This window comes from Spinacia oleracea, chromosome 3 (assembly GCF_020520425.1).
Source record: "Spinacia oleracea cultivar Varoflay chromosome 3, BTI_SOV_V1, whole genome shotgun sequence".
NCBI lineage: Eukaryota > Viridiplantae > Streptophyta > Magnoliopsida > Caryophyllales > Amaranthaceae > Spinacia > Spinacia oleracea.
The window spans coordinates 57,946,712-58,018,800 of NC_079489.1; the positions used below are offsets into that span (position 1 = coordinate 57,946,712).

A 72,089-nucleotide genomic window follows, 5' to 3' on the forward strand; every position below is an offset into this window, starting at 1 on the left:
TTGTTAGGCGATGCAAAGAAAATGGTATGCAAATTAAAGAAATCCATCTATGGACTTAAGCAAGCTTCTCGTCAATGGTATTTCAAGTTTCATGAGGTAATCATCTCATTTGGTTTTGAGATGAATGCATTTGTAGATTGTATATACCATAAGTTCGGTGGGAGTAAGCACATTTTCCTGGTCTTGTATGTTGATGACATATTGCTTGCTAGTAATGATATAGGTTTATTGCATGAAACCAAGAGATTTCTATCGAACAAGTTTGAAATGAAAGATCTTGGTGAAGCATCCTTTGTATTAGGAATTGAGATACATCGAGATCGTTCTCGGGGTATTCTTGGATTATCACAAAGGAACTATATCGAAAAGATTCTCAAAAGGTTTGGCATGCAAGATTGTAAGCCAGGTGATACCCCTGTGGCTAAAGGAAACAAGTTAAGTCTCGATCAATGTCCCAAAAATTATTTTGAAAGTAAAGAAATGCAAGAGGTTCCTTATGCTTCGGCAGTAGGGAATCTTATGTATGCTCAAGTTTGTACGCGTCCGGATATTGCGTACATTGTTGGCGTGTTAGGAAGATATTTAAGAAATCCGGGAATAGATCACTGGAAGGCAGTCAAAAGGGTTATGCGATATCTTCAGAGAAAAAAACACTACATGCTCACATATAGGAGGTCGAGTCAGATAGAGATCATTGGGTACTCTGACTCTGATTATGCTGGATGCCAAGACAGTTCTAGATCCACTTCAGGCTATGTGTATCTTCTTGCTGGAGGTGCTATATCCTGGAAGAGTGCTAAACAGGAACTTATAGCAACCTCTACTATGGAAGCAGAGTTTATCGCATGTTTTGAGGCATCTAATCATGCTCTATGGCTGCGGAATTTGGTCACTGGACTGCGAATTGTAGATGGTATTGAAAGACCACTAAAGATTCTTTGTGACAATAGGTCCGCAGTGTTATATTCTAATAATAACAAGAGCTCTTCAAAGTCAAAGCACATTGAAATTAAGTTCCGTGTTGTTAAAGAAAGAGTTTGTAGTGGAAAAGTGTCTATGGAACATATAGGAACAAACTCTATGGTTGCGGATCCGGTTACTAAGGGATTACCACCCAAGGTCTTTCACGAGCACACTGCTCATATTGGTGTTATGTCATTCGATGATGTTCAGGTTTAGTGGGAGTTTGTGTTAGAATGTTCATTTTCTTAAAGACACATATTTTGTATTTGGATTTTATGTTTCTGCAGAAATAAAGTTTTCAGTTTCTTTGGTTCACTCTGATCTATTGTGGTATGATATCACTTAAGATTTTAGTAGGACTAGTTGGAAATAGGCATGTTAAGATCACCTTTCATGAAATTTCCATGCTACACATCCATACTTGATCTATGTCATTTGATTATGTTAATACACGTGATCATTTGAGGGCTTAGTCACAATATAGATGACGAAACTCGCTTTGGTTCTATGTTGGCGTGATTAATGGACGAGATTGTTCGGTGATACCTTTGGTAATGATAGCAAGATTTTGAGCTCATAAGGTTATACATATTACGTAAGGTAATACATGTGGCCCAAGTGGGAGATTGTTAGAAATAATCATGTGGGCCTACATGTATGACCGTATGTGTATAAAAGCTATCTTAAAGTTAGCCCATAAAAGTGATCGGTTTTACATTTAAGTATATTGGGCTTATAAGTATCTTATTGGTATGGGCTAATATGTGTAGAGACCCACTCCTATGTCTCTTATTTTATGATGGGCTTAATAGGGGATATGGGAGACCCTATATATATAGGTGCTAGGGTTAGGGTTATGGTCCCCGATTCATATGGTTTTCTATTCTCTCTAACATCCCATCATCAATAGAATATCAAGGGAGACCATATATAATTGGAAGATCCAAAACCCACCGTTCATCAATCCAATGGAGAAAGGTACGCTTCCGCAATTATACTACCGATTAATCTAGTATGAAGTATCTAGTTTGAATTAATTCTAACATTAATGAGTTGGGCTAGGATTAGGATTGAGTTTTAATGTTTGAATCCAAAACCGATTAGGATTGTTTTCTAAATTCAATCGAACGTGTTTTCGTAATTCGAATTCTTTTCAACGTAAAATTCTAAAATTATTTTAATTTCATAAATCGTTGAAATATTTAAAACGTATAATAATAAATATCCATTAATTACATTTTTATTTCTAAAATTCGTAAATTCTTTTTCAATATAATTAACTATACATTAAAATATATAAATAACGTTTATAAATTTACGGGGGATTACATTAGGTATTTTATGGGCTTAGGAATATAATTGGACTAGGATTAGGATTCCTTTTTCCAATTTTAAAAGTGTTGGAGTCCAAACCCGATTAGAAGTAATTTGCAAAACCAAAAGTGTTTCCATAATTCAAATCGTTTTCAAAGTATGATTCTAAAAATGTTTGATTGCTAAATCATTAAATATTTAGAATGTATTTAAATAAAATAAATATACAATATATATATATATATATATATATATATATATATATATATATATATATATATATATATATATATATATATATATATATATATATATATATATATATATATATATATATATATATATATATATATATATATATATATATATATATATATATATATATATATATATATATATATATATATATATATACATATTACTAAAATTCATAAATTTCATTTAAATATAAATGACTATACTTTAAAATATATTAATAAAATTTATAAATTTACGGGGGATTACAATCTACCCCTCTTAAAAGAAGTTTTGTCCCGAAACTTGACAAGAAAGTTCACACGTTTTTCAAAAGTTTTTAACTTATTCTTACTGGAGAAGTACTTGTTCCACTCATGTGCACTCTTTTGCCAACTTAAAGTTGCTTGTGTTACTCATGAACACCTTTTTCTTATGTGGAGAATCTAATTACTTTGCACCAACATGTATAATTTGCTAATATAAGCATAAAAATAGCATAAAAATAGCATAAAAATAGGTAAAAAAACGCGAAATTCTATCGCATTCTACCCCCCTTAAAGAAAACGAGTTACGCCCTTGTAACTCACCTCATGGAATAACTCTGGATATTTCTTCTTCATTTCAGCTTCGGCTTTCCATGTTGCCTCTTCGGACTCGTGGTTCGACCAACAAACTTTCACGATGTTGACATCTTTATTGCGTGTACTACACACTTTCTTATCGAGGATTTTCACAGGCCTTTCCTCATATGTAAGGCTACTATCAATCTGGATTTTCTCAAGCTCTAAGACATGACGCTCATCAGGGATGTAACGCTTTATTTGGGAAATGTGAAACACACCGTGCATCTTTTCGAACTCCATTGGCAAAGCCAACTTATAAGCTATTTTCCCTAATCTTTGTAGAATCTCATATGGGCCTACATATTTAGCACTTAGCTTGTCCTTTTTCCCAAATCTCATTACGCCTTTAGTTGATGATACTTTCAAGAACACTTTATCACCTACTGCGAACTCATCATCTCTTCTCTTCAAATCTACATAGCTCTTTAGCCAAAATTCTAGCCCGAATCATCTTCACATTCTTGACAGTCTCTTCAATAAATTATGTTCCCAATACTACGCTCTCACTAAAATCATTCCAGCAAGTGGGACTTCTGCACTTTATTCCATATAATTCCTAAAAAGGTGCCATCTTAATGCTCGCATGATAACTATTGCTGTATGAAAATCCAATCAAGTGTAGATGGTCTTCCCAACTACCCTTAAAGTCAATAGCACATTCTCTCAACATATCTTCCATCGTTTGGTTAGTCCTCTTAGTCTGCCCATAGGTCGCAGGGTGGAAAGCAGTACTCATTTTCAATGTTGTCCCAAGGTTCAACTGGACCTTTTGCCAAAATTTCGAGAGGAATCTCGAATCACGGTCTGAAATAATATCGGTTGGGACCCCATGCAACCTCACTACATGCTTAATGTACGTGTTTTCCAGTTGCTTCTTCTTCCATGTCTCTTTGATTGGAATAAACACGGCCGACTTCGTTAGACGGTCCACAATAACCCAAATAGTATCATTTTCGTTCCTTGATCTAGGCAAAGCTGTAATCCCCGTAAATTTACAAACGTTATTTATATATTTTAACGTATAGTTAATATATTTAAATAAGAAATTATGAATTTTAGAAATAAATATATAATTAACGTATATTTGTTTTATTACATTTGAATATTTTTAACGATTTATGAAATCAAAAGTAATATTAGAATTTTACGTTGAAAAGAAATCGAATTACGAAAACCGTTTGAATTCGGAAAACAATTTTGATCGATTTTGGATTCAAACACAAAAACAAAATTCTAATCCTAGCCCAAATAGATAATCCCACAATTCCCTATCCATGTTTCAATTTAATTTCACGTAAAACAAGAATCTCAATTCTCTCCTTTATTCAATTTCACGTGAAACAAAACCCTCAAACCTCTTCCTCCCCTTCACGTGGAACTGCTGTTTCCTCCTCCCCTTTTGTCAGTCACCGCCCCAGTCACCTGCAACCAACACCGACATCGCCGTCCGATAAGCTCCTTCCTTCTCACCTTCATTTTTTTTATTCTCTCTTTCGTTTGTTTTTCGCTCCTCCTTAACTCTTTGCTTGCTTTTCTCTGTCGTCACCACCAGCGCTGACAGGCTAAAGTCGTATCACCTAGTCAAAAATAAACCTAATTCCACTAACAAGGTAGCAAGGGAAGTCAGGATCGTATCCACAGGGAAACAAGCGTTCTTTCTACTATTAAAACTAAGGTCTAAACTATTGGGAAACAAGAAAGTTGGTTGATTTGTATATTAAAACTAAGACAATAATAAAAGAGGAATAAATAAGATATTAAGAGGTCTAGGGCATAGGTTCACCAATGAACAACAATCCGGGATGATAAACAATATTAATAATCAATAGAACAGTTAATTAGATTAGCATGCTCTCTCGAATCGATACTAATCATAGACTTAGAATTAACGGGCTCTCGCTACGTATTAATCTCAGTTCTACCTATTGACACAAGCCTAAACATCAAATTGCATCTCTCGAATCTTAACTTGATATTGCTAGACTAATACAATTAGACCTGCGCAAATCTAATCGCATAGTAAATGAAATCAATCAATAGGAATTAACCACAATACCAACAATCAACAACATTCAATCATCCCTTCAAATTAATTCATGGATTCCCAAAACCCTAGAATATAAACTACTCACAAATATTTAATTTAAACAAAGCAAACATGATTAATGAAAACATAATTAAAATTGAATAAAGAAGGAAAGAAATAATAAATACCAAATTGAAGAACAAAGGATGAAATTTAAAGTTTGAAACTTGAAAGCAATAATAAAAGTAATTAACAAAAGTTTAGAGAAAGAATAAAAACTAAGCAATAAACTAAGGTACTAGAAAAAATAAGATCCCAAATAATATGTCTAAGGGCTATATTTATAGTCTAGCCCAAAAGTAGAAGAAAAAAACCGGAAACAAAGCAAAAATCCGCGCCCAGGGGTTGTCGTCGCCCGATCGGGCAATGGGCCGCCCGATCGGGCGATCTGCTCGTCAAACTGCACGATCCCGTATCTTAAAAACACCATATCTCCTTCGTTATAAGTCGGAATTAGGCGAGTGACCACTCGTTGGAAAGCTCTTAAAGTTTAGAATTCAACCCAATTTGAATCTCTGCATTTGGAGTTGTATAACTCGAGTTATGATCAAAATAGTGGACGACATTCAGTTTTCTACTTCTTTCACTATTCGCTTTGCATGAAAATTCTTCCAACCCAATGTTTGCGCTCTCGAAAGTATATAATCTCTTGTATTGATTCAAATAAGTAGGAAATGTACAAAAATATGTTAATTCCTAAAATGATGAACCTGAAACTACAAACACACTACAAGGAGCACATTAGTACTAAAAATTGCTCCGAAGAGCTCATTTGAGATCAAAAAGTACTAAGGGACGGGGGTAAAAACTCTATATAAAACGCATATATCAAACTCCCCCAAGCTAGATCCTTGCTTGTCCCTAAGCAAGGAAATCATCGATGAATACAAGATCAACTTCACCCCTAACATATTTCAAAACGAAAGACATAATTCAAAGCAAAATCTAACGAGCATGCATCAATGTCAACCAATCAAATCCACCAACCACAAATCCTCCCTAACAATCGTCACGCAAAGCGAACCAAAAATGCACAATGGAATTCAAGACTAGTGCTCACACACTCGTCACTCATTTATGTGGCGGATAAAAGATGTACCCGTTCGCTCTCCTCCCAACATATAAGTGTACAATGCCCTCCCAAAACTCACAACACTCGTGTGTCTAGAAAAACATACACTCAACCTAATAGTCGACTCGGAATATGTCATGTCATAACTTGCATTGATAAACAACTACTTTCACATTAATATGACTCTATGCACAAAGGTCGGAAGGTCTTCAAAGCTTGTAATGATAGGCTTAGGTAGGGGTGCGGTAAATTTGGGTAAAATGTGAGCTTAAAGCCTTGGCTTTGGGGAGCATAAATCCTAGCAAAACCATGATCAACCACAAATGATGACCACAACTCTCCCACTCAACACATGATGAAACAACAAACAAACCACACTATACTTTCTTGCCTTTCTTTCACAATTAAAATCAATCACTCATAAAGATAAGAAATTACAATACTTGAGTGAAACAATGCTTTGAATTTTTCTGAGAGTAATGAATTTTTTTCTTTTTTTTTCAATTTCCTTTTTTTTTTTTCCTTTGGAAACCTTCATATTTTCTATTCTTCTCATCTCTTTCACTCTTCATTCTTTTTTTTTCTCTTTTTCAAACAACAAACAATATAAGAAGAACTCCCTTATTTCCTTTTCAACACTCACTTTGTGCTCAAAATGTAGCACACTACAACTCCCTCACCTCACTTACTATTAGCTCCCCCAAGCTAGGCTTGGGACTAGTAACCAATGGGGCTTTCATGGGCTTGTAATATGGCTAGTCACCGAATAAAGGGGCACAAGCAATAACATGGGTAGAAAAGGAGGGAACAAATGTATCTAGATTCATCTGAAGACTATCTAAATAGAAAAATGCCTTCGTCCTCCACAATGTGCATGTATATGAGTCATAAAACACTACTAACAGTTGCAAACCAATACTCAAAATCAATGACACACCAGGAAGCTATCACACATCCTAACCAAGTCAACTAGCCAAGCACCAAGTCCACAAATAGTTAGTCAGAGTTGACTCATGTTAAGGCATCAAAGCAATCGAATATCAAATCATGGCTAACACATCCACATTGCTCGTCATCAAATACCAAGAATCAAAACAATTTTCAATCAAAGGGGCACAGGGAAGCATGATATTGTATTCATCGGAACGTATTTTTGTATTTTTTTTCAAAAGCGATAAACTAATCTAGAAAGCAATAACACATACCTCCCCAAAGCCAAACTCAGCAATGTCCCCAGTGCTTAAAGGAGTGGAGATCGAGGGTCTCAATAATCGTTGAACCCCTCCGGGTCCAAGTCTTCTATGCCTTCCGCTCGACCTTGGTTAGTAAATAACCAACCAACGAGCGCAGAAGCTTGTCATGCGCACTCGCACATCTTTCGTGCAACCGGACATGCACGATAACCAACAACAAAAATTGCATAAAGTCCGAACGAACTCTATGCCAGTAAGGAGTAGGATGCCTAAATGAAGAAGAACAAAAGGAAAAAACAATAATAAAAGAAGAATATGAAAAAGAAGGAAAAGAGAAAGTAGGCATACTCTCCTTATGGAAGCTATTTTTGTGGACTATTGATTCTTCAACCTCAACGATCAATAAAATATCACTCTCTGTGTTTGGGCATTCATGGTGGACAAGCTCTTCACCATATAGAGCTCTTTGCAAAGCATCCACCTCTTCTTTGTAATTACTGCAAGTACCTGCAAAAGATTCACAAAGAGGAACTGGAAAAGAATAATAATCCATTTTTTTTTCAAAGAGAAACTAAAGAAAAGAAAATATGTACATGCTCCCAAAAAACACGAAGTTCTTCGAGACTCAGGAAAATAATCTAGACCACAAAATTAATAGCAGAAAATAAAACCGTTTTCCCCGGCAACGGCGCCAAAATTTGACAGGCTAAAGTCGTATCACCTAGTCAAAAATAAACCTAATTCCACTAACAAGGTAGCAAGGGAAGTCAGGATCGTATCCACAGGGAAACAAGCGTTCTTTCTACTATTAAAACTAAGGTCTAAACTATTGGGAAACAAGAAAGTTGGTTGATTTGTATATTAAAACTAAGACAATAATAAAAGAGGAATAAATAAGATATTAAGAGGTCTAGGGCATAGGTTCACCAATGAACAACAATCCGGGATGATAAACAATATTAATAATCAATAGAACAGTTAATTAGATTAGCATGCTCTCTCGAATCGATACTAATCATAGACTTAGAATTAACGGGCTCTCGCTACGTATTAATCTCAGTTCTACCTATTGACACAAGCCTAAACATCAAATTGCATCTCTCGAATCTTAACTTGATATTGCTAGACTAATACAATTAGACCTGCGCAAATCTAATCGCATAGTAAATGAAATCAATCAATAGGAATTAACCACAATACCAACAATCAACAACATTCAATCATCCCTTCAAATTAATTCATGGATTCCCAAAACCCTAGAATATAAACTACTCACAAATATTTAATTTAAACAAAGCAAACATGATTAATGAAAACATAATTAAAATTGAATAAAGAAGGAAAGAAATAATAAATACCAAATTGAAGAACAAAGGATGAAATTTAAAGTTTGAAACTTGAAAGCAATAATAAAAGTAATTAACAAAAGTTTAGAGAAAGAATAAAAACTAAGCAATAAACTAAGGTACTAGAAAAAATAAGATCCCAAATAATAATGTCTAAGGGCTATATTTATAGTCTAACCCAAAAGTAGAAGAAAAAAACCGGAAACAAAGCAAAAATCCGCGCCCAGGGGTTGTCGTCGCCCGGTCGGGCAATGGGCCGCCCGATCGGGCGTTCTGTTCGTCAAACTGCACGATCCCGTATCTTAAAAACACCATATCTCCTTCGTTATAAGTCGAAATTAGGCGAGTGACCACTCGTTGGAAAGCTCTTGAAGTTTAGAATCCAACCCAATTTGAATATCTGCATTTGGAGTTGTATAACTCGATTTATGATCAAAATAGTGGACGACATTCAGTTTTCTACTTCTTTCACTATTCGCTTTGCATGAAAATTCTTCCAACTCAATGTTTGCGCTCTCGAAAGTATATGATCTCTTGTATTGATTCAAATAAGTAGGAAATGTACAAAAATATGTTAATTCCTACAATGATGAACCTGAAACTACAAACACACTACAAGGAGCACATTAGTACTAAAAATCGCTCCGAAGAGCTCATTTGAGATCAAAAAGTACTAAGGGACGGGGGTAAAAACTCTATATAAAACGCATATATCAAGCGCACACCACCACCACTGAGCAACCAACTGTGCTGCACCATCACTGCCGCCATGCACTGCTGCTGCACCGTCCAGCTCATCGGCCACCGTTTTCCATCCCCTTTTCTTGTTTCTTCATTCTCACAACAGCCACCAAGCACGACCGAGAGAAACCACCGCAATCACCACCTCATGTCGCGTCGCTGTTCCCGCGACCACTGCTTCGTGCCGCGCCGCCTGTGCTCCGCCGGCCAGCCACTCTCTTCTCCTTTTGGTTATTTCCTTAAACCCTAAACTAATTAATGAATCTAATTACGTTTTAATAATTTAATTATGTTTCTTGAATTTAAATTATAAGTTTTATGATTTGATTATGAATTTCAAGAATTATATGTTTGCATAATTAAATTATTAATTTTCACATTATGTAATTGAATTAAAATAAGGATTTTAGTTATTAAAGTATGAACTTTTAAGGTTTTTAATGATTTTAAATCATAGTAGGATGTTTATGAATTATTAAATTTATTGTTTTTATGAATTCAAACATGTTAATTATGTTTTGGAGTAGTTTGAAATTAGTTTATGTTGCTGGAAATTTTAAAGATGAATGTTTATTGAGGTTTATGATAAATTATGGTCATTAGTGAAGTAATCACTATGCTAGGAGATTAAGTAGTCAAGTTTTGATATTGGGAAAGGATCTAATTATGTTTAGGAAGGGTTTGAAGCACCCTAATGTTGTTGAAAATTCAATGTGAATTGATATGCGTCTATATTGGTTGTTGTTAGGTGGAGAATTCTCCGTAGGCGACTTTTGAAATCGTTAAAGTGACCTATCAATTTGTCTACACAAGGTACGTACACACCTGTGCGCTTGGAGATGTGTGTTACTGTTGAAACCATGTTGAATTGTCGATGAACTTGGTTATGTTGAAATTTACATGTTTAATATTGTTGGATGAACTTGTTGAACATATATTTCGTTATGAGAATTATAACATGTTAGTATGGATGATTGATACAAACATGTTGGTTGGGAACACTAGATTATTTTATATATATTGGTTTAGATCGATTGATCGTTGTTCCCTTTTAGCTTGTCACTACTTTATGAGGGCCGAGGACCTTGTTTTTTAAGTTGAAACCTTATACCCATATACAGGGGTTGATCATTGTTAAAGGAAAGGTTGAATTAATTGGAATGAGTCGTGATTGATAACTTTGTGATCACTTACTTAATTCCAAGATAAAAACAGTCGTGAATAATCGTTGATTGTGTGACTTATGTGATTGTTGAGTCATAACAGAGTTTTAATTTGTAAATCATGTAAAGTGAAACTGAGTAGCAATAGCTTTGGACTGTGCACGTCTGAAGTGACGGACGAACAGGAGTTGGGGTTCATGGTGGTAGCCAATGGCCTTTTCTGGGACCAGATTGATCACCGTGTTCTATTTTTATTCAAAAGTTCCTCGATATCGTAGGTCACTGAGTTTACGGAGTCGCGCCCGTACCTCGTCTTCCTTAGTGAAGCTTCTAGCTAGACAACTCGGTCCATTGACTATTTCAATTAAAATAATATTATTGTTATAAAAGTTCTAGTCCAGTCTAGCCTAGTCTAGTCAAGTGTGGTCTTCAAATTAATATGTTTTGGTTGCCCTTACTTATGTTTTATTAGTATCATGTTAGGATTATTATTGATTTAGTATGTAGTACTCAGCTTTGCTGATTACGTGCTTTGTTTGTGTGTGTTGATCATGGCTATGACTTATTGATCATGTGATGACCCATTTTGGTGAACAGTCTCTAAGGATCAATAAGCATTGTCCATCTACAGGTTTGAAGATGATGCATATATCATTGGGATCGGGATTAGAGAGCTTGTATTTATTTTGTTTTGCTAAGTGACTTGGGTTTGTTAATTTGGACTTAAAACTTGTCGTACTATTTACATTTCTTTATTTTTGTTGATTGGTTTTGGAATTAAATCTATAGTTGATTATTTATAAACCTAAAGTTATTTTTAAGTTTTTCGCTGCAAAATTCTGAATAAGCCGATACGTTTTCACACGGGCGATAATGCCTTGATAATTCTCTACGTTTTATATTAAAAGGGTATTTTGGAAAAGGGAGAATTATCGGGGTGTTACAAAAGCAGTAACAAAATCCATCGAAATGGAATCCAACTTCATCTAGGAACGTCTAAAGGTTGAACTTTTCCCATGGGTCTCTTGTGATCTATCTTGACTTTTTGACAAGTTAGGCATTTAGACATAAACTCGGCAACTTCACGCTTCATATTTGGCCACCAGTTGATCTGCTTAAGGTCCTTGTACAGCTTGTCACCCCGAGAGTGCACATAATATGGGGTATTATGCCCTTCATCCATAAGATGTCTCTTAAGCTCTTCACATTTTTGTGGTACACACCACCTCCCCTTGAACCTCAAACTACCATAATCATGAATCTTGAAATCAAATTCCTTTCCTTGCCCCATCTTTTCCTTGATCTTCTCTAGATCTTCATCCCCAGCTTGACCCTCCTTGATCTCGTTGAATATGGACAACCCCAATGATAACGCACTCAGTCTTGCCTTGATCTCCCCGGGGTTTACTATTTCCAGGTTGAGTCTTTGCATATCTCGACACAACTCCTCAGGGACTACCAAGACATTCATACTATGGCTCAATTTCCTACTTTATGCATCAGCAACCACATTCGCTTTCCCTTCATGGTATTGGATGTTTAAATCATAATCCTTAATCAACTCTAACCATATTCTTTGTCTCATATTGAGGTCTTTTTGGGCGAAAATGTACTTCAGACTTTTATGGTCAATAAAGATTTTTCAAAGCGAATACAATAACAACTAGCCCTAGGTCATGGGTAGGGTAGTTAGCCTCATAAGGTTTCAATTGACGCGACGCATATGAAATCACCTTCCCATTCTGCAGTAACACACACCCCAAACCATTCTTTGAAGCATCACTATACACCTCAAATCCCTCATTCCCATCAGGCAATGTCAAAACAGGTGCAGAGGTCAAACGCTCTTTTAAAATCTGGAAAGCTTCCTCACATTTTTCACTCCACTCAAATTTTGACTCTTTTTTCATCAGATTAGTCATTTGTCTTGCTATTTTTGAAAAATCTCTCACAAACCTCCTATAATAGCCAGCTAGGCCTAGGAAACTTCGGATATCAGACACGTTCTTTGGAGTAGGCCACTCACTCACAGCTTGGATCATAGCAGGATCTACAGAGACTCCTTCCTTTGACACATAGTGACCCAAAAATGCTACTTTCTCCAAACGAACCTCGCACTTAGAGAACTTTTCATATAACTGATTCTTCTTAAGCGTCTCCAATAAAACCCTCAAGTATTCATCATGCTCTTTCTCATTCTTTGAATAAATCAGGATGTCGTCAATGAATACAACAACGAATTTATCTAGGAATTCATGGAAAATTATATTCATCAAATCCATAAAGATGTCAGGTGCATTGGTTAACCCAAAAGGCATTACTGTAAACTCATAATGACCATAACGAGTCCTAAATGCAGTCTTAGGTATATCCTTATAAACTACCCTCAATTGGTGATACCCAAATGAAAATCGATCTTCGAGAACACACTTGCCCCATTCAATTGATCAAATAGGTCATCTATCCTAGGGAAAGGATATTTGTTCTTGATGGTTTCATGGTTCAACTCCCTATAATCGATGCACAACCTCATACTCCCATCTTTCTTCTTAACAAACAACACAAGAGCTCCCCACGGTGATGCACTAGGCCTAATATACCCCTTATCAAACAACTCTTGCAACTGAGTCTTCAATTCGCTCATTTCAGGAGGTGCCATTCTATATGGTTCTTTAGATATAGGTGTCATTCTAGGAACTAAGTCTATAGTGAACTCAACGACTCTAGTAGGTGGCATACCTGCAATCTCACTAGGAAATACATCCAAGAATTCATTCACAATGGGAACATCATCGATCTTCACCCCAACCTCTTTACTCACATCTAGCACACTATAGAAAAATAGATGACGCCCCTTCTTAATCAATTTCCTCACTTGCATTTCATAAATCGCCCCAAAGTTCTTGGACTTCTCAAAACGCCTATATGAGGTCAACTTCCCGATAGGGTTTGTTAAACTTACTTTCTGAATTTCACAATCTATCTTAGCCTTGTACAAACTTAGCCAATCCATCCCCATAATTATATCTAGGTCCCCCAGATTAAACTCTATCAAATTAGAAGGAAAAATACAGTATTTTATCTTCAAAGGCAGGTTCTTAAACAATTTGGTAAACCTTATGGTTACACTAGTAGGCATACAAATAGGTAAATCAATCACTTTAAAATCTACTAATTCAGACTTTTAACAAAAGATGACGAAACAAAAGAATAAGTCGCCCTTGAATCAAACAATGTTTTAACTAGCACAGAGTTAATAGAAAAAGTACCAGAAACTACATCAACAGATCGTTCAACTTCATTTCGACTCATCACGAACAGTTTACCCGGAGCCTTGCTGTGGTTGTTAATCTCATTGGCAGACTTATTGTGGTTTCCCTGGTTGTTCCGCGCCCCTACAGGCTTCGAACCCTGATTCCCTGAATAGTTATATCCCGACTTTCCTTGGTTACCACTCCCATTGCCATTCTACTCATTATTTTTCTTAGTGAAGCACTCATACTCCCTATGACCCTTCTTTTGGCAGTAGTTACAGGTCACAAAGACTCCCTTGCAGTTCTTACCATGATGTTTATTGTTCTACCTCTTGCAGTGGAACACCCTCTCAGACTGTTTCTTATTGTTGTAGTTGTTGCCCTGATTGTTTCTCCCTTGGAAATTCCCATTCCCATTCCCATTCCGATTTTTAAAAAAAAATTCCATGATTTCCCCCAGCATTAAACTCTTTCCTTTTCTTACGCACTATAACATTCTTCTTATCAGGCCTAGACTGAAGCCTATAAATGTGGGAGGCTAAAACAAATGGGCAAATCAGCATTTCAGGTATTCTCAGTAAAAGTTTAACAGTTAAACTCAGTAATTCGAGAAACACTTCTGGACCTAATAAGGATGGCATGGATCTTACCTTATGTTCAGCAAGTAACACTAAGCGACAAAGGAATGTGAATGCACACTTGTCTGAATAACAAGTGGGAGACTGAAGGAAATATGTCCTTCACCCAAGGTGCATTAAGTCTAATACCAAGGTTTAGATTAATTGCGAACAAATAATTCAGTAAGATCAAGTGATCGGAACAGCTAGCTGGAGCAATGCTTCCGATCAGTGAGTTCTAATGGATATTAAGCTCACAACTTACTCTTGACTGAACCTATAAGGTCACACCAATGGCATGTAACTGATCACCGGATTAAATAAATCGGAAATTCATTTAATAGCTTTTTGGGAATTAGTTTAGGAAAACGTATTATACGATACGATCTTGCGTCAGAATCGTACTTCCTCCGTCTTTTAATACTCGCAACGTTTGTTAGTTTCACGCATGCCAATGCACAACTTTGATCATTTATATCTTAAATTCTCTTTATGCAAAAATTATAAAAAGTTCATATTTTGAAAATATACATTGAGACGAATCTAACAAGATCCCACATGACTATGTTTTATCTTATATAAAAAGCACTAAGAATAGTCAAAGTAGATTATATGAATAGTGGCAAAAGTCCAAACGTTGCGAGTATTAAAAGACGGAGGAAGTATATAGTATCGCGAATATACGTAAGCTGGGCGAAACGAATAATCGTATCGTATGATGGTTATATCATTTGGTCTTTGGCCGGTTACATCATTAATATAATTAGGTTAATTATATTATTTCCACACACAGCACACAATCAGTTTCCAATCTAACCTAAACCTAATTCCCAAAATTACGTTCTTCAGTTTTTCTCTCTGAAAAACTATTCATCCCGAAAAGCAAAAATCTTGTGCATTGTCTAAGCTACAATAATCAAGATGGATCTAAACGTGTCAGTGAACCAAGTAGAGGAACAAAAAGTGGAGTTCTTTGTTAGTGTTCGTTGATACAATACTCGAGAACACACGCTTCGAATGTAAGCTTGCTTAAACTGTGCTTTATACATGTTTCCTGGCTTTGGGGATGTTCCGCACATGTTATGTATGTTTAACTGTATTCCCCTACAAAATATTGTTCATCGGTGAACCTACACCCTAGGCCTTTTATTATTGAAATCTCTTTTTTTAATTATTGTCGTAGTTTAATTACTCAAACCAACTCATTTACTTTTTACTAATAGTCTAGACCTTTATTTTAGTAGTAGAAAGAACGTTGTTTCCCTGTGGATTCGATCCTGACTTCCCTTACTATGTAGTAGTGATTTTAGGTTTATCTTTGATTAGGTGATACGAATTTATCCTATCAGACGGAAAGCTGCATCGACGGTTATATATATATATATGGCGTGAGGGAGAAGAGAGTGAACGTGAGAGTGAGAGTGAGTTTGAGTGGTTTCTTTTGAGACGAAAATGAAGAGTTATAGAAATGAAGGGGGTAATATGAGTTTTGATGTCGGTGGAAAATGTCTAAGACCACTATTTCTTCTTTCTTATTTTCCTTTATTATTATTATTATTATTATTATTATTATTATTAACTAAAATTCTCTACGGTATTTCCCACAAATATCCTATATTTTAATGATTTAATTATCCCATAATATTTAGGATTCTAATTATTTAAATTAGAAACATTTTCCATTTACAAACTTAAATGTTTATTCCAATTAATTGAGCTATTAAATTATATTTAAGCGTCAGAAAATAATCTATACTTCTTAGTCGTAATTAAAACAAATAAATATTCCAGGCATCACAACCTCCTGGTGTTGTTGAGTTGTTGTTGCGGTTACTGTTGTTGTATCAGGTCAGAAGAGGCAATACAACCAAAGTTGACTTAGGTTGACTTTGATAAGTCAACTTTGGTTGATTTTTTGTTGTGTTGTTGAGTTGTTGTAGCTGTTACCGTTGTTGTATCAGGTTAGAAGAGGCAATACAACTAAAGTTGACTTAGGTTGACTTCGGTAAGTCAACTTTGGTTGTTTTGTTAGTTTGGGTTTACATTAGTTTGCTTTTTAAGAGTGGAACACATTCCCGAGTAGGTGTTGAACAAGTAATTATACAATGGCTAGGGTACAACTCCGGTTAACGTACAAACTTACTAAGAAAGTAAGAGAGAATGACAAGATTTACCACAATTGTAGCAATTTATTTGCCATGTCATTACTCCGTGTTAATTAATCAATCTTTGATAGTTTACGATTCTGTAAAGATTGATCATTTCTTTTCAACCATCCTTTAAGTATTGAATATTTCACGGGTTTATGAGGGACTATACCGAAATTGGAAAGTTTTGAGTTGTAGCAATTTATTTGCCTCTTCATTACTCTATGTTGATTAATCAATCTTTGATCGTTTCCAATTCAATAAAGATAGGCCATTTCTTTTCAACCATCCTTTAAAATTTAAAAAATTGACTGATTTTATGAGTGACTTTACCGGAATTAGGAAGTTACGGTTCGAAATGACAACAAAAAGGTAAGACAAGCATATTCATTCAATGATTCAATCAAAGGCGGCAACATTTTTTCCAACAAAAGACAAAAGCATTTGATCACAACATCTTAAATTCGAATCACTAATGAAACTACTTATCGTAATAATACTTGAATACCATCCTAACACTACTTAAAACCACTAATGTAACTACAATAACTACAAACATCAAGCAACTCATGAGTAGTACCATATGATATGCTCCACCATTCTTATTGTGCTTTCCCACCTCATTCATGAACCTCCTTTTCGGGTAGCTAAACTCTTCAATCTCTTTGTTCATAGCATTCATCTCGATTTTCATCAATCTTTTCTCCAACAATATCTGGTTTATGACATCCCTCTGCCATGTAATGCTATCCAAATCAAGCCACCAAAAATACTTGCATCTCCTAATTGTTTCCATTTCTCGATCATAGTATTTGCAAGCAATGAATTTTCTACGCGAATTGTGAGTCCAAGAAGTTAGCATTGACATAGGAGCTCCGCAATAACAATAATCACATGGTCCATCAACCTGCAACAATCAATTGAGTTTAAAACCCCAAATTGAAAAAAAAAAATCCCAAATTTTACATACGAAGAACCCTAATTTCAAATTTTTACAAATTACCTGCTTCACCATGCGCACCTTATGATAATTGGGGGAAATTGCCGAAATTTGTTTGCTGATGAAATGTACTTGAAAAATTGGAAGAGAAATTGATTTAATTTGCGGATTTTGGAGATTTTATTTTGGAACAAGGTTTGTTAGTGGAGGAACATCTCTATTATATAAAGGAAGAGGGGAGGGTTATTTTTGTAATCACGCTTTTGGTGTCCCCTTTTAAAAAGACTAAACTACCCTCTACCATCTTACAATTTAATTGAATTACAAACCTAATCATTTTAAAAGTGACAATTTTATGCATATAGCTCTCAATCCCTAGCCCAATCCCTAACATTACAATTTCTCTCACTCAAATTCCCACCAATACCATCTATTTCTCTGCCACAACCGCAGCCACAAACCAACCGCGGTCTCGAGGTTTCGCCGTCACCTACAAAATTCCTCCAAAAGCGGAGATGGAAAAGGTAGGATAAAGAGGGAAAAAGTAAAGGAGAAAATGAAGCTGCGGGAGCGGCATCAGCGAGCCATCACTAGCCGCATGCTCTCCGGACTCCGGCAGTACGAGAAATTCACTCTTCAAGTACGTGCTGACATCTGGGTGGATGGTTGAGCCTGATTGCACTACTTATCGCGTCAAAAAAAAAAGTTGAGTCTTCTCTAGAATCCTTCCAATCCATTCAATTTGTGAATAAACCTGTCCGAACTCTGAATCCTCTCTAGAATATAATAGAGATTTATTTTCAACAAAAACACCAACGGTTTTGCTAATATTGCGAAATAACCCCATATCCAAATATTTCGATCACTTTTTTGGGAAATTCGATCATCACTTCCATTTTTATTTTATTTTTTGCAATTATTTGCTTCAAGAATCTGGGTTTTACATCTATCTCAAACTAAGCGCTCAATTCAATCTTTAGCGTTGTAAATAATGAAGAACAATAACAAGATTCAGTTGAGATTCTCAATGCATGTTAGGTGTTTGATAAAATGCTTAAAAGAGATTATGAAATCAAAGAGTGTTTCATTTGTTTGTATTGAAGTTGTTTGATTATCCCGTAAAAAAAAGAGTCGTTTGATTATGTTGGTAGTCGAAATTTAATATCTTATCATCAATATATTCATTTGTTCATAATTTATGTTCCTGCATATTATCGAAAATTATTCTGAATTGGAAGTTGATTTTTTCCTGGGTTTGTTTTTTTGCAAATTTATATATGGAAAATAATACAATTGCCAAAACACAAGCCGTTTCTTTTTTTTAAGTTATAGTTTTTAATCCTTTTTGCTACAGAAATTGAATTGTTTATTGTTCAATACTCTGTATTTGTATTTTAACTATTAAACAATATATGGAGTGATTTTTTTTTTCTGGTTTAAATTTTTGTTTAGAATACATGGTGATATATTCTTATTATTGTAAATCATGTCAGTTATGTAAAGTTAGTCAAAGAGAATAATTAGTTAAAATTATTTACTTAATTAGAATTTATTTATGGGGTAATTTGTGGCCTTATTCTATGTCATGATAAGGCCATAATTTATTGCTACTAAGTGATTATGGCGTAATTTATGGCCTTATTCTATGCCATGATATGATCCTTACTTAGTTATGCCATGATATGGTAATTTAATTATGCCATGATCCTTACTTAGTTATGCCATGATATGGTAATTGCTACTGATCGACTATGCCATTATATGGTAATGCCTTATTTATGGAGTATGTGATTTCCATTACCTTTTTTATATATGTATTATTTACGTTTTTCCACTACCTTTTATATATTATTTACGTGATTGATAATTAATCAGCAACAATCAAGGGTAATTTTTTTTGTCATTTCAAAGCCTGGTGTCTTCAAGAGCCCAACACCAGATACATATATTTTCTTTGGTAATGTTATCTTTGGTAAAGCTAAGATTGAAGATTTGAGCTCACAACTTCAAACTCAGGCCGCAAAGCAGTTTAAGGCTCCGGACATGACCAATGTCATCTCTAAGAATGAAATTGATTGAAATAGATTCATAGATTTGAGAGGGAAATGAGTTAATTTGACGAACCTGTTGAACATTTTCCATTTATGAATTCGATTTGTTGGAACAATTGCGAACATTTTCCACTTGAGGAATGAAATTTTGATTTTTTGTTGTGATATATTATTGTAACAACGTAATTTTAAGTTTTTTAATAATTTCGCACGCATCGCGTGCATATAGACGTTAGATGTGAGCCCCACAACGGAAGATTTGACGAAAGTTGAATAAAGGTGGTGATTTCTTAAAGTTGGTAAATTTAAGTTGGTTATTTAAAATAAAATAAAATTATAAGGTGGTTATTTCAAAAGTCCTAACTTTCTAAGGTGATTTTATCCAAAAATCCATAGATACTCCCTCCGTCCCATAATATAGTGCCTGTTTTCCTAAAATGGTGTCCCTAAATGATGTGCCTATTTCTATTTTAAACCATTAATTTCTACTTTGAAAATTGTACTTTTTGACTTTTATTCAATCCATGTGCTTGATTTTTGTCCTTTTTAGGCCTATTTATTATGTACACACCTTTAATCTATAATTTATCTCTCCATTTTTGCCAACTAACATGTACTTTATCTTGAAAGTACAAATCATTATTGTTTTTATTATCAATGTTATCTTTTACCTTAATAACCGTGATTTTGGTCAAACGGGCACTATATTATGGGACGGAGGGAGTATTAGATTATTCTTAAAAACCTCGAGCTTGTTCATGAGTTTTTGAGCCGAGCCTAGGGTAGCTCAAACTTAAGTTGTTAAGATCTCGATCCGAGCTTTAGCAAGCCGGACATCGAGTAATTCACGAGAATACTCGGGTCATTAACGTCCTAATTTTAACAAATCCAACTTGTTTTTCAGAAATTTGACCAAACAGTGCAGCCGTGCACTAAATTGTTCAACTGGGGGTTACATATCTGGTTTGCCTTCAATTCCTTGTGAAACCCATGGTAGGGTCATCGCGCGGCCTTAACGATAAACTGAAGCACCACCAGAAGAACAACAATGGCGGCGGCCTGTAAATCACTCCAATTCTCCCACTTCTCTCTCCTCCTCCATTCCTCAAAACGCCTGCAATTCCAGTCTCTCCGACCTACAAAATGCTTCTTTCCTCTGTTCCCTCAAATTCGACCCTTCTCTTCACCTCCAACGCCTTATCCTCTTCAATACGACATGATTATCTCCCACCCTTCTCCCCGAGGTTCCCCGACCAAGCTCTCTCCTCCCCCTCGTTCAAAACCCAACGAGTCTTCCGATTCCGACTCGCCCGAGCCAGACCCATTCTCCCCTGAACTCAGTTTTGAGGACTGGGTTGACAGGAAGCTAACGCAGAATGAAAACGACAGGTTCAATAAGGTGAATAGTGCCACTAGTTTTGAGGGGATGGACAAAAGTAAAAGGAAGTTTTACAAGAAGAGGGAGAAGAGGATGTATGGTGATGATTCTGATGATGAGAGAAAGAAGATGAGGGAGAAAGCAGAATTTGTCGAATTGAGGCCTGAAGTTGTTGAGCCTAGAACATTGCATAAGAGAGAAGAAGAGTTGTATTTCTATGATGCTTTGGCTTTTCCTTGGGAGAAGGATAAGCATTATAAGATGGTGTATCAATTGGAGAAGAAGTATTTTCCTGATCAGTGTTTAGATAAGGCCTTTTTAGAACCTGGGCAATCGAATTTAAGCGATTTTAAGGGGAAGCTGAAGAATAAGAAGGCGGATAATTTGGGGAATGGAGAGGAAGATAAAGGGTTGATGTTTTTTGAGGAAGGAAGTGATGGGAAGAGTAATGAGGGTGGGATTAAGGATGTATCTGACAAGAAGGTGGAGGAGTTTTTTAAGTGTTTGAAGAAAGTTCCTACTAAGAATGCTCAAGTTTCTGGTGTTGATCAACCTTTTTTGGCATCTAGGACTTCTGGACTACCTCCTAAATGGGATAGTCTTGCTGGAACTGTTGTTTTGGTGAACAAGCCTAAAGGTGAGGGTTTCTGTTTCGTCGTTGATTCTGATTATATTTTTTTTTTAATAGTGGTGCCAAATGCCAATGTATGCGGACTCACAATTAGTTAATGTTGTTATTTATCAAGTTTGTGCAAATTAAATGAAACTGTGCTCACAATAGATTTAGTTATAATTCAACATGATTAATTGATCCATGTAACCTAACCATCTTGCACCCTGTGAGTAATGAAAAGTCAAAAGTTTGTCTGTGGATTGTGTTCATTAAAAGTTGTACAGTTTCATTTGATTGAATAAGTTGCGGAGCGTCATCTCGTGGCGTTCCTTTTATACATGACTAAGTTCTGGTGAGAACCCTTAAACACTGTAAGGTACTTTTCGCTTTGCAAAATCCAGCCGTCCGGGTCCGTACCCTCGACCTGAGGCATCTCTATTTTTCTGTACTTCCAGTGCCCTTTACCTTTCTCAAACACTCGAGTATTCTCCGATGTGAATTGCTTTGTTGTTGTTGTTGGGCGGTGGTTTCTAGAGCCCAGTTACAAGCTCCCGCATTTCCTGTTGGAATTTCTCTTGCTGGGTCGTCAGTTGTGCCGTCTGCCTGCTTGAGTTTCCCGGAAACGGTTCAACCTCCGTTCTAACTCAGAGATTGCTCCTTCCACCTTATCATGGTTTATTTGTGCTTCTGCCTCCCTGTTTTCTGGTCTGTTAGTGCAGGGTTTCCTTCAAGGTATTCATTTGCTGAGCCACAATTTCTGCTACAATCCTTCCAATGGATTCAGCCAAGTTCTCAAACCTTCCTTCCAATGAGTCGAGTTGCTCCTTCAAATCTCCAATGGCTTGGTCGATATTACTTGGTCAATATTATCTAGCCGTTGAGTGTTTGAGGCCGGCATGATTCACCTGCTCTGATACCAAGTGCAAGGAACTCAGAGTTCCTAACAATCAGGTACACAGAATACTCAAATAACAACAAAATTAGGGAAGATTGTAATAATTATATTAGGGATAAAGCTTAAATCTTGTTTACACCACTGACAACATTCGAGAGGTCCTCAACTCTCCCACTTAACCAATACCCTCTCAAGATGCCTTTCTATTTCCCTTCCTCCCTTTTAAATACACCATAGGCTAGCATAAGACAAAAGACATAAATACAACTATAATTGCAATGAGACAAAAGCTTTAATGACACCAAGGGCTGTACCCACTAAGTGGTTTCTCCCCTCCCTTCTGGCTCAGGTGCTGATTCTGTTTCCTCTTTGTCATGTGTAGCTGCCTTTCTTTTTCCTCTTCTTGTGTACGTCTGTAGTATGGGCCGTTTAGGTGGATGTATAGCAACAAACTGCTCGAAAGGCAAGAGTGCGTTTATGTGTGCTGGCTGGGGGATGGATGTGAAAGGCTCTTGTTAGTTTATAAGGTGGGAATATCATTTTAAAGGTGGAGGTAGAATTATAAAATAGCCCTTGAAGGATTGTCTTTGACTTTTTTCTTGAGGCAAGTTGAAGTTTTATCTCGATACAAATCGAGAGGTTGGCTGGTCATTTGGGATTTCAAAACAGTGTTGTGTTCACCTGGGAAAAGGTTATGGAATTTTCTTTTTAAACCCCAACTTGTGATCATAGAATAAGCAGTGCGAAGCTGTCTAGTGTATATGGAGGCTTCATTGATTCTTTGTTAATTATTGGCCAGTTAGTTTTATTGACCAGGCTTCAATGGCAGCATATATTGATTATGCTTTATTGTTAAGAACACCTACAATCAGCACCACTTCTTATTGAAAATACATTCTAGTAGTTCATGCAGCTGTCTGTGGAGCTTATGATAAGATACCATGCCACTAAACATTGTTACACGATCTGAGAGCAACCTTTTGGAATAATAGTAGTAAACTTGATGATTAGCAATGAAGTACTGTTGCATTTAGCATTTCCAGCTGTTTCCTTGATAAAAATCATGAGCTTAAGATTGTAATTAGTTATTGTTTACACAAATTTTAAATATGTGGGCATTTCCGAACCTGCTTGCTGGAAAGAACAAAATTATCTCTCCTACAGTTATAAAACTGAAGCTGGGCGGGGGTTTAAATGGATGGGGTTTACAGTTACAATTATCTCTCCTACAGTTATCTCTCCTACAGTTATAACTGTCGCAGAACCACTTTCGCAGGCAATGCCAATGGTTTGTTGCTGTCATGGCCCAATATCATGGATGAGGTAAGCTTAGAAATCTATAGAGTGCGGTGATGTGGCCGAAATTTAATACTGGCTAGCTGGTTAACCAACAAGAAATTTTATTATATGGGTCATAACACCTAAGCTAAAAAGATACTTGAACTGCACAGGTTGGACTTCATTCACAGTCTGTGGCAAGCTGCGTCGTTTGACTAAAGTAAAAAAGGTAGTCTGCCCGTTTTCTATATGTTATGCCCCTTGTTGTGCCTCTTTCGTTTATGGTGTATTATCCTCTAATAAGTATCTGATACAGGTAGGACATGCTGGTACTCTAGATCCTATGGCTACCGGATTGTTGATTGTTTGTATTGGGAAAGCTACTAAATTGGCAGACAAGTTAGTTTTCAAGCAAAACAATGCCTTTTCAGTAGTCTATTTTTGGTCATATCAATTCTGTGGTTTCTTTGATAGACATTGGGCTATCAAACATGTTCCTGAATTATAATATTATTGCTGCAGATATCAGGGTATGATTAAGGGTTACAGTGGAATTTTCCGTCTGGGGGAGGCAACTTCCACTTGGGATGCAGATTCACCGGTTTGTCTGATGTTCCTTGGTACCGACTATGTTTCTTAAATCACATAGTTCTAGTTGCACTATTTCAGCCTAATACTTTCTTCATTCCACAAAAGTCCTCAACCCCTCCCCCCCACCCCCTCCCTTCCTCACAAAAAAAATAAAATAAAATAACTGATATCACTGTTACATCCTCTATTAAAAATGAGTGCACTTAACCAAATCAGGGTTTTGAATTGTAACTTAACTCACCAATCTTTGCAACTTATCCCGTCTATTTAAATTATTACACACCTCAACATGCCATCTAAGTATATTGTTTAAAATTTTTCTGTTTTCAAGTGTATTAGATACATATCTTTATAGAACGAAGGAATATTACTTGTACATTTCTTATTGCCAGTTTTATCATTATGACAATAACAATAACCATCACCATTGTGAATAACTTGTGCTAGCTTTGATGAAGTCCCAAACATTAAGTCCTACCACCTATAACCAATGTGAACTAGTTAGAGACTATTGTTTTCCTTGCTATCACAACCACCGTCACCAATACGGCCTAGTATAAGTCCTGCCTTATGATGGGTCGTGATAGTTACTTTGATTACTGCAAACTAGTAAACTAGTAGAATGACTACATGATTCCTTATTATTGCTATCACTTTTTGTGTTCAAACTAGTCTTGAGTTTGTTGCTTCAATTCTGTGCTAGAATAGTGGTCTAACTTAGTTAGGGTTTGCATTAGGTAAAGGGAACGAAATCAAGAAAGGGAAAGAGGGAGGAAGAAATGGAAAACACACAAATTCTATGTGTAAGGAATATGTAGTGTTAAAGACGGCTACAACAAAACATAAATCATATAAGATATGGTAAAGAATAAGTAGTAAAACGTTTATGACCGATTCGTTGCCCAAGGTTAGCACCACTCCCACATACTCATGTACTTGAATGTGAAGGATAAGAGTCACAAGATATTGCTCAATAGTGTTTTTCGCTATGGGTAGGATGTGATATTTTTGTATATGTTACACTTGACCCATAACTGAAAATATATAACAAAGATAACAATTTTGTAATAACCATAAGATGAAGAGTCAGAAATAGGATTGATTATTCAAAGAAAATAAGATAATCCAAAGTTGAAATGTAAGTATCTAACCTCCACTTAATGAGATGAAATACTCCTTATTAAGAGTACATTAAAGGGGTGGAGTTACAAGGCATTAAGGGAGGATTTAAACGACATGATAAATCATATTGAGTAAGAGGCTTTAAAAGCCATTATTTCAACAATATGTTGTTTATTCATAGAGGAAAAAGGGAGACAAAACAAAAAATAATCTCTCTCTCATTCTAGCAACAACAACACAACACCACCTCCACTTCTTATCACTGATCCAACGCACCACCCCACAACCCCACAACCAACACCACCCACCCAACAACCAGCTTGCAAAAACCCGACAGTCGACACTCAATACCACCGCAAAATCTTGGTCGCCGCCATGGAATTAAAACTCGGCCGTTCCGTTACGTAACGGCCGTTCTGTAACCTATTTTGGATTTGCCGTTCCTCGAAAACCGGTTACGTTACGGTTTGACAAAATTCACGTCCTTCTCCCCGCGTCGTCCGTTACGTAACAGTGACTCGCCGCGTTAGACGTTTTTTTCTCCGTTACACCGTTTCTTTACATAAATTGACCAACAATATTTTTGTAATTAGTTATGTAGTTTATGAAACATGATATTTCGTGTGTTTATTTGTTCACAAAATATAATACTCACTTATATTAGGAAAGATTTGGTTATATTGTGTTGATATAATACTTTTTAGACTAAAAATGTAATAATAAGGCTTAGATATGCTATTGTGGTTTTTTTCAAAAAATTCACACTGCGTCAGCCGCGATCCGTTCTATTCTTCCGTTACAAGCGGTTTCCGCGACAACGCGACCTTTACCGCGAACGCGACCGCATCCGCGTTTTTTTTATATGGTCGCCGCCCTTCCTCTCTCACTCTCTCCTTTTCAAGTGAAGGTAACTTTCAGATCTAATGGTTGTTGGGTAGAAATTGAGTGTCGGGGTTGTCTCCGGGTGGGTGGGGCGGTTTTAGAGATCGGTGGGTGGTTTTTCGGTTGTTGGGGATAAGGGGTTGTCTCCGGGTGGGTGGGGCGGTTTTAATGATCAGTGGGTGGTTTTTCGTGGGTGGATTTTTTGGGATGGCTCGGTGGTATTTGGGGTGGTTAGGTGGTTTTCGATGGTGGTTGGGTAGTGAAATTCGATGCTATGGCGTCGGTGTCGGCCGTTGTGTTGGTGGAGTTTGGTGGTGGTGTGGTGTGATAAGGTGGTTAAGGTTGGTAAAAATGGCGTCTAAGGTTGGTTAAGGAAGATGAGTGGAGGAGTTTGGACTTTAGGGGCGTAAGATTGATTCTATAGGGGGGTGGGAAATCATTGTAGAGGAAAGTGGGGGAATAAAAGGGGTAAAGGGAACGATTAAAATTGGCAAACAAACAATAAAAAAGGGAATGAAGGGTGTTTATTCCCTTTCCCTTTTTTTTTAACAAACTCCCCCTTTATCATGTAAGACTCAACTATTGTACTCACCATCTTTTTCTTCTTTAAGCTGGTTAGTTTCCTACCATAAATATATTTAATGTATTGGATGTTACAATAAGGGTGGCTACCAGTGTAGTATTTGAATTTTGAAGTTGTGGGGGTGATATTATGACACTTTTGCATTATGTATTACTCGTATATAAAGAGTACCTAATTGTTGTGGGATAGTATCTTAGTTTTGTGCCTCGCAATCTATTGTGTATGGTGGAACTAGAATAAATGCACCTTGTAGGTCTTTATTATCCTTTATCTTTGTATCTGCTATATCATTAGGTTTAACATTTTTATATAGGTAATCCAACGTGAACCATGGGAACATATCAAGGATGAGGATGTAAGAAAGGCTGCTGCATCCTTTACTGGGGAAATTTGGCAAGTTCCTCCTATGTTTTCTGCAATCAAAGTTAGTCTCTTTCTATCATGTATCTTTGATTTTACTTTGAAATTGCTTCTAAGACATCTTGATTGCATGATCAAATGTGCTCTTGACTTCTAGCTATATTTATATGTGAAAGATATGTCACATGGAAGCGTATTAACATTGGAAACAATTGATGAATAATTCTGCATCTACATGAACCCTTCATCTAGCTAAATTGTTCCTTCAAATTTTCAATGAGGCATTCTATAGTATTATAGTTTGTGCATATTTTGATACGTCTCTGTAAGGGGAAGCTCTCCAAAAGGAGAGGTGGAAAACTTGGAAATATGTGAATGGATGAGCCATTTATGATACCCTCATGGTGTACCACAAAGCTCATATAGTCTCCTAGATTATTAATTTTTTCCTAACACAATTGAATTCAGGTAAGCTTTTAATTAAAATTGAGCGAGAAATACCAGCACAAGATTTAATTTGAAATTTGAATGAGAATTATCTGAAGTGAAATAGCAAGAAATACCAGCAAAAGCTTCACTTGAATAAGAATTACCGGAAGAGAAATAACAATCCATAATCCAACGATATGTCTTTTGTAGATGCTCCTTCAAATCATGATCCTTACAGGTACTTGCAGTCTGGTCATTATCATTATCCCCACCTACAACCAATGTCCTCTATAACGGTTAGAAGGTTTGGAACAATCAGTGAGGTCGGACACGGGTTGCTCATTTTCGTTTTCGGGTAATTTATGAGTTAGTCACTTTCGTAAGATTGGGTTATTTTTGGTTGTGATAGGAAATTGTGGTTGATAACCAAATATTCCGTTGCTGGCCAATGGGTTCAGATTGGGTTTTTGTTTTAAATTTTAAGGCCTATCGTACACGTTTTATTTTATGTATTTTGTGCCATGAATAGGTTATTGATAAATTGATATTTCATAATATGCATTAGATGCATATTCAAGGCAATTGATATAGCCATCAACTATCAATTAAAACTTGTAGAAACTTAGACATGTCGCTGTATTCATGGTTTATGGAGTCGAATTTAATGTTTTTTCACACAAATAAGCACATGTGATATGCGTAGAGTAACAATACGTTACTAAGTCCTCATGGAAAATATATTTTTAGTGTGTTTGGTAACTATGATTTCATTTAAATGACGTAATTTGACAAATCAAGTGTTTGGATAGAGTTTCAGATCCAGAATTACAAATTCTGAAATAGCTTATGAAGACTTGATAGTAAAGGATTTGAATTGACATTTGTTATCATGGCATTTGTAAATTCTAGCTCACTGCTACGAATACGTTTCTTTTTCCAGCATTAGTACCTTTCAGATCAAATTTTCCATTTTTCTATAACACTTTTTCCTCCCTCTAAAGTTTCTCTTGCAAGGGTTTTTCTAGATCTGCTAGGGTTTATCCTTCTCGAAGGATTGTTCTCGATTTTTCGAGTTTCTTGGTAATTATGGCTTCAGTAAATGATGATCAACACAACAAAGTATCTTCGTATACTAATGGACAAGACGAAAAGGAGGTGGATTGGGTGGTTGACGGAGAGGAAGAGGATGCAAATAGGGTTTAGTTGGGCTCATTGGTAAGGCATGGACGGCGAGACATGTCAATGCAAACACTCTAATTCCTATGTTGAGAAAGCTCTGGAACCTAAACATGGCATGGAAGCTAATTGCATCGAGAAGAATGTATACTTTTTCCGGTTTAATCATTGGAACGATCGCAAATGATGGACTATCAACCATGGCCCTTTGACTGACATGCCTTGATTCTCAACGACATTAGAGGTAATATTAAACCTTCCACAATTCTGTTGCACTCTATTCTGTTCTGGATTAAGGCTTATGATTTTCCTTTACGAGGACGTCATAATGTTGCCAATGCTAAAAGGGTGGGGATTGGGGAATAAGGTGGGTATGTTCATGGATGGATGTTGAGTCATCAGATGTTATTGACATTAATAAATTGACGTGCATAAGGAAATTAATTGATACTCGAAAACCGCTAATGGACAACTCAACTCAAAGGTGAAGGTTTGATCTTGACGTGCATTATAAATGCATTTCTTTTTCCATCATTAGTACCATTAAGATGAGATATTACCCCTATTTTATTACTTCTATTGTATGTTCGGCCATGGGGAGAATGATTGAGATGAGTACACGGGGAACACACCTATAAAACTAGCCTTTACTGATGATTTGTGGGCATCATCATGGAAGGCTAATCATGGGGAACAAGGATGATCTTCTCCAAAGGCAAACTTAGATTTGTCAAGAAACTTTTTGTTCGTCGGAAAGAGGACTAGAACAACATCCACGCGGAAAGGTGATGAAGTGGCGAAGCAATTGGAGGACGTTTCTCTTTCACTGACATCGACATTCCTACTCCACCACAGACAAATCGTACTAATACGTCTAGTATACTTCCCCGGCACGAAGGAGGTGGAGCTTCCATCTTGAGAAACTGCTGCTGTATGGGGTTCGAGTAAGGCTGTGTAGTTGTGGGAGGAGGGATGGGGTATGTGAGCCATGGTGGGGATGAGATGTTTGCTGTAGTGGATGATGGGAGTGGGGTTTTTCTGTCAGACATGGTGGGAGCGAGGCTTCTTCTGTGAACCACGGTGGGGGTGGGATGTTGGCTGTTGTGAATGGGAGGGAACGATTGGGACAGTAGGTACGGGAGAGAGGGAGTTATTGTGTGGGAAACGAAAGGATTTGGTGGAGATTGATAGTGAGGATGGATGGAAACGGTCTAAGTCTCTTAGCCTTATGGAGAGCACTAACAATAGCGGAGGTTGGTCTTATCCAACCCCGCGAACAACAATGAAAATCCTACGGTTCTTTCAGGAAATGCCCATGAGGTTTCACGAAACGCACCAAATACACCTGCATGTTTCTAATCACATAATATTCCCCTATTTAAACTTATTTTGCACCAAATACCTTATTACAAACGGAAATCTAACGATAAAGTTATTGATCAGCTCTATTGTAGAATCCAACATTTATGGTGCTGGCTAAAGCTATGCTTTTGTTTACACGCTTAGTGCGAAGCATTAAGGAGGAAGTTCTGAGAGAAGTCCCTCTATGGAATCAATTACCTATATTCCGTTAACTCATTACTCCAAATCTGTTAATTAAACCTAATTAATTAAAAATTAACCCCAAATTAACTAATTTACTCCTAATCATCTATAATTATCTACTTTTACTTCTAATTAAAAAAAATTTACCCCTCAAATCCTCAATTTTTTTTCCTTTTCTTTTTTTCTCCCCCGTCCTTCTCTTCTCTGTCATCTCCCCTCCCATGCTTTCTTGTTCATCTATGGCCGCCACCACCACCATTTCCAATGTCCTTTTAAAACGGCAAACACCGAACTTTAACCAGAGACAACAAAACTGCACTTTGATTGGTTGAATTCGATTAAGAACACGTCGGTTTGATTACCCCGTCGTACTTTTACACTCTTCATTTGCAAAAACAAACAAAAAAATCACACTCATGCTCAAAGAAGAGAGCGCAAGCGAAAATCCGAGTTTTGTGGAGATTGAGGGACACATTTCAATTGTTCAATCAATCAATCAATCGCCAGTGTACAATAGAAATTCTCTGAATTAAAACCCTGGAAATTTGAAATCCGAAGTGGAGAGATCAGAAATCTCTCCTCAGCAAATCAATGGCGACTCGGAGAACAACGTTGAATCTGTTGTTTCTCGCTTGCATTTTATTTTACACCGTTTTCTCCATTGTAGCGTATGCTCATTTCTATCTCCTCTTAATTTTTTGATGGGGCAGCAGATGGAGGAAGAGAGGAGGAGGGAAACAGATGGAGGAAGAGAGGAGGGAAACAGATGGAGGAAGAGAGGAGGAGGGCAGCAGGTGCCAGGTGGAGAAAGAGAGGAGGAGGGCAACGACGGCGGGTGGCGCGGCAGCAGATGGAGGAAGAGAGGAGGAGGGTGGTGGCGGTGGGTGGAGGAAGAGAGGAGAAACGGGGCAGGAGCAGTTGCCCGGGGAGAGAATCAGGGAAGGGGAGAGGAGAAAAAAAAAGAAAAAAAAGTTAATTAAAAGAAAATTAGATAATTAAAAAATGATTAAATTTACGGTTAATTAAGTTAATTAGGTTGATTAAGGGTTAATTATTTTAATTAAGGGTTAATTCAAACTAAAGGCCAACAGTGTTAGACTTCCGTTAAGTACTTAAGTCTAGGGGCATTTGGTGCAAATAAGTTTAAATAGGGGTATATTATGTGATTTGAAACACGCTGGTGTATTTGGTGTGAATCGTGAAACCTCAGGGGCTTTCATGAAAAAACCGAAAATCCTAAGTTGGAACTGTTGGACACTACGTTACTCCGACACTTCGTCTGACGACGTGTGTCGGTGTCGACACGACCCGACCCGCGACACGACAGTCGACACGTGTCCGGGGAGGTGTCGACACCGGTGTCGAAAAAGAGTCCAAAATTCAGTGTCGGAATCGGGTGGAGAAAAGAAAATGAGTAAAAAAATTCAAATTTTGTCATTCAAGATGTATACATCGTATGTAATAAATCGTCTTACCCAAAACCTATGGAACTGGATCTTGAAGATTTCGAAACCCTAGATCTAGCAATTGGAGGTCGGGGAAGGCGGGAGAAGAAAAAATATATTAGGGCTTTTGTTGGTGAAGAAAAATCGAGCAACATGCACTCTTTTATTCTTGTTTTCATCGATAATTCACTGCTTGTATCAGCCATGGCTATGGCTTGGCGTCTTCTTCCTTCTTCCCGTTAGTTTTTCTGTTTTGTGGGAGTGGTGGTTGACTGGTTGGGCTTTGTACCTTTTTTTTTTTCTTCTTTTTTTTTTTTTTTTTTTTTTTTCTTTTTTACGATTAATAATAAACTAGGTTGTGGGTTTTGTGGGGGAAGCGGGGAAGTGGGAACACCCACGTGATATCTTTACCAAAAATATCTCAACTTTCAGCTTTTCTGTATTTATTTTTTATTATTTACTTTTTAATTTTTTTTAAAGAACTTTTAAACCCTTTAGGACTGTTCAATTCTATCCATTTTTTAAACCCTTTTATTAATCTTGTATCATATTTTTAAACTTCTATCGTATTTTTAATCTTAATTTAAACTTTTATTAATCATTTGATCTTCAATTTTTTATATTTAATTAACTATTTTATATTTTTATAAAAAGTGTCGATTTTTTACCCGACATTTTATAAAGGACCCGTGTCTAAAAAATAAGTCAAGACACTCCTTTGACCGTGTCGGAGTGTCGGTAAATATTTGGATCGGAGTGTCAGATACTCCGACACCCGTGTCGGACACGACACCGGTGTCTGAGCAACATAGGTTGGACAGGTACGACCTCCATGATAGGTGGGGGAGGGATAGGCCGGTGATTGTCTGGTGATTGTCTTTTTGATGGAGACAAAGATTGATGTTAGGAGAATAAAAAGAATACGAAATAGTTAGAGGCTTTGCGCAAGGTTTATGTGTTGGTAGTAATGAAGGTGGGGGGGTTGACTTTTTGAGGGGAGGGATGTTGCTTCAATTCGGCACTTGTCAAACAATTGTGGAGATTACATAATGATACAGGTGTCCAACTACATTTTGTGTGCTGAAGGTGAGCATTTTCCTTGATGCTAGATGTGGATATGATCAAAGTGATACATGGAGGAGTATTTGGGGTTCTAAGTCACTCCTTCTCGGCGGCATTAAATGGTGTGCGGTTAATGGTGCTGGCATGGATTGTGGGATGAAACATGGTTATATGGTGATTATAAATCGATTGTACCAACACCTAATATGAACCATGATACCTTCAATTTGAAGGTGGCTGCTCTCATTGATTTTGATAAGGGAGGATAGGAAGAAGTTGCAGTTAGGGGGAAGCTTAATGAGACAGGAGAGTGTTAATTATGGGCATCCCTATCTCATACTTATTTCCGCAAGATACGAGGTATTATTGTATTAATGGCCGACAAAGCAGGTCTCTTTCACGGTAAATTAAGGTTACTGGTTGTCGCATCTTGGGCATCACCGATCGTGGAAATTGTTTTTTGGTGCCAGAGGAGAAATTGTGGCTAGTGGCTACAAGTTTGTGGCCCCTCCGAAACTCTGTCAATTCATTTGGAGAGCATGTAAGGGAAGCCTTGTCGTTAAAGAGAGACTCCATTAGCGACATGTTGTTGTTGACTCGGTGCGGACTTGGTATGTTGTGTGTGTTGTGAAGATAGTGAAACCATTATGGGCTCCTTTTTTTTTTATTGTGTGGCGGCTCATGAGATATGGGCACATAGTTAGTTCTTGGGCCTACTAGAGGCTTTGTCCACCTTGTTTACCGATAGATTCGAACGGGTGGCGGAAGGATCAGTAAGGAGGAGCTACGAATGTTCTGTACTCGTTCCCTGGATTGCGTGGTTGCTACCAATTTTTGAAGCCTGTGCACGATGGAACATTTGTCTTTAACATCAATGTATAAAAAGGAAAGGCACACCTCAAGGCTCTGAGACGCAAAGGCGTTTGGAGTCGGGTCTTTTAAAGTATGGGCGAGGCGATTATGATGAGGCGCACCTAAGACACACATTGAGGAGCACACCATTTTTTAACAATTTCTTTTTATTTTTTTATTAGGGGCGCCTCACCTCAATGAGGCGCAACAAGGCGCGTCTAAGGCGCTGGGGAACTCCAAATAGTCGTGGTACGCCTTTTGCCTTTTTATACATCGGGCACAAGTGTATGGGTAGGAGTAGGGGTGTGCATAAATTGACCTGAACCTGAATCCGGTCCGGAACCGAACCTGAATTATCCAGTCCGATCCGGACCAGTAGATATTCAGGTCCGGACACCGGACTAAGAAAAATCACGATTCCGGATTTCGGACCGGATCGGACAAAAAATCCGGATTATAGGTACTTCGCATATTTTTATTTTAGTTTTCAACTTAAAAGTCTTTATGGAGATGTAAGTCCTGTACTCCACTACTCCCACAATTCACGCACTAAATCTCAACACTCCTCTATTCTCTCTCCTCCTCTATTCTCACTCACATAACCACAGACACTCTCACAGAGTCAAAGTCTCTCTCTTCATCATCTCCGATCTCCTCCTCTCATCTCTCTCGGCCTCTCATCTCTCTCGCCCTCTCCTCCTCCACAGCATGTCCTCTCCGTCACCGTCAACAGTCATGTGCATATGATCCAAGTCTCCGCGGTTATAGGAAATCTCATAAAAACGTGCAAATTGTGTCGATGATTTTAAGCTTGATGTATAGGTGAACATTGACCAAAAGACAAATTCCCTTTGCAAATAATGTATTTTATTTGTGGGCAATTGAGCCTAGTAAGTAGATCTAAAGAATGCTCAAATTTAATTTGATTAATTTTTTTATTTTTTTTATTTTGAGCACATACGAGTAATTAAGAGCATATGGTTAGTTTATCTTTTTAGTTTTGTATTTTTTATCAATAATTTGTTTTCAATTTTTCAATGTTGTATTTTAACATTTTTTGTTGTTATATAAGATTCAGCTATTCAAGTTTGTAATTAGGTTGAAGGAAATCAATTTTTTTTTTTTTTTTTTTTATAGAAGATCGGCAAAACTCAATAAACAGGTCCAACCGGTCAAAATCCGGTTTGATCCGGTATAATCAAGACCGGACCGGACTGGTCCGGAATTATTCCGGTCCGGTCTCCGGACATAGAAAAAGTTGAATTCCGGTCCGGACCGGACCGGTTTGGGACCGGTGCACACCCCTAGGTAGGAGTGGGTTGTTGGCTTTCTCTGTAAGATGGGTGGTTAAAGATGAACAAAGACGTACATATAGGTGATGCAACTGGTGTTGGGCTTGGGATGGTGGTGCGACATGGTAATGGGTCGACTTTAGTTGCAGATAGCTGCTTCAGGTCCAGATGGCACGTCAAGTGGGGCTGTCCGAATTCATCTCGTACAGCAACATGTAGAATGATTTTGATTCTTTTAATCTGAAGGTTGAAGGCTTCTCGTTCTCGCCATTGATCGAATGTATAACTTGCTTCATACTATTAATCACAAGGTTGAAGGCTTCTCGCCATTGATCGAATGTAGAATGATTTTGATTCTTTTATTGTAATCATTTTGGCACATCTCATTGCGTGATGGAATGTTAATGACTTCGAGTATGTATGCCTTGTTAGGTTGTACGGAAATGTAAAACGGAAACAATTTTTTTTTTGGGATATTTTTTTTTTGGGGGTTGATCATTTTGGATTTTCCTCAAAATTACCCAAAAATAATAATATAATAAAAATCCAAAATAATCAATTTCGAAAAAAATCGATATTTAGATTTTATTTTTTTTATTTTGGGGAGTTTTTGAAATTTAATTTTGACATTGTTTTTATTAATTAATTAAAGTGATGAAATTATAGTTACGGGTTAATTATTGAATCACCAGTGGACTAATTGGCGGGAATATGGACTAAGGTAAAAGTTGACATCAATAGTTAGAAATGTAGGTGGTAATTGAGAACTTTATAAACTAGATAGTAATTGACAAACTCCGTAACAAACTAGGCAGTAAATAACAAATTTTCATTGAAATAATTGTGGGGTCTTTTCCAAAATAGAAGTGTAAAAAGTAATCCGGAACTGATAAAAATGGAAAGTATAAAACCTAATATGGGACGGAGGGAATAAAATATAGGTGAGAAAATACGAAGTACTTTGTAGTACACAAATAAATTGTCACAATTATTACAATAAATGTAAAAAAAGAATAAACCCTTCCTGTTGTACAAGAGGCGTACACCCTCTTTCTTTACAAGCTTATATTCGTACTTTCTTCTTCCTTCATATTTTTTTTTCCGGATGCAACCATTTTCATGGTTTTTTCATCTCCCTTCCGGGCCCAATTACATTTGCAAAGAGGGAAACAAACTTATAAACCCCAAAGACAATTTGAGAAACGTTTCACGAAAAAGGACACTGTTTTTAGCCGTTTAGAAACACGTTTCAAAGACGGCAGGGTGTTGATTTTTTTTCGTTTCTGTGCATCATAGATGGTTTGACTCAATAAAATGTTTGCCTAACGTGCCAACAACAACAACAACAACAACAAAGCCTTAGTTCCAATTTCCAAAATGATTTGGGGTCGGCTAACATGAATCGTCATAGGAGATCGTCATTGTGACAAATCAAACCAGAAAGGAGCGGGAAGTTAAAAGAATAGACAATGAAGAGGAAGAAAGTGGAATTAATGAAAGTAAGATAAGAGGAATATCTTTGGGGCATGCCTGGATCTTTGGGGCATGCCTGGATCACATAGGAACCCCGTGACGATTTTCCACTTTAACCAGCGTGCTTTGATTCTATGAGCCACATCGCCATCCAATTCCCCATCATTTTGGATAATAGATCCTAAATAACGGAACATTTCAGAACCTTGGACAATTTTCCCATCTAAGGTAGTTGCCATATCTCTCTGTCTTGGACTCCACTAAACTTACACTCCATCTAAAGGTAATCGCCCCTATCTCTCTCTCTTTGCCTAACGTGCCATTCAAAAAAAAGAAAAAAAACTCCATTTTTCTATCTTTTCTCCCAAACACCCTTTTTACTCTCCTCAACCAGCACGGTGATTGGCCACTGTTCGCCGTCCGCCGTTCCAGAGGGAATAGATCAATTTCACCATCTTCAGTCCCTTCTATTTTAAGTTACTGATTTTTTCTCCCATTATCCAATTTGTCATTATCTTAGAGGTAAACTATTATATTTCATTTTGGAATTGAAATTCCAAAGATATTTCAAACATACTGAATTTGAAATGATGTACTTAGAATTTTGTGTTTTCCAAACTGGATTTGGAATTGAATATAAGAGTTTCAATTTTCATAACTAAAATGAAGAAGTTGAATTCCCAAACACAACTGAGCCCCCTTCCGCGACCTGGGTTCAATCGTCCCGGTTCGCTGCGGTACACGATCCGGTTCGGCGAACCAATGGTATATGTGAGAGGGAGGAGAGAAGAGAGTGTCGATGAGCTATCATGACTTAAGTTATGGTCATGGCGTTGAGTTGACAAGGAAGGAGTCAAGGAGATGAATCACGTTGTTTCCATATTTTTACCTTCTTTTTTCAAAACCTTGTTTTTCTCTCTCCTTTTTTCATGCTTCTGGGGAGTTGGCAGATGGATGCTTTTTAGGTTTATCTTCAACAGTGTTGGGTTGTTGGTTAAAAGCCCATATCACATTTTTCTATAATTCATTTACTTTGGGCTTCCTTTTTTCTGTAAGATTGGTAGTAGCAGACTATATCAGTCATAACACCAATACTCCTTCAAAGTGATTACGCTCAAGCTACCATATAAAGTTAATAAATATCTTGACAAATTGTTTTTTACCACCTAAAAAAAATCGAAAATTTATTTTTTACCATCTAAACTTAAAACGTGTATTTTACCACCTAAAAAAATAATTTAAAACTTGTTTTTTACCACCTGAAAGCAGAAAAAAAAGAAGATGAAATCGTTATGTGGGGCTTACTAATTCAATTTTCCTCCAATTTTACACTCCTCTGCTATTTTCTTTAACTCCTTTACCCTCCTCTCTTCATTTCTATTGAATTTTGTTAATTTTGTGAATTAATGAGAGAAAAAATCATGTGAATTCATAAAAAGAATGAAGTAGAGGAAGAGAATGAAGTTAATACATGAAATCGTGGAAGAAGAAAAAATATCAGATATATTACCGTTATTGTGTCCCTCCACATAACGGTTTTATCTATTTTTTCCATTTGTCAGGTGGTAAAAAAACAAATTTTAATTTTTTTTTTGGTGGTAAAATACAAGTTTTATTTTTTTTAGGTGGTAAAAAACAAATTTTCGATTTTTTTAGGTGGTAAAAAACAATTTGTCCTAAATATCTTAATTAAAATATGACTAATAATTAAAATGCTAAGGAATTTAATATCTTAATTAAAATATTTAATTAAAAAATTATATTAAAAAAAGAAACCAACGTTCCGGGAACCTTAGACGTAGCGTTCCGCGTTCCGTACCACGTTCCCTAGGTCCCGCATTTCGTGTAACATTGAACACAACCTTTATTTATTTGACTCTGAATGTCAAGAATGCAATTCGATCCGGATCAGCTTGTGACCTGATCCAACCTACCCATGGAGTTGAAGATTATTGAGCTTCCTCCCTTCCCATTGATAAAAAAAAAATTAGAAATATCAAGCATGGAGGGCTTAGCCTGCCTGTATTGGTTCTGTTGCTGGTGCTTCAAGTCAGCTTCAAGTCAGTGTTTTCAGATTTGGAGGATGCCATCAATAAGTTACCTTGGCATGTTGGGATGCCAAAAAATTCAGATCAATTTTCGGTGATGATGGAGTTGAATGAATGGTTAACTTTGATGGGTATGTTGCTAGATGAGAGACAAAGGCAGAGCGAGGGGGATAGGGAAAGGGAGAGGATGAAGGAGGCTAGTTTGTAGGTTGGGCCAACGCCAAACACATCTAAATTTAGAACTTCCCTACTGCACTGTTCTATAAAGTAGAATTTTGGATAAGAAGACGAAGTAAAACCTCTCTTTGAAATTATTCTACCTGAATCCTTCCACGTGTTCTATTAAACAGGATAAGGTGAACTATTTTCTGTAACAGGAAAAGGTGGTTGAGTCTTCAAAGTTCACAGAACAAGTTAGGTGTTTTGGAGATAGGAGTCATCCTTCTTAAACCAGAAGCAAGCTAACTGCTAGCCCAAGTGAATATGAGTCAAGTTGGGTGAGATGGGTTTGCTGTTTATCCTTCTTTTTGCTATTCATTTTTATTCATCTTCTATTCTAAGTAATATTCTGGTGTTTGACAAATTCTAGATTTTCCTTTGTTTATCAGTTCCTATATTCTACTTTATGCCTTGGTCTTTCTAGGAACATATTAGGTGTAGTGTAGTGTTTAGTATCAACCAGCAAAGGTATTTGGAAAATACCTTTTTGAGTGGGTCTTTATGCCTGAATTATGCGTTTGGGAAAAGAATTTCAGGAGAATAATGTCTATAAAATTGCTCATAGCCAATTCTGCAACTTTTTTTTAAGGTTCTTGAGTTTTCCAGCAGTCCGAACTCTTTTACAGTGTGTTTGGGTATGAGGATTTGCAGATAGAAGGGTGATTGGCTCATTTCCTTTATTTAGATATGTGTTGGAGAGAGGAAGTATCCATTTTCTTTCCCCTTTGAATAAGCCAAATGGCCCCAAGTCATTCAAAAGTTGGAAAGGTTTGGAATCCACTGTCCCTTTCCGTCCCCTGTTCTTCTTTGAGTGAGGATACTTCAAGTAGCTTACATGTTCTTTCGATGTTGTGTACACATAGATGAAATTTGCCTCCCATTCAGTAATTTTATTCCACAACAATTAATGGAAGGCTGGTAATGGTAAAACAAATTAACTTAGTTTTCTGATCAATTCACTGATACACCGTAGAGCTCCGTCTTTCCTCCCATTAATTATTGTCCCAAATGTAATGGCTTTTCTTATTCTTGCCCTCGAACCCCCGAGTTTTTTTTATCTTTTCTGAACCTACTTCCAAGAACGTAGCTTTCCCTACACTAGATTTGCTGTATCCTTCGTTTTATGCTGATGATTGGCTTTTTTGGGGAGCCTACAGGCTAAATGGCCTGCTGTAGTAGGAATTATCTCATTCCCTACACACGATTTCAAGAATGTAGCTTTCCCTACACAAGATTTGCTGTATCCTTCGTTTAATGCTGATGATTGGGAAGCCTATAGGCTAAATGGCCTGCCGGCTGTAGTAGGAATTATCTCATTCCCTGGTTAAAGTCTTTTTTTGTCACCCTAACCTTTCAAAGAAATATAAGTAGAGCTATATGGCTACTTTTAATTCTGAGGCAAATAATTATACTAAAAGTATGTGCTGTAGACTCATTTAAGCAAGGAAAAAATTGCAATTTTACCATTTAGTCAACGTTCATTAGAAAAAGGTGGATATATTGTTTTATATTTAGCCGTGAATGAAGAAATTGCTCTAGAAATTGGATTGATGTACTCCGTGAATTGATGGAGGGGGCTCAGTATATTTTTTTAATTTTCTATGTGTGTTGGAGGGGGGGGGGGGGGGGGTGGGGGGTTGGGTCCTTAATGTGAGAAATCTAACACGTTGCGTATTGGGTTAATCAGCTTATATTGAGTTCATTTCTTGAAAGATTTGTGGTGTGTTGTTTACGAAAAGCACATGTATGACCCCTTAAAAGTCTAAGCTATCTGTTATTTCTGAGCTTGTATTCCGTAATATTATTCCTGGTGAAAGTTTTTGCTGAAATTGTTTCATTGTGTTTTATTTTATAGGTTGGGGGTGAAAAAATGTATGAGAAAGCTAGGAGAGGAGAAAGTATTGAACTTTCACCTCGACGAATTTCAATATTTCAGTTTGATATTGAACGCAGCCTACAAGACAGGTCAGTTTGAACCTAGGTCCAAGAAAGGCAGGGGGATTCTGATACTTATCAATAGGTTTTTAGGATTCAATATCCCATTACTTGCATGCTTGGAGGTGCACTTTATGATCAATGCTTTACTCGCTTATATTCTCGGCTTCTGCATTTTTCTATCTGTAATTTTTCATGTTGTTTCTGTTATCTTTATCTTTCAGGCTTTTCCTTGTTGCACTTGCACTTTAATAGTGGCAGTCACTACCTTTGTGGCTGTTGAACTGCTCATGGTATTAGAAATAGAGTTTGCCATGGGTGAAGTGTATTCAGTACATAATGCATGCCTCTGGAATGTTAAAGTTGTACAACGACGAAAAGATTTTTGTAGCTTCTGTCTTTTTCCTATTTAAATCAATTAATGAAGCAATTCTTGATTCACACTGTATACATCGGCTAAAAGATTTTTGTAGCTTGTCTTTTTCCTATTTAACTCATGTTAATGAAACAGTTCTTGATTTTTGTAGCTTGTCTTTTTCCTATTTAACTCATGTTAATGAAACAGTTCTTGATTTGCACTGTGTTAGATACTTATTGGTGATGAAAATTGGCTAAAGAAAATTAGCCTAAGACCCTATAAAAACCGAGCTTAACCCTAAAACTACTATTCTAGCCACTGTCCTAAGTTGTCAACTAATTTCATGGAGTCTTGGAAGAGGTATTAAATAGTAAAAGGTTCCTCCTAGGCTAAGAAACTGCAAAGTAGAAGTATAATACATAAAAGTAACGTGAAAGAGAAAGGGAGGGGAATGAGAAAAGTTGCCTGAAGGGCTCTTGTCTCAAGGGCCCCTATGAATATTTGGCAAACTAGTGATTTTTCCTTTGGGTTGCTCAAGACCAAAGGGATATAAACCCGACCTAGTATTCTTCGACCATTTTAGGGTCTACTGTCTAAAGAGGTCAAGATGTAGATGGTCTTACGCCTCACTTTCCAAGACTAGTAAAAATTCTGGTTTCAAATGATCATCCTAAAGAAGTTGATGCATACAAGCAATAAATAATGGCAAGGTAGGAGTAGAAGTAATAACTAAAAGAGATTTTCAATGAGTCATTTCCACACATTAACTTCATCTCTATTGGTGCAGGCAAAATTTAATATTTCGAGTTACCTGTTCGAAAGGTACTTACATTCGGTCCCTCTGCGCAGACATGGGGAAGGCTCTTGGAAGGTAAATTATTTTCTATCAGAATAGTAATGATTACTGTGAAGTTGAATACAGCGGTGCTCCGCGTTCATGATCTGCTTTTGGTCACTCTTCTTTCCCATTTTATTTACCCCTTAATTGCTACTTGTATCATCTATCTAGTAAGGAAAATCATCCAAGCAACCAGAAAGTGTATAGTTTGTTTTTGTCTGCAATTATAAAGTACTCCGTATAAACTGCACTCACTACTCACCGGCTATTTTTGTATCTCTGATTTCCTTTGTTTATTTTGTTGCAGCTGTGCTCATTTAACTGCCCTGCGGAGAGACTCAATTGGTAAAGCCTATTTCTAATATTTTATTCGTACTGTGGGTATTTTAATGAATAATAAATGGTGCATCTGAATGATTATCTATCTATCTATCTATCTCGGATTCTATATCGGCCTTGCTTTTTATACTCTATCTTGATTCAGGTGAATACACTGCTGATGATGCCTATGAATTCCAAGAATTAGAGGAGCAAATTACAAAACGATACCTATAGCAGTATAGCTGCCCATAATTCCATGTTGCAAATGCTTATATTTTAGATCTGCATTTGGGTGGGATAGCGAGCTGTGTTATTGACAGTAAATCCCATTGATACTACTTTGGTTTGCTACTTAGATCATAGCCTACTGTAAAGGCTACAAGCTACTTTGGTTTGCTACTCAAGTCCTGCAAAAATTAATTGGAAACAAACATCTTATGTCTAGTTATGCTAGTCTAGATGGTATATCAAGTCTATGAGAGTATATCAGTATATTGTATATATAACATACTCCGTATCATATGCTCCCTTTATCCAGATTTCATAGTCATGTATGTTCATAGTGTAATTTAAAATAGCACTACCTTGGTGTAATTTATTGGTTGACCCTTTGATGTTAGGGAGCCACCCATGGGCGGACTTACATGCCCTCTACGGTGGTTATTGAGCGTTCGCATCTCCATTCACAAAAACTAAATTAAAATTACAACACATAAAGTACACCCCGGTGCACCGTATACCTTCCCTTATTTTCCCTTTACGTGTGTATGTCATGTAAGAAGAAAATATAAGAGGGTCCACCAATTAGCATACAAATAAGATTGCATGCTGCATGTGCTCCTAAAACTTTTTACTGCTTGTGGTCTAAACAAATACAATAGGATTATCAATTTATGTCCTTGTTTCTAATCTCCAAGTCCACCATTTGATATCAATTTTTTGTTTTTAATTTTTTGTTTTTTATAAAATTAAAAATCAAAATATGAAAACCACAAAAAGTAGTTTCAGCTTTTTGTTGTCAGTTTTTAAAATCAGCATGATTACTATATAATAATGAAAAGAAATTGAGTTTCTTAGAAGAGTGTAATGTAAACTCTTTTTTTCTCTTAGTTATTCCTATTTCGCAAATTAAACATTTACTGTTTTATTTTCGTAAAAGTTAGTGGGATTAACAAATTTTCAATTTTATATAAATGTTGTTTAATTATTTGGAAAAATTAACAATAATAATCCGAACTATGAGTAGTCTTCCAATTTTAATCCCAACTACAGATTATTCCAAAATAATCCCAATTATATAGGTGGCATTCTTTTAACAGTCTTCCATAATTAATGACTTACAACATACGGTCATTTCATTAAATGTGGGCCCCCATTTCTTCGCGTCCTTATTTATTTTTGTTTATTTTTAGTATCTGATCCCCTTCCATGAATGTACTGTTTCTCCTTCCTTCTCCCTTCTTCTTCCTTCAAGCGCTTTCTTCACGTCAGGTTACCATCAACGTCACCAATTATATATAAACCAGTGTCAAAACTACCCATCATAAATTATCTAGATCCTACCTCACTCACCCAAAATTCTTTGCAAAGCTCCAATTCTCCACCAACTCAATCATTTTACAATTGGAAAATCAGAAATTCCAAAATAAAAAATACAATTTATCCAAACTCACTCCAAAACTAGAGTTTCACCATTATCAAATCACTAACGTTATTAACAAAATTAATTAGTTCATGGTACTCCGTAGTAATGAAGAACTCGTTATGCTTTTCGGCAGTAAGAAACCACCCATTTTTGGTTTCTGGTCTTGCCTTGAGGTTCATCAATTATCCCTGTTCCATTCCTGTTATGGGGCCAAAAAGCGTCAGTAGGATTGCTTTCCTTCTTCTTCTTCTTCCAAGACTGTGAGTTAATTTGTAGGAGTTTAACCAGCAGCAGGCCAGCAGTTTTGTTTGGTTTTCAATAAAAGTCAACCAATTTGAAGCAGAGGCAATTGGATTCAATCGAAACATCTAAAGGGGAAATTAAGAACATACAATTATTACATTTTATTAATGTTATTGATTATTGCTATTGTGGTTGATGGCTAGTTGCTTGCCGAATTTCAAGCTGGATCTTGGTAGATTTTTTCTTTTGACAGGTAGATGGTATTTACAGAATTACAGGCTAAGCCATGGCAATAAGTGAAGAAAGAAAAGAATAATCCTTTAAAAAATCTTTTTCATAAATGTAAATTACCGGTTTTAAAGGTAACCGGTAAGACTGGACTGTTATAAGAATATTGCTATGATAGTTAGGATTATTCTGGAATAATCAATAGTTGGGATTAAAATGAGAAGACCACACATAGTTGAGATTATTAATGTTAATTTTTCCTAATTATTTTCATGTTAGTACATTTTATTCTGATAAAAATCTAACCATACATATCCATATATTTAGCAATTACCAATTCTCTATAATGAAATAAGTTAAAGTCCTTATTGGTAATTTTATACAATAAAACAACTATTATATATTAACCAAACACTTTTACATAACCAGCTAATACAATCATCTAGTCAAACAAGCTAATACCAACAGCTAGTCAAAATTGTTAATACAATCCGCTACCAAACACTTTTACATAACCAGCTAATAGAATCAGCTAGTCAAACTATTTTATCTTGGGTAATTGGATTTCTGAAAGTAAATGTATATACAAGAGATAAAATAGTTTGTTTATCGTTCATTGGAGATGTCAGGTGTTCTTATCCTATCTATTTATTCGTCTTATACTATTTAACCATTTCTAATAACAAAAACTTGTCGTTCACATTACATTTCACATGATTCGAATAACGAAGCCATTGTTCGGTAAGATTCACAACTCCATTAGCAACTGATTTGCCCATTAAGCCTCTTATTTATAGGAACACGCATAATATTAACAAAACCAAGTGTGTGCATGAAATCTGATATGTTGCTAATATCCAAACCACCGATTGGGAAAAACCACAAATCATTCATCCACTAATTTGTTAACAACGCGATTATGAACCAACATAATTTTGTGTAATAGCAACTATATTATAATAGGAAGACTAGTTGTTTACATTACATTTCATATTTTCTAATATCCAAACCATTGTCTGGTAAGAATTACAAGTCCTCTAGCACCTAATTTGGTAACATCGCGATTTATTTATGAACTACAGTGATCGAGAACACGCAAATCTAAAATACCCTTGGTTTCATGTACCGAATATCTCATCTGAACTTATCCTATTTACGCGGCTTTTAAAATATTCAACCAATCCTAATAGTAACCTATATTATAATAATAAAAATGGTCGTTTACATTACATATCATATTTGCTAATACCCAAACCGTCGCATGGTAATTTATTATAAATCTAAAGGGTCTTGTTTATAGGAACACGCATAATATTAACAAAAGTAATTGTGTACATGAAATCTGACATGTTGCGAATATCCAGACTACCGATTGGGAAGAACCACAAGTCCATTAGCCACTAATTTGTTAACAACGCAATTATGAACCAACGCAATTTTGGGTAATTGGGCTCCTCAAAATAAACCGTACAAACGGCTCTTAGAAGCGGCTGTTAGGTAAGAGTCACAACTCCGGTAGCAACTGATTTGGCCATTAAGTCTCTTTTTTATGGAGTAAAGTGAACCAACGCAATTTTTTGTAATTATATTCCTTGTGAAAAAGTTTAAAAATATTATATTTGTTTGGGAGGGGATATTAGTAATCAGAGTAAGAAGTTATATTTGAAAAAGAAGAATTATTATTCAGTAATATTATCAGTTTATTATTTAGATAGAAAACAATATTTTACAAGGCGCGTAATATAGGATAATATCAGATGACATCTTCGGTACATGAAACCTAGGGTATTTTAGATTTGCGTGTCACGAATAAATTGCGTTGTTACCAAATTAGTTGCTTGAAGAGTTGTGATTATTACCAGGCATTGGTTTTGTTAATATTATGCGTGGTCACAAACTTATTAATCTTCATGATAACAGTTTGACTACAAGTTGTAGGTTTCTTCACTATCTAATAGAAAAATCTCATAGTTTCAGTGACCTGAACTCTATGTTTCTTCACTATCTAATAGAAGAATCTCATAGTTTTAGTGATTTGAACTCTATGCCTACTTGAGTATAGAACATCAAACAATAGAATATCAACATAGACTTGAAAGTCCTTTGAATATGTTGTTCTCATAGACGACGGTTTGGGTATTAGCAAATATGAAATGTAATGTAAACGACCATTCTTATTATTATAATATAGGTTACTATTAGTATTGGTTAAATATTTTATAAGCCGTGTAAATAGGATAAGATCAAATGACATCTTCGGTACATGAAACCAAGGGTATTTTAGATTTGCGTGTTCTCGATCACTGTAGTTCATAAATAAATTGCGTTGTTACCAAATTAGGTGCAAGAGGACTTATTCTTACCAGACAATGGTTTGGATATTAGCAGTTATGAAATGTAATGTAAAAAACTAGTCTTCTTATTATAATATAGGTTCTTATTAGGATATGTTAAATACTTTATAAACCGCGTAAATAGGATGAGATCAAATGACAACTTCGGTACAGAAGATATTTTAAATTTGCCTGTTTTTGTTCACGACCACTATGGTTTGTTTATATCACTATGGTTTATGTCTCTCATAGCAAAATCGTATCTGGTTACATCTATAACGTATTTGGGTGATCACCTAAGATTATCTGTATATATCGACGCCATTTTCCGCCTGCGTGTCTGTTGTTCATCTTCTTGCTCTGTCCTCTTTTCTTGAAACCATGGATGACCTGCAAATATGAATCAACTCCAAATCGATTTTTCCATCGTATATAAATTATTATTAAAAGTTAAGTTACGTTTTTTAGATCTAGTTTTTAGCCAACTTTTATTTGCTCCGGCAATCTAACCAATTCCAATAGGATGTTCTACGACATGGTGAAGCTGGTGGAGAGGATGAACTGGGGAGATGAGACAATTTTTTTTTTCCGGTGTCGTCACCGGTGTTACTCGGTGAGGAGATACTGTGCCGAGGGGTATAATAGGTGGTAATCGGTGCCGGAGAGACGAAAAGGGGAAGTGCGCTGGCTCCGGTGATGGCAGCTCCGGTTGCGCGCCGGCTCCGGTGATGACGACTCAGGTGGTGGCACCGGCGAACGGCTGGCAAGATTAGGGATGGGTAAACTAATTAATAAACTTAATTAGGGTTTAAGATATTATGAGAAAATATTTTTCCAGAATTTACAAAATAATTTTGGAATATTACAAACTAGTTTTAAGCCCGTGCGATGCACGGGTTAATTTATTTGCCTTTTTCTGTTTTATTATTGTTGTCCAATTTTTTTATTGGCTAATTTGAAGCCCAATTACAAGGTTAATTTGTATTTATAAAATATCAAATTCAAATAATACGGGATAATAATTGTTTCTTTTTTATATATTCAACAACAATAAATACTACACGTAACAGGATATAGATTACTTAAGTTAGACATCTAATTAAATAATACAACATGATTCTATCTTTATATCTCTTTTAGAGCTGCCCATCATAGGCACGACCCGCTGGCCCAGCCCAACCCGACCCGAAAAATTAGCGGGTTTTTGAGCAGATTATTTCGGCCCGGACAAATGCACACCAAACTAAAATATCTAAAACTAAAAAAAAAAAAAAACTAAAAAAATAAACAAATAATATAATTAACAGAATATACAACTAATAAATCAAGAATGAACTAAATAAAAAGTAACGATTAATAAACCATATACAATCTAAGCAAATTGTAAACAGTGAAGAAGGCTCATTGGTTTATATATATATATCATCAACCAAAAAACCGTATAAGAAAAAAAAATGTCAATAAAAAAATTGTTCAATGCAAAATAAACATTTAAACACTTACCATTAATATATCAACCAATAAAGATCTAAATAACAAACTACTTCGTATATATTCAAATTTAAATTCAAAAAATATAACATTAGATATGGAAATTGGTAAAAAGAAAATTAGTTAAAGTAATTAATTACATCTAATAATCAATAATTAAAAGTTTACCTTACGAATTATATATTTACGAACCTTTCATCATAATCATCCCTCCAACTATAATTTGCATATCCTTGAAAAAAATTCCAATAAGAATTTTTTTTATTAAACTCACATAAACTAAAATAATTAACAATAAGAAGAGTAGAAAAAATAAATATCAAAACACAATGACATAATATGTTCTTTGTTCATTATAATATGTCATTTTATTTTATTTTCCCAAAAAAAATATATGCTACGTGGGAGGCGATCATGCACCACTACACTACATTATACATTTATACTATACATTTACATTATATAGTGGTATGAGATTTTAGAGATTATCACACAAAAAAAAAAGATAAAACATATTTTTTGTGATTAATCCTTTTCCTCCACAAAACAGATAAAATATATCTTTTGTTATAAGAATTCTAATCGTTTTTCAGTTTTAGTGAACTTTTTTATCTACTTTTTATAGTAAATCTGAAATTAATTAATTATAATTGATGACATGGAAGTCCTACGTGACGCTCCGAAATCTCTTGAAAAAACTCCCCTTTAAATAAAAAAAGAAAATTAATTTGTGAATTAAAAAAAAAGATAAAATAAAAAAACACTATAATCGTCCTTGTTTGTTTGAAGGTCTCGCAAAAACCCTAAAACCTCAGTTCATGGTTTCTGGTGTTATCGACTTCCTTTGAGTTCTACCCTTTGCTACTCCTTCTCTGCGTGTCTCTGTTCGCAATAATAATTCATCCATTGCAATTTCTTCAAAGGATAAAAGATGGAGGAACAACACATAGAAGAGGTGAAATCATTCAAAGAGCTTAATATATGCGAGTCCTTAATTGAAGCTTGTGATAGATTAGGATGGACTGCTCCTACTAAAATTCAAGCCGATTCCATTCCTCATGCTCTTGAAGGTATGCCTCTTCATGATTAATTGTTGTTTGTTGACTATATTATCTGATTAATTGTTTGAATTGGGTGTTTGTTTGTCTTTGAATTTATGAGGTTAATTGTCCTTGTTTGATTTTTGAGTGAATTGATGAATGCAGGAAAGGATATAATTGGGCTTGCACAGACTGGGTCTGGTAAAACTGGGGCTTTTGCATTACCCATAATTCAGGCTTTATTGGATGAAAAATCACCTCAGCCTTTCTTCGGTTGCGTGCTTTCGCCAACTCGGTGAGCTTTTGTTGTGTTATTGGTGGTTAATGGGTTTTAATTGACATTGTTGATCTACGGAGACCCTTATATTTAATGCCTGATTTTGGAATTGTCGAATTTCGCATTACCTTTTGCTGTTTGTTTTCATGCCTGTTGTTCCACTCTGTTGTTTCTGCAATATTGTGTTTTGTTTTGGGTGAATTTAGAAATTCTGAATTGGAATCTTCTCGAACCTGTATACAGAGTATGTTAGCAAGTTTGCATTTGATACTATACAATCTATACACCTTTCTACTGAATGTTTTAATTTGAATTACTTACAATTGCCACAATAAGGCTACACATGCTTGATCCAGCATATATCCACCTTCTATCGAGCCTTGAATGATCACTGCGGCAGTGGTTGTTACTTTATATTTCATTATTTGTTGACCTATGAAGGTTAGATTTTTAATGGTATCCCTTTTCTTTTCTGTTTGAGTTACTCTTCCAATGGGAATTTAGTCCTCATTGGTTTACAACGTAATGCACTTCCATTGGGCTAACTTATGATGTCTCTCTGATCTTATCCTCTTTTTTTGTGCAATTAGGGAGCTTGCAATCCAAATTTCTGAACAATTTGAAGCTCTAGGAGCTAGCATTGGATTAAGAACTGCAGTGGTAAGCTTTTTAATGAGTTGATTACCTTTCATTTGTGCTCTTTGACTTGAAATAGTCCTCTACTTTGTGGAGCTTTTTGTTTGGCCATGTATTAAATCTTGCGATATTATTTATAGAGCAACTCTATCATAAATATTATTCGAGGAATTTAGTTGTTACTTAGACTAATTTCGATACCAAATGAAAGAATGGAAGTAATTGCCTTCTTTGTTGCGAGTCACATGGTTCGAAAGCAAGTTCGATGGCTATATGGTTTCACCAATGTTGACATCATCATATCTTTTTTGTAGCTTGTTGGTGGAGTGGACATGAACCAGCAGCAACTTGCTCTTGGAAGACGGCCTCATATTGTAGTATGTGGTCATTCACTTATGTATTTTTTTTGTAGTATGAGTACATGGTATACATTGTTCCAGGATTTTGAATAAATAAATGACTAAATTTTGAAACTTGCCTTAGATACCATACTAATGACGTATGTTGTAACTAGTAAATTAACTGATTCTAGAAACTCATGCATATTTTGTACGTCCACCTAATTTGAATGTATACCATACTATAAGTGTGGAATATTACATATAAGTGTCTTGGAGCATCTAAAAGTTTGATATTGTCATGACTCCTAAGTTAGATTCGTTATTGTAAATAGGTCGATGTTATTTAATGTATTTTGTCGGGTTTTCCTGATTAAATGTTTGGTACACATTTGTGACAAACCTGCCATTGCGTTTAAAGTTCGAAAAGACTGCTAATTTTATCATAAGTAGTTAGCTAGAGCCATAGAATCTTAGTTTTAAAAGGCGTAAGGCGCAAAAGTCCCCGGAGCCTACGCGCAAGGAGAAGGTATGTGCCTTTTGTACACACAAGATGCACATTTTTTTTTAAAAATCAAAATGTATTACTTGTTGTCACAAAAGGGTAAAATAGTAGCTACGGTAAAATTAAAAGCCTTTTTGAGGGAAAAAATCAAATAAAAAGGGGACTAAGGAAGGTCGCAATGCATTTAGATTCTTAAAAGAAGTGCATCACACCTTACATAAAAAACATTACTTTAAAATAGAAAGGACGAGTGTACTCGCTGAAAGAGACGAGGAAAAAAATGGAAAACTTGGGTTTTCTCTCTTCTATTTTCAATATAGTAAATTCTAACCATTAGGGAGCCATTAAAATCACGTTGTGTTGGCCTTTTTTTAAAAATAAATATTACCTGTCAACAATTGGAGCCTTATATCACAAGCCGCTGTGCCTTGAGCCTGGGAAAAGGTGCAAAGGCGCGCGCCTTTTGGAGGGTGCCTGAGCCTGTCATGGCTAGGCTCTAGAACCTGTGCCTTGAGCCTAGGCGCGCTTTTTAAAACTAAGCATATAATTTAAATAGAGGTCGTTGATGAACATAGTGTGCTTAATTAAAGTCTTGACATTTCCTGTACTCTTTCCCTCTTGCAATAAAATAACTAGTTGAGTCTTAACATATGTGTATCACAAAAATAGATGCGTCAGAGCTCCTGGTAATCTCCACACTTAATCTCCACGCTTTTCTCGACACATAATGAAATGAGCAGAGAGAAAACCCTAAATTTTCTCCCTTTTTTCTTGTCTCTTTCGGACAACGACGAGTCATGTAAACCCCTCTTTGATTTTAAAGTAACACCTTTTATCTAAGATGTGATGCACTTCTTCTGAGAATTTAAATACAGAGTGAAAGGCTAAAAAGTTACACGAACCTTCCTTAGTCCCGGTGCTGCTTCTTTCTTTCTTTTTTTTTTTTTTTGTTATTCTCTCTCTCTCTCAAAAAGGCTTTTTGTTTTATTGTATTACTTTTTACCCCTTAATGAATTATGACAATAAGTATACTATTTTGATTCTTTTGTGGAAAATAATTACCACAAAAGAATAAAGTAAATTGCGTGCCTTGCATACAAAAGATGCGCGCCTTCTACAGGGACTAATTTGCCTTCGTACACCTCACGCCTTTTAAAACCAAGTACGTAAAGAGAAACAGTCAGGTTGGAATTTTAAAGATTCGCCTCGATATACATTTTATAAAAAATCAAATTCTATAATGCTCGCTTATAGATACTTAAAGATATTAATGGTTGTCGTTGTGTTTTGTGAAGCGTAAAAGTCAAATCGTGTAAACTAAAAAAAACAGGAGTAATATCTGCTATGAATCAGATGCTGTTTTTGCTTTCATCTTTGTCGAATTTGGTATTTACTCCTGGTTTTTAAATGCACGCATGACTTTTATTTGAACTTTGTTAACCTTGAAATATTTTTCCCATTTCTGAAATAATTCAGTTATTCACCCTGCTCTTATAATGCATTTGAGATGATAATCATGATATAGCAGCAGGTATCGAATGACAGAAGCCTTGTAAGGGGGCACTTGGTTCAACTTTGGAATCAAGTATGGGGTTAGATATCAGGCACGTGGGTTTAGAATGAGTGATACCTACAAATCCAGGTGTTTGGTTAACCAAACTAATTGAAAATCAATTTTCTGTTTTTTATTTTTTTCAGTTTTGCTTCTTCAGCCCCTTCTCTCCTTCTCCTCCTCCCTTCCTCCATGGGGACAATAATGCTGCTCCTCCAACAGAACGTTGTCTTTCTTCAAAAGAAAAAATTACGCTTCTTCTTATGAACATCGAAACTCAAATTAATCTTAATTATTGAGTTTGTCCATTAAGAATTTTGGATCTGAAATTTTTAGCGGCCAACATCATACCTTACAGTAAAAAATTGATGATTTTTATTGTACAAAATGAAGGGATGATTGTTATATTTTATATTGTTCTTTTTTCTTTTCTAGCCATGGTAATGCCATGGTTGATGAGGAGATGATCTTCATCATTCCAGTTTCATTTTATTTTGTTAGATTAAGTTTGTTGACAGGGGAGGAAGAAGAAAGGGCGAATGAGCATTGAACATTTTTTGGTTTTTATCTTTAATTTTTATTTTTTTTAAGGAAAATTTGTCAGAAAGGACTTTTTATAATCCAATAATTGTGACAAAGGACCTTTTAAAAAAAAAGTTGTGAGAAAAGGGCCTAATTCAAGTTTTTTGTTGTGAATAAGGACCAAAACCCATTTTCCGGTGGTCAACGCCAATTTTCCGGCATTGACTGGTACGTGGCCGGCGCACGACTCATTTTTAACAATTTTTTTTTAAAAACAAATTCCCTCCAAATTTCCCCCCTTATTTCTTCCAACTAACACACTCGTCTTTTTTTTTAAAAAAAACGTAGTTTTTCTCTCCTCGAGCCTCTGTGTTTTTCGGCCATTTTCTTCCTCCCTTATTTCTCAAATGTGTTCTCTGCAATTTAAACCAACAAAATTCATGCAACCCAGAAACATTGTGTCAAAATTTCAATCAATTCCAAGTAGTTTAGATCGACCAATTAATTGAAAAACTTTCTGAATTTATTAATTTTAATTCGAAAATTAACAAAAATGCCCAAAAACACATACTTCGAGGCCTGTTTTTGCAATTCCGTTCCCATGAGTTGATCTTAGAAAATCGTTTCAATTTCAGAACAAAAAACGTATTTTGATCCTTATTCACAACAAAAAACTTGAAGTAGGCCCTTTCTCACAACTTTTTTTTAAAAAGGTCATTTGTCACAATTTCTGGATTATAAAAGGTCATTTCTGACAAATTTTCCTTTTTTTAAATAAAATTGATTCCAAGTTCATGGGTTTGGCTCATACCCACCTCCCCCCAAGGTATCAAATTTTTAAAAATATTGAACCAAACATCAAGTAAGAGTTTGGTTGATTCTAAACACATATCTGATTCCAAAAATGGCTAAACCAAACGCCCCCTAAAGTTTCTTTGGGCTTCTTAGCCTGATGCCGTTGTTGGTTTATACAAGTTAATCAAGCTTGGACCAAAGCTTAGTGTTTTGTTTAGACTTAGGATAGGGGATCTGCCTTTTATGTGTTGAGTGATAGTAAGATATATAGATGGGCTCAGTGTTTTTATATTTTTATCTCGAGTACATCATTGAACTCCCAAGTAAGCTGCCATAATTTTGACCCCCCCCAAAAAAAAGAAAGAAGATCTGCATGATAAATGGGCCATAAGATGACTAGCAATTTCTCTATTAGAGATTAGTCAAAGCTTCTAGGCTAGTACATTGATAGAAGATGACGAAGGCATATGTGGGCTACAATACTTGGTTCAATAACAAATTAAGACGATCCTTTAAATGATCTTGTTCCATTAATTTCGTTTATTATCTTATCCGGACGATTTATAGTTTCACAAAATTAGTTCTTGCTTTAATTATCTGTTTTCTTTGTCATTTGTTTTTTTTTTTTATAGGTGGGAACGCCTGGACGCCTTATGGATCATTTGACTAATACCAAAGGTTTTTCACTTCGTACCTTGAAATATCTGGTATGTTTCACTGGTAAAACAGGTCGTGCTAGTAATTTTTTTTCTTTGGAATGCATTCAGTAGTCTCCTTTATCCTTGTGTTTTTGTAAGTCTTGCCTAGCTGAATGACTTGGATTTTGTCATGTGTTTTATCCCTTAGGCCTGTTCTCTTCAACTTGAATATCTCAATTCTTTAATTATCACAACATTTCCAAGTGGATGGGTTGGTACATCTAAAGAGTTTTGGATCAGAAGACCCCATGGGCTTAAAAAACTGTGTGAAATAAAGTGGGGTGGTTAACTGGTTAAGGACTAAGGGTAATCTGGTTAAGGACTAAGGGTAAACAAGTGAGGTGGTTAACTGGTTAAGGACTAAGGGTAAACTTGTAACTTATTCTTTTGAATACATCCCAAAAAAGAATTGTTGCAATACTTGTGAAACTTCCCAAAATTAGAAGGGTTGCAACAAATAAAGAACGGGGATATATTTAGTAGAAATTGGTTGTATTCGGTAGAAATCAGTTTTAACCACGCAATAGAATTGGTTTTAATCTGTAAACATAATTTCAGTGCCTTAAATATAAGCTAAAGGGAATAGGGCTTTAGTCTCATCATCTATAATCCTAACTTATTCAATTTGTCTTTGAGACAGAATAATGGTCATATTTTCTCTTAAAATCTTTAAAAGGTTGTTGTGAGTAGGCTGGGAACTTGGGGCATTTGGTACGGAGTAGACTTGAAACCGAGCACGGACTTGGAAAAAGACATAGAGCCAAGCTGTTTAACTTGCAAAACCATCTCCAAGTGTACAGATTATGTAGTTCCATAATTCCATCCTTTCGTCTCAGTTTCATTTATATAAATAATTAAGAGTTTCTTTTGTCGACTGTTTGGTTTATATTTGACGTGACAGATCATATTTGCTGTCATATAAAGGGTTACTCCTTTCCCGTTCATTTTTTCATAATAATGCTGCTGGTCGCCGTATGATGATGTGTAAGGAAAAGATCTTGCATTTGAAACAACCTTTCTCCTAGTTAGCTAACTAAGCATAAGTTGTTACGATGGTGCACATGTTCTCATTCACTTAGCTTAGCATTAAAATAACCACGACTTAGTGATGCTTTACAATTTACAATAATGTCATGGTGCATAAGGTCGAGAGAGGGGGAATAACAACGAATAGTTCTTTTTCCCCGTCTTGTTCTCCATGTTTCTTGTTTGAATCTTGTCTTACATTGTTGCCTAAACTTCTGATGCCCAAACCCAGTTCAAATGAATATTTTTTCATCGTTGAATAGTGAATATTGCTACATTCATGCCTAGTCTCAATATAATTTTGATGATAAAACACATAAATTAAAGGTATTTTTCGTTTCTCGCGTCAATTGAAGTATTTCGTGTCCGATGTTTATTTTTCTTAATTGTTCTTGGAAACATAAAGAGAATTTTAAAAGTTGGATATCTTGCACCTTATTCTTTAAGCTGCACCAGTGTGCTTGAGAATCTTGTTGATCTGTGCCAAAGGAATAGTTGCCTCTTGTTTAGTGTCTATGTAGTTCACAAAGATGTGTTAGGTGCTAGTACTGTATGTGTGGATTTTATTTTTTGTTTATTTTGTTTTGATTTTGCCGCATTCATATTAGTATTTAGTGATTGGTTCCTATTATCTGCAGGTGTTGGATGAGGCTGATAGATTGTTGAATCAGGACTTTGAAAAGGCACTTGATGATATTTTAAAAGTTATTCCGGTTAATAGGAGGACTTATCTGTTTTCTGCCACTATGACAAATAAGGTAAAAATGTGATATAATTGATTTTGTTCTTTTTTCACCCTTTTATGAAGATGTTAGAGCATGATTAAGGGGAGACTCTTAGGTGATTCTTAAAGAGAGAGAAATATTAAGAGCTAGCTCTTAGGTGAGAAATGGGTGACTCTTAATTAGAGTTTGTTAGAGAAAGTTCTGAAATAAGAGTTAGCTCTTACACATAAGAGCTAGTTGTCACATGTTGACTATTTCCAAGCACGCATCCCACTAGCGTCACAGTCCCGTCGGATCACTAGTCAAGGCTACCCGATGTTTTAGCTATGCTAAGTGTGCTACGAAATTGGCTAAGCAAGGAAATTGTAAGCAAGAGTGTTTGGAAAGGTTTTTATATTGCTTGAGAGTGTTTACGATTGTGTTGGTTGGTTGTACAAATGAATGGGGTAGCCTATTTATAGGCACCCGAGTCCCTAAGGCCTGGAACATTCTACTCTCTCGAATGTTCTACACTACTCTTTACAAGGAAGAGCCACAATTCTCTAGATTGTTCCCATCTATAAGGGAACCCTCTAAGTACAAGGAGGTATCTAGAAGTATGTACAACAAGGTTCTAGACTTACCCTAGCTAGATCCTTCAAGAAACAACCATGCTAGAATGCTCAAGACCCATCCGGAGCAATCTATGACCTTCCGATGCACAACCGGATTGACCTGCTGCAAAACCGGGACTTCTGTGCCTCAAACCCAAAATGTGGCCCAACCATCATCTTCATTGGGCCAAAATACGTGGGACCCCCAAGTTTCAGCCCATTTAGATATCGTTTGGTCCCAAAACGGCCCATTATTACGTTACCGTCACGTGGGTGTTCAATAGCAATTTATGGCTTATTCAAAATAAACCTTTATAGGGGGTGGGTGCTGCAATTGCTGCCAGCGCCTAGGCACACTCCTATGGCCCATGTTGCTGCCTAGCGCCTAGTGCCAGCGCCCATGTCCATGCCTCATGATGCACCCCGATACCTCAACGACCCACACGACCCAACTTCCGATGGAACACCACGTTGCCCGGTGGTGCCCAACGACCTTGCCGCCACCCTTGGTGGTGCACCTTGATGCCTTGCCATGCTTGCATGCTGCTCCATGCGATGGTGTGCAATGCCAACCGTGACATAGTGCATCATTTTTTTGCATGAAAATAAAATAAAAAAGAGAGTAAGAGAGAATAAGAGCTAGTGTTAAGAGTTAGTGACTTAGTGCATTTCCACACTTTTTGGGAGGATACTCTTATTTGGTGTTGGACCTTAGGTGGCATAGGAGAGAGATTATGAGCCATCAAAATAAGAGTCTCTCCTTATTGATGCTCTTATGGAGAAAGTACCATTGTTCATCATGAGTGTCTCCATAAATTTGACAAGTCTTTCACCTTTTTCCCCCTCTCCTTTTTTGTGGCTTACTACAGCTGTTATTTCAAAAACAAAAATTATTGTATTAGTTGTTAAGTTTTGATATTTTTAAGGTGATGAGATGAGGGATATTTATGATTAGAAGGTCCTTTCTTGTTGCAGGTCAAAAAGCTTCAAAGGGCATGTTTAAGGGACCCCGTGAAGGTTAGGTTCATACGCATTGTGCCAACAATTTATATCTAGAAACTTATAAATCTTCTTGTTTCCCTATCAATATGTTTTTTCTATTCCAGGTTGAGTCAGATTCAAAATATTCTACTGTCGACACTTTGAAGCAGCAATATCTTTTTGTACCTGCTAAAAACAAGGTCCCTCTTCTAACGTACTTCCCTCTCATAATGTTTTGTTTGGACCCTTTGTTATGAATGTAGTTTCCTATACTGATTTACCCTGGTTGCGGCTGACAATTAATGATTAGAACGTTTATTTCATGTAAGGTCTGGTGTCTCATGTCTGGTACATTGATGTATATTTTTAGGTGAAAGAATAAAATCAAGATATAATTGCCTTAAAAGCTTTGAAATGTTTGAATTAGTTTATTCAGTCAATGTAAGGAATTACGGTAGTTTATTTTTTATTACATGAAATGAATTAAAGGTACAAGCACGATTACTTCATCATGAGATGTTTTATTGTATTATTTTTTTGGAGAAAATGTATGACTAAAATGAATCAGAGAGGGAATTTCCTCTACAACAGTTATTAGATTTCAAAGGTGTGACTACTACGTGGGCGCCCTCAACTTAGGCCTAAGTACTCCACTTGTCCACTTACTCCAGCTCAACCCATCAAGATCACAGTTCATTTTATTAAAATCATGAATCATTTTTATTTTGGAATCATAGATGAAGCTGGGGATTGTTGGTTTTATTTCGAGTGTTCGCTAGAATTTTTTTGATGGCATATTTGATCCTGATATAGACATATATACATAATAATAAAGGAGCTGGCTGTTATGTTAGAGTACTGTTCTTGTTCATCTTGCTCTTTAGGTCATCAAAATATACTTATAGAGTGAGTCGTATTTTTGTCCATCTTGCTTTTGAGCCTTGTGATTACTGATTAGTATATTGAGTCTGGATGTTGAAATTATTGACATCCCAAATATTTTCGAGTTGAAGCAACATTGCACTTATTTTGAACCTCTCACACAGTTAGACCCCATTTTTTCCTGGGATCTTTCTCAGTAACTTGGTAGCTTAATTGTTTTAGTCGAGTTCAAGCCAGTGATTTTTGTTTGGGATTGAACTCATCCTTGGCTAAGACTCTCTGCAAAATTGCAACTGTATATTTTCTTCTTTTATCTGAAGAAGGTTATTTTGTGTGGATCTTGAATTTGAATAATGGATTCCCTACTGCAATATAGCACGATGAAAGATTTTGTTTTATTTTTTATAGTAGTTTCATCATCAAAATGCAACATAAACAGTGTATTTGGTAACCTTACTAATGACCATATCTATGGAAATATGTAGGGAGTAAAAGCTATAGGAAAACCAACGAGGATTCAGGTGAAAGGGCACTTGCCCAGCTTTCATGTCATTGTTGCTATCACAAACATTTGCAGGGTAAAGTATTATCAAAATGAAAATAGGAAAAAGAAAGTCTTGGACTCTTGGAGGCATAAGCGCTTTTTCTAGTTAATGGTCTAAAACTCTAAATTTAGCGTTGTTGACTGGAAGACAAAAATAATGAAACGTTGTAGGTCCCTACTTTTTTTTGATGTCTGTGTTGAAAGTTCTTAATTTTTTAATCCCTATTTCTTGACTTGGCTGAGACATACTGGTTTCTTTGTAAAGTGATTCAGCTTCAGATTCTTTTTTGGCTAATGATACTAAACTTGCAAATATCATGGATTATGGAATGTATCATGTTGATGCATGCTATGTAATTTACTTCTGGTTAGTCATCTATATTTCATTGTATAATAGGGCGTGTTATTCTTTTGGACAATTGTTTATTTTGATCTGACACTTTGACCTAGTGCAACTTATAACCCTTTTGCTGCTTTGAAGACTAGAGGTTACATTTGTGCTTGACTGCTTTAATTCTACCACTTTTCTCATAGAAATGTTGCCTGATTATTTGGAATGCTATCTGGCGTATATGTTATTGGAGATTTTTATTATCTCTTACTCTTTGGCAAACATTTTTTTCTTCTTCTCAGGAATGCTATCTTGTATATATTTTGACGGAGATGTCTGGTAGCACTATGGTTTTCACTCGTACATGTGATGCTTCAGGCCTGTTAGCACTCATGCTTCGTAACCTTGGTTTTAGGGCGGTTGCAATCAATGGCCACATGACTCAGGTTCTTTTTTTTATCTTTTGCTTTTGCCTTCTCTTTTAGTTATATTACCATACATTTTTCTTACGCTCGTTTTAAAAATCTTTCTGTATCAAACCTAATATGGATTGGTAGACCGCCAAGTGGAATCTTATTTTATACGTCCTTAGTCCTAAAATAACCTTCCCTGTGTGGTAGGCAAACCGACTTGGGGGACTAAACAAGTTCAAAGCTGGTGATTGCAGTATTCTCATTTGCACCGATCTAGCAAGTAGAGGGCTTGATATTCCTGCAGTGGATATGGTGATAAATTATGATATTCCCTCTAATTCCAAGGTCAGCTTTTATTGTCCTTGTAGATTAATGATTAACAAGTTACTAAAGTACTTGTCTGTCGCTTAGTGCTTCCGATGTAGAGCTTTAGTCATGTGTTGCGACCATGGTTATGTACTTGTGTCTATTTAACGATGTCTTTGCTTCAGGATTACATTCATCGGGTAGGGAGAACGGCACGTGCTGGAAGGTCAGGGGTTGCCATCTCATTAGTAAATCAGTATGAGCTTGAGTATTTTCTGCAGATAGAGAATTTGATAGGTGAGCAGCACTTCAATGTTTGTGATATGCTTTAATTTGTTTTCCTTTGAGGCCTTCATTTATTATCGAGATACAGGCAAAAAGTTACCAGTGCATCCTGCTGAGGAAGAAGAAGTTATGCTCCTACGGCAACGTGTTACTGAGGCGAAAAGAATATCACATATGGTATATTTGTTTACTTGATGCTTCTGTGTTCTTATGATTATCCAGTTATAGTTTTATGTTCCCTGTACGATTTAAGTTTTGTTTGCCTTGTATTTTTGTCAAGCTAAAATGTACTTTCTCTATTTTTCTAGAACGCTTGCCAATAAATAACATCAATCACTAATATCTTAAATTATCAATAAGTAGAAATTTATAAAAAGTTGATAGGTTGAAAGTATTTATTGAAATCACTAATATCTTAAATTATTAATGTCATGTGGTGTTTGATCTGCTATGAACTTGCTAGTGGAATTGGGTAATAATCCTCCTGTAAATTTTTTATATACGAATTTGGTGCTTTACTTTCCGTAGTGAAAAGATGTTTGATATATCTTGGTGCTTCATGTCTTCCAATCCTTTAGAAATATATCAACATCATCTAGCATGGTTTTTGATATACTTGGTTGTTGACTGTTGGAGGTTGGTTGGTGTTTTAATATGGCCATTTCTTGCCTCACAGAAAATAAAGGAGGGTGGTAAGAATAAAAGAAAAGGCAGGGGAGATGATGATGGAGATGAAGTTGAGAAGTGGCAAAACACGAGCAAGGGCAACAGAGGTGGCAAAACATTCAAAAAGTCTCGGAGATGATGCTTTTTTACTTGCATAGACAAATTCAAAGTATTGAAATAGGATACGCAACAATTTTGTTAGAAACCTTCTTCTAGGATGTAATTTTCACTTGTTTTTGTACGATAATCTTGTTTTACTAGAAAATTTCTGTTTTTGCACTTTGTTCATGGAGTTGCATTCTCTTGTTTGTTAATTAGCTTTTTTGGTGTTATCAGAGGTTTGGAGGCTATTAGCCTATTACAAGAAGCAAACGTTGTTACAAAAAAAGCAAACGTTTGTGCAAGAAGCAAACGTTGTTACAAAAAAAGCAAAAAATTAAGTTAATTTTTACACCGATATACAATATGTATTGTACACCATGTTTAAATAAAAATTTTAGTATATTGTTGCTTTATCAAGTTTACTTGTCATAATAAGATAGTATACATAATAAAATAAATAATATTTTATTTGTTATGTGAGTTGGATGATATATTCGTGGGTCCCGACATAAACCTTTAAATAGTATAAGTTTTAGCAATCGAATAGTTATTACTAATATCCCACCTTCTGCAGTCAAATACTAGTTTGCAACTATTAATTAAAAGTTCCTACGTACTGTGAAATTCTACTTGAACAAGCTCTGACTTCTGAGTTGATTAATATTTATGGAACAAATCAAAAAAGAGAAAAGGAAAGTAAAGCAAATTGTCGAATGATGGGACATTGAATACAAAAAGGTTAAAAATGATCGAGAACTAGTACTTGTTCCCACAATGTACAAATAGCTTCTTCCACAGGAAACTAAACCGTGCCTTTCTGACAAGCTCTTTATTTACATTTTCATGTTGTTGATTTTGTTTACATTTTGTTACTATTGATAATGCAGGATCTTGTTTTCCTGATGTCAGAATCTCAGAAGTAGTAGTAAGTAGTAGTTCTTGGGTTTGTAAATTTTGATCAGACGATGTAGTAGGCAGACACTTGCACGAACACAACAACTCCGTCAAAGATGGACTGCATCTGGGTATGCTTAAACCAGTTGTGGTGGACGCCAGAAACGGTTCCTGCAACAGATCAATTGCTGATAGTCTCTCTGAAACCGGAGCCAAACACTTATCAATAAACTCCTTAACTTGAGGATCAGTCACTTTGCTGAGTTACCTGAATTACCATTAAACCTTTTAGGATTTGTCTAGCCCAATTCTTGATTGCCTTCCTGTTATTATCGAATCCAATACCATTGTGTTTCTTCCTGTATTGTCTCAAATCCCCAGATGTGAAGAACTCGGTAATCATGTTAATGGTCTTGTTCTTGTTATCTACCCAGTACCCACCAATGGTAACATCTGATTATGTTTTCGTGTTTCAAAGACTTCAAAAGATTGGCTCCAGAATACAATCTGTTGAGCTGTTTCTCTGATTTCAGAATTTCTTCCGATAACTTGACTTTGTTCCATGCAATTTCAATCCCATTTGTCTTCATCAAAGCCCTTGTAAACAATTTTATAGGCTCCTTCACCCAAGATTTCTTTGTACCTTACATATCTCCCTGTTGGGTCTCTCTCAACCTCCTCCAAATCATCAGAAGACATCGAAGAAACCTTGATTTTGATCGAATTTTGTTTTATTTTTGATTCAGTTTTGGACGAATTGAAAATCATGAAAGCTTGGTTGCTGATTCAGTGAAAGCTTCACATGCTACAGATAAAGAATAAGGAAATCCAAAAAGATCAGTGTTTGATGAAATTGTTTGGTTTTCAAAACAACAAGAATCCATGGATATTACTAAAATAAATTGTTGCCTCCAGAGAAATTTTGTTAATTAGGGTTTAAGTTTTGGGTAATGAATAAATCACGCACTTTCTGTTTGCCTAGGTTGCTAGAGTCCCAGAGAAGGCTAAATTTCTGTTTTATTTTGTGGGTTAGTTTCCTATACGGATACGGATACGGATACGGGTTTGGGTTTCCTTAATCCTTACTCCCTCCGTCCCGGAATACTTGACCTGTTTTCCTTATCGGGCCGTCCCTTAATACTTGACATGTTTCTAAAAATGGAAATATTCTAACAATATTATATTATTTCTTAATCCACCCCTATTAACCCACCTACCCCCTACTCCATACAAAAAATAATTAAAAATTCAACCCCTACTCTCCCCCAACCCCACCTCTTAACCCACCTCCCACTAACTACATTAAAATAATACCCCACTATCAACTACTACCTATTAAATTAAATAAGTCAATTCAAGCCCCTTAAACTCTGTGCCGGTCAAACCGGGTCGAGTATTCCGGGACGGAGGGAGTATCACCTTATGGAGTATTTAAGATGAACCCTAGAGGATGTACGGGGAAACAATTTATAATTGTACACGTGAAGCCCTAAAGCTCTTGATAACATGCAGTAGGAGTGTAGGAGTATGAGAGTATATAACTATATATCGGTAATTATATAAGACCTAAATAATGAAAATACCATATTGTCCTTTAGATATACAAGTACCCTAATACTATAAGTAAAGTGTTTTGCCTCCTAGTTCATGTCAAACTTAAACTAAAGCATGATTTGAAACTTGGCAAAAAGAGAATCTATATATATGATCCAGGATTATGTTCATGGGATGTTCGCACTTGGTGTCGATCCTACCACAACCTTCCTTTTATCAGGTTGGGATTGGCAATGAGAGACGGAGTTTTTTTTTAACACAAAATGACGATATATATTAATTAATTAATTAGGATAGGAGAACCGAAAAACATCCTGACTAAGTGAGGGAGAGAGTGCCATGACTGAAGAGAGTTACCTTAAGGCTGTCTGCAAAGAGTAAACTTATGCCACACCCTCTTTTAAAAACACGGGACTGGCAAATGCATTAGCGACTTACTCATTGGCTAGCTTGATGCCCTAACAATTTCTAACTACTCAGCTTGCTGCAGAGCCTGCAGTAACCATGAGTTGCTTTATCTGTTGTACCTGCTAAAATAACACGTTAAATGGAAAGTCAAAGGCCACAAAAGGAACTCGGCCCGTTTATTACAAATAGCAGCAGGTAATGTAGGGGAATTAAACTAAACATGAATAATTTTCTAAATCTGTGCGAACGGCCCAAACATATTACAGTAGTGAAGGAAAGTTTATATATATGTACACTGCATACGAAGCATCAAGTACAATGAGATTATAAATATAGAGATACATTATGTCTTCAAAAAGTTGAGTGTCGAAATCACCACCATGTACACGATAATCAACTGGATGTAAAATCATTCTAACCAAGTAGCAATTCACCGAATTCAAGGAGTTTGAATTCCTAGACATAGGAATGTGCGGTCAACAGCTTCAAACTGTATATTGTAAAAAGACAATTTGCTGAAAATCAAACTCGAAATAGCAGGCTTCATTTTCGCTTACCAACAATGACCAAACTATCAATTCCAGAAGTTAGAAGAAATAAATCAAGGTGTGTAGCAAAGAATGGACTCATGAGTATCTTAACCAACTTATAAACCCATATTCACATATCACAACATATTCAATCCAAACCCTAATCGTACCCTATGCTTTGTAGCAGGAAACTTAGACATAATTGTAAAGCAATACATACCTCCAATGCACATCAAAAGAAAATCTCTTACTTGTTAGCTTCCTATACCTCCTTTTTTTTCTCTACTACTTACTACTTAGATCTCACCCATGTTAGTGTTTTTCCATTAAAAAAATCACACAAGCATCATATGCAACCCACTGAATGCCATGATCCTTGGGTACTGTAGTATTAACCACAGTGAAACAAAAGGGAAAACAACTTAATGTTGTAAAGTAGCATTAAGGATAGAGGTCAAAGTCAAAGAAGATTAAAACTCAACTGATGGATAACCATTCCAATATTAGTGAAAATTACCTTGCACGGAAAGTAGGTAGACGAGCAGAATGTGAACCAAAAGACCTTGCAAATTTTGCACCGGCTGTGGTTCTGAAACAAATTAACTTGCTTTCTCAAGCAACACGGGAAATGCAAAAGATCTTTATCTATTAAACATAAATCTGAAAAGTCAAACATCAACAAAAGACGGAGAACACTAACCTTGCTTGTTGACGAGGAACCTTATTTCCGGTGCAATCCTCTTGATTGGCACCAGATGCCATAACATTAGGAACATTTGGCTCGTTTGTGTTAGAAGCACCATGAGAATTAGCAGAAGCTTCATTATGGGATCCAAGCACAACTTGGTTGGTGTCTTGACCGGAGTGGAAAAATGGAGGTGCACTTGGGAGTATCACAATCATCCTACATAAAAGGGCACATTGAGTTCACAGCCAATTCAACAGACAGAAATAGTGAAATACAAATAAAGAGTAAAGCAATAATAAAGGAGGGGAGCGAGAGGCATAACAAATCAACAACAATGCAATAAAATTACTTGCTCAAAGCATTGAAATCCCACAAAATTCTCCATTGTATTGATGATTACAAAAATGAATACTTCAACCAGCAAAGAAAGCTATGAGAATCATCATTACCAGGATCATTGATCAATTAGACTTTCCCTTTCCGAAATAAGAACTCTTGACCAAATAAAGGGTTTTCTAAGTAAATTACAAGAAATTAGAAAGGATAATCTAAGAAATAGACATCAGCTATAATAGCATGCATCAATAATTCAATATGAATGATTCACCACATTTACATAACAAGAGCATGTGTACAGAAAGACATAATAAAAATAGAAATAAAAGCAAAAAAGATTCAGTCTCCTGGAAACTCGGTTAAAAATAGAAGCACAATGATTCAGTGTCCTGGAAACTCTGTTTCTACTCTGAGGTTTCTTAAGAATAAGGTCAGATTTATAGCAGAAATATCACAAAACATAATGATTTGTTTCATTTATCATAAAATCGATGGATGAAACATACAAAGATATCACAAAAGAAGAGAAGGGGAGGAAAAAAAGAAGAGAGAGATGCTAACCTCATAAGTCTCGTTGTCTGGTTCCATATGATCTTGTCAAATAGCCTGCATTCAACAATATCAAGTCAAAGTAGATGCAATATATATACTCCAAATTATAAAATTATAACAACAACAAATTTGTATACATAAAGAACATGTACCCACCTAAATCTCTATTGAGGTGTATACAACCTCTGTGTGATCCCCCATTATGCTTGTTTTATTTGTCCATGTAATCAGTGATCACACTCATTCTACACTGGAGTATTATGCAGATGTATAACCTAATAAATAGAACATTATGTAACCGGTGATCAGCGGCGGGCTGCATGGTGATCTGGTACTGTGATCACCACAAATCTAACTCATAGTGTTTAACCTATCATGAGATGGCTGCTTATCAGCGGTGGGATGCATGGTGATCAGATTGATATCCGTATAAATCAGCTCAAGAACATGTTGATTTATACCTCTGTGCAGAGGTGGAATGTTCTTTATGTGTTTAAATAGAGATATACTCTATTTAAAAGGTGATCACACATAGGTTATACATGGACAGATTGAGCATGGTACACCCGCGTTCCATTTTACTCTGCTCAATCTATCCATTTTGCCCCCCTTATGTAGTTTTGGTTTCACTACAGATTTTAAACCAGTCATCTAATAGATTATCTTGCCCAGTATGAATGTATAAAAGTGAGAATCTTATACAATTTACATTCCATGTAAACACCAAAGACAGAATAGTAATGAATTAAAAGTTTCAGCAAATTGAGTTAAACCAAGTCTGACTTAAGAAATGGCCAGCAGCTTAATTTACTTCTTAAAGACAAGACAAACTTTAAACACTGATACAAATGGTCATTCGATCCCTACAGAATTACCAAAACTTGAATAGTTACACAGTTTGCACCAAATAATAAAGGAAAATGCACAACTATAGTAGGCGTCTTCAGAAAGGAAATCCAGAGGTATACGAAGCTTTCTTAGATGATGCATTGCTGCCAACAGCTTGATGCCTTTAAATACTCTATAATACGACAATAACTGTTTCCTGATTTCCTCCTCCTGGCACTCAACAAACCTCTTCAAGAACCTCGGTTCTGTCATTCTCAATGCCTTAAACATTACAGCTCCATTTAGTTCTGGGCTGAGATCCATTCCTCGCATCTTACCAGCCAATAGCACTCTAGGCCTCAATACTGTTTCCAAATTAGAAAACAGCAAAAATGGCATAAAGGCCATATTCCTTTTAACTTTTTCCACAGAAAGAGTCATTAACATTTAACAATGGAGATCGAGCAATAAGTGCCAACAGCTCATCTTCTGAGAAACCATAATCCTCAAGATTTGCAACCTTTTCACGGATAGTCTCAAAACGTGACACACCAATTATTGTCACCACATACTTGTACATTTTGGATCTACTGCAGATTCCTATCCTTGGTATGTACTCTAGTTTCTCTGGGCTCATACTGGTTCTATGAACTATTGTAATGACCATGGAAATCACATCCTTTTTACTGAGACCCATTTTTTCATACAATGAGATCACAGGTTCAACCGTCTTGTGAAAGTCAAGTCGTAGATCAGAAGCGAGGGATTGCTTTAACACAACTATGAACTATCCCTCGACTCAAATAGAGATTGCAGATGAGCTAGACGTTGGATTAATTCGGCAACACAGAAGCCGTGGATCATATTCACAAGTTGAGAGGACGATATTTGGCTTTCACTACAACCATAATTCCTCAAAACATTGATCAGTAGCACATTTATATGTCATCTATATGTGTTTCAGTTTCAGTTGTTGTTGAGAAAAAACAAGGTTTCGTGAAAGGACTTGTGTTACGATAATAATTAAACAAATCAACTTTAATACTCTGGACAGCGAACATAATTCTTAAGAGTTAAGACACAAGCTTTACCCTTGAATATGATGGTACCTCCAAATTAAACGAGTCTTGACTCTTGAGCAATCTGGAAAAGAGCCTAAACTATGACCTTCCCTATTCAGAAAAAAATCAGCTGGATGTTTCCAACTCCTATAGTTTGTTGCGATTAAAGCGAAAATTAGAACAAACTTATCTGATTCGATGAACTGAACGAATAACAATTGTTGCGTCGTGGACACCCACTGTCCTAAAAGACGATTCCGCGCTACCTCCCGGTGCAGTAGAACAGAATGCGGTCGCCCTGCAGGATTAGCGCAACTCCGACGTTGTGTGCACTCACAAAGCCGGATGGAGTCAGAACGTATGCAATTTTGCAACAGACAAAAACGGCTGAGGGAATGAATGTTGCAACAGCCAGAAAACGGTCAAAAACATTGATCATAGTAACGGACGTAATTAATGGCATTTAATCCAACGGTTACGTAATCAATACAGATTCCCGTAACAGTGACTTGCGCAAACCGGTCCAAGTACCAAGTACCAAGTACCAAGTACCAAGTACCAAGGCCCGCGGCCCGCGCCCGGCGCGCGCGCGTGTGTGATGTGTCCACCCATACCATTCTCACACTTTCTTAAACAAGAGTTACACTCATTCCCCAATTAATAAACAAGAGGAATATGAAGAGTTTTTCCAATGTGGGACTCTTGAATTTTCACTCACCCTTTTTTCCTTTGTGTTTCCCAATGAGAATTTCCAACATAGTTTTCTCTCTATTCAGCCTCCAATATGATCGTACCAGCATCAGAAATAAAACAATAAATAGTAGTACCGTAGTTTGTTTTTACAGTAGATCTTCTTTTGCCAGTATCAAATTTATGCCTGGAAATTTAATCAATTACATACATATTCTGAAATCAAGACAGGAGAAATCAGCCAAACTCGTCACACCCAAAGAGCCAAAGAGCCAAAGCCACGAAGCTCAAGTTAATAACATTCCTTAACAGTTAACACCCATACCTTGTCAACTAATTACACCCGTTGAGTTAAAACTTTAAAACCTACCAAGCACGGAAACGCCAAAAAATATCACGACGTGTTTCAAACTCAATTCATCCCGGAAACGAATGGGAAACGAGATTTCAATCTAATATTCACGTTTCCCAACCAAACTTGCTCATTGTATCAAAGTTTTTCCGCCAGAAAACTCAAATTAGGTTCAACTGTTGAAGAAGACAGGTCACAGGTTGAAGAAGATCTCACTTACTCTGTATTTCACACTTGCATAGCCTATATTCGAAACCGTGCTACAAATTTGGCCCTGGCCCGAGTAGACAAATGGATGTTTTAATCATTAAGGAAGGGTGTATTTGGTTCACCATATTTTGAAACCACTTATGTGTTTGAAATCATCCAATCCCATATTTGATGTTTGGTTAACTATTTTTATAAAATTTAAAATTTGAGGACCCACCTCCAAAACCCCTATGTATTCGAGTTCTCGTACTAAAGGGGAGGTGGGTATATGGAATTATATTAACTGAAAATAAAATCGACATTGCAAACTCGATCAAACAAACACCATGACAGCCTAACTACCCAAGCTACCCAAAAAATCAATATCATAAAAATTATACTACAAAGTTACTACCTTGTCGATTCGCCATCAAATCGCCAATGCTACCTAACGCCACCATCAACACCCCGTAAGAACCCAAAATGACGAAATTAAAATACTTAAAAATAATTTAACTAAACATATTTTTGAATAAAATACCTAGATATATTGTTAATCGTCGGAATTTTGGACATTGAAGTCTAGATTTGTAGCTTAAATTGTAAAATAACAACCACCAAAAATCAAATTCCGTCTAATGACAGAAGAATGTGATGGTTAGAGTTGAAGCAAAGCGAACGATTGTGGTGGTGGAGATGGTGCATATATCAAAATATAATGTCTGTCTTTTATATTTGATTAAATTTTAGTTTGTTTCCTTACATCTTTAAGTAGAAGGAGGGAAGGTGTAAAAAAAAAAAGATGAGAATAAGGAGTAGGAGAGTATATTATCGGTAGGATTAAATTCTAAATTTATTTTACCAAACAGGTGAAATAAGTTATGATTTTCTATTTATCGTTGATTATAAACCCATGGGTTTAATACTCAAACATATACCTTATACCTGTGGTCGAACCAAATGGGGTCTAACTGAATAGTCAACAAATTATGGATATGACTGTATGCATTAAAAATATCATAAATGTGTTAGGTTATGATACATATGACAAAACATAAATCATGCGGAAAAACCTTAATGCCAGGAAACATATTATTTACACATAATCATTTAGCATAATTTAGGAGCATACACTTTGTAGCGTGCCCTCCCTAGCTGCGCCCGAACCGAACAAGAACAAGCCTTTAGGACTCCAAATGTCGTCCCTCCGTAGATAGTCCACAGTACGTCCGGATCCGCCTCAAAATAGACCAACTAGAATCGCCCTTAAGGTTACTAGGAAATTCGGTTAAGTGTTTGCAAGTGTTTGGCTTATTTTTCTTTCAAAACTTACCCTTAGAATACTTCAATCCCTGTCCATAAATTATGACCCTAGGCCCTTATTTATAGAGGTTTGGAAAGGAAATTGGAATCCTAGTAGGATACGATTTAATTAAACTTAGAATCCTACAAGGACTCTAATTAATTAAATAATCCTTTTAGGAATAGGAATTTAATCATACACCAAATCCTAATAGATTTAGGAATTGTGCATTGACACAAACACACACACGCACGGAGCCACGAGGGCGCCCACGCGTGCGTGCGCTTGGCCCACGCTACGCAGCCACGCCTTGGCCGCTGGGCCTGCCTTGCGGTGGGCCTGGCGCTGCCATGGGCTGTGCGTGTTGGCGTGCATCTTGCTTGCTGGGCGATGGCCCGGCTTCGTGCTGGGCCTTCGTCCGGCAGGCCTCGTCCGATGCTAATTCGTACGATACACTTCCGATTAAATTCCCGGTTCCGGAATTCATTTCCGATACAAACAATATTTAATATTTCCGATTCCGGAATTAATTTCCGTTTCGAACAAATATTTAGTATTTCCGTTTCCGGAATTACTTTCCGATTCCGATAATATTTCCGATTCTGACAATATTTCCATTTCCGGCAATATTTCCGATTCCGGCAATATTTCTATTTCCGATAATATTTTCCGATACGTACCATGTTTCCGTTTCCGGCAACATCTACGACTTGGATAATATTTATATTTCCGATGCGATCCATATTTCCGTTTCCGGCAATATCATTGTTTCCGAGTATTCACTTGCTTGTGACGATCTCAGCTCCCACTGAAACCAAGATCCGTCGATTCCGAATATTCATAGATAGAGTATTTAATGCCATTAAATACTTGATCCGTTTACGTAATATTTGTGTGACCCTATGGGTTCAGTCAAGAGTAAGCTGTGGATTAATATCATTAATTCCACTTGAACTGAAGCGGCCTCTAGCTAGGCATTCAGCTCACTTGATCTCACTGAATTATTAACTTGTTAATTAATACTGAACCGCATTTATTAGACTTATCATTTAATACTGAATGCCTAGCTAGAGGCCGCTTCAGTTCAAGTGGAATTAATGATATT

The 72,089-nt window shown here is 36.2% G+C and overlaps 4 protein-coding genes across 5 annotated transcripts; 2 read left to right on the forward strand and 2 right to left on the reverse strand.

Moving 5' to 3' along the window:
• Nucleotides 1-2,961: 2,961 nt before the first annotated feature.
• On the reverse strand, nt 2,962-3,476 carry LOC110798774 (uncharacterized). The gene is made up of 2 exons (XM_022003972.2): nt 3,102-3,476; nt 2,962-2,988 (listed from the first exon to the last, which is right to left on the reverse strand). The coding sequence occupies exons 1-2, from the start codon at nt 3,474-3,476 to the stop codon at nt 2,962-2,964; spliced, it is 402 nt and encodes a 133-aa protein (XP_021859664.1).
• An 8,244-nt stretch (nt 3,477-11,720) lies between these two features.
• Nucleotides 11,721-12,209, reverse strand: LOC130469715 (uncharacterized). Its single transcript, XM_056839148.1, has one exon. The coding sequence runs from the start codon at nt 12,207-12,209 to the stop codon at nt 11,721-11,723; it is 489 nt and encodes a 162-aa protein (XP_056695126.1).
• Nucleotides 12,210-20,649: 8,440 nt separating this feature from the next.
• Nucleotides 20,650-42,996, forward strand: LOC110805626 (uncharacterized). 2 transcript variants are annotated; one of them, XM_056840344.1, is made up of 9 exons: nt 20,650-21,762; nt 24,085-24,140; nt 24,228-24,310; nt 24,434-24,512; nt 27,403-27,513; nt 40,846-40,955; nt 42,071-42,154; nt 42,429-42,466; nt 42,606-42,996. In XM_056840344.1, the coding sequence occupies exons 1-9, from the start codon at nt 20,796-20,798 to the stop codon at nt 42,674-42,676; spliced, it is 1,599 nt and encodes a 532-aa protein (XP_056696322.1). In that variant the 5' UTR covers nt 20,650-20,795; the 3' UTR covers nt 42,677-42,996. The 2 variants fall into 2 exon arrangements, with proteins under 2 accessions (XP_056696322.1, XP_056696323.1); XM_056840345.1 differs by lacking the exons at nt 40,846-40,955; nt 42,071-42,154; nt 42,429-42,466; nt 42,606-42,996 and adding an exon at nt 28,089-28,238 and having other exon boundaries at nt 20,658-21,762.
• Nucleotides 42,997-49,158: 6,162 nt separating this feature from the next.
• On the forward strand, nt 49,159-61,785 carry LOC110805621 (DEAD-box ATP-dependent RNA helicase 10). Its single transcript, XM_022011241.2, has 13 exons — nt 49,159-49,452; nt 49,588-49,717; nt 50,290-50,359; nt 50,650-50,712; nt 54,680-54,754; nt 56,410-56,529; nt 58,065-58,106; nt 58,196-58,270; nt 60,130-60,273; nt 60,448-60,585; nt 60,732-60,843; nt 60,920-61,008; nt 61,508-61,785. Exons 1-13 carry the CDS (start codon nt 49,314-49,316, stop codon nt 61,634-61,636), a joined length of 1,326 nt encoding a protein of 441 aa, XP_021866933.1. The 5' UTR covers nt 49,159-49,313; the 3' UTR covers nt 61,637-61,785.
• The last annotated feature ends 10,304 nt before the right edge of the window (nt 61,786-72,089 follow it).

Bases quoted from the DNA above. Each gene is read 5' to 3' on its own strand.
- LOC110798774 (XM_022003972.2), bottom strand. From the start codon at position 3,476: ATGAGATTTGGGAAAAAGGACAAGCTAAGTGCTAAATATGTAGGCCCA. The intron at 2,989-3,101 runs GTGAGTTACAAG...TGCTTATATTAG, and splicing joins ATCCAGAGTTATTCCATGAG to CAAATTATACATGTTGGTGC.
- LOC130469715 (XM_056839148.1), bottom strand. From the start codon at position 12,209: ATGAATGTCTTGGTAGTCCCTGAGGAGTTGTGTCGAGATATGCAAAGA.
- LOC110805626 (XM_056840344.1), top strand. From the start codon at position 20,796: ATGGCGGCGGCCTGTAAATCACTCCAATTCTCCCACTTCTCTCTCCTC. The intron at 24,311-24,433 runs GTTAGTTTTCAA...TTATTGCTGCAG, and splicing joins GCTACTAAATTGGCAGACAA to ATATCAGGGTATGATTAAGG. The intron at 27,514-40,845 runs GTTAGTCTCTTT...TTTATTTTATAG, and splicing joins CTATGTTTTCTGCAATCAAA to GTTGGGGGTGAAAAAATGTA.
- LOC110805621 (XM_022011241.2), top strand. From the start codon at position 49,314: ATGGAGGAACAACACATAGAAGAGGTGAAATCATTCAAAGAGCTTAAT. The intron at 60,844-60,919 runs GTGAGCAGCACT...ATCGAGATACAG, and splicing joins GCAGATAGAGAATTTGATAG to GCAAAAAGTTACCAGTGCAT. The intron at 61,009-61,507 runs GTATATTTGTTT...CTTGCCTCACAG, and splicing joins CGAAAAGAATATCACATATG to AAAATAAAGGAGGGTGGTAA.